At 34.4% G+C, this 72,089-nt stretch overlaps 1 protein-coding gene across 2 annotated transcripts; it reads right to left on the minus strand.

Annotated features, from left to right (window-relative positions):
* Positions 1-19,890: 19,890 nt before the first annotated feature.
* LOC108455355 (transmembrane emp24 domain-containing protein p24beta3-like) lies at positions 19,891-52,621 on the minus strand. Of its 2 annotated transcripts, none has more exons than XM_053020207.1 (4): positions 52,210-52,621; positions 51,450-51,636; positions 51,130-51,237; positions 19,891-20,431 (listed from the first exon to the last, which is right to left on the minus strand). In XM_053020207.1, exons 1-4 carry the CDS (start codon positions 52,417-52,419, stop codon positions 20,298-20,300), a joined length of 639 nt encoding a protein of 212 aa, XP_052876167.1. In that variant the 5' UTR covers positions 52,420-52,621; the 3' UTR covers positions 19,891-20,297. The 2 variants fall into 2 exon arrangements, with proteins under 2 accessions (XP_052876167.1, XP_017609416.2); XM_017753927.2 differs by lacking the exon at positions 19,891-20,431 and adding an exon at positions 50,359-50,737 and having other exon boundaries at positions 52,210-52,618.
* Positions 52,622-72,089: the final 19,468 nt, after the last annotated feature.

Genomic DNA, 72,089 nt, shown 5'->3' on the forward strand with positions numbered 1-72,089 from the left:
ATCCTTAACTTTATTTTCTAAATCTTATGTTTATCAAAGGACTAAGAACCTTACCAGTTCACTCGATTATCTACTTTCTTAACTCAACCCTCATGATTGTCGCTCCATGCAAAGCTTTCCATAACCATCTCTTCTTCGAAGCAACCAATGAAACAGATGAAGAAGAGAGGAAAATGAAACAAAAGGGAGAAGAATTCTCCCCAAGAGGTCATTTCCCATCTATTTATAACCCTTCTTGCATGGTCTTCAACCATATAAAATCCATCTATTGACAATCATTGTGTCACATACTAAGGAACCAGCTTGTTTGAATCCAACTGAACCAGCATTGGATTTCAACCATATCCAAATTAGTTACTAACTTTTCCTGATTTTCCAATAGAAGCTTCTAATTTATGGTTTTTTTCAATTTAACCCCCAACTATCCCTAATTTCTAGATTTAAAAGAAACCGAGTGTGACATAAAAGGATTGTTTCTGATAAACTTGGAGTTTTGTCTTGGCAGCATCGCATTGTTGATCAAGATTGAATTTTTTAATATTAAGTATATGGTATATGTTAAATATTGGCAAGTACATAAAGCATTTTGATTTGTGAAATCAAATGTCATTTGAATCATGCTTAGATGTTTCATGTTGTCTTTGATCTATAAATTGATTGAAACTTGTTTAGGACTTGATTTTGTGCTAAAAAAAGTTTGGAAAATGTTCTAAAATGATTTGAAACTTATAGGTGCCGTATGAGGATGATTTGGGGATGTTTTTAGAGTGTTTTTGTATTTTTCATAGGGTGATGAAACACCCCATACCGGGCTCTATCATCGGATCCGAGCTCTAAGATGTCACATATGTTGCCATAGCAACTACAAAAAATTACCGTTCAATTTAACCTTTTCATTTATGTTGTTAAGACTATTACACACTTATAACATGATTTGCAATATTATCCAAGTTTTATAAGAGCTAAAACGCTCTTTTACTAACCCAAAGTCAAATAAAGATTAAAATGTAAAATTTTAAAACTTCTGGGTTAACATTGTGACTTCGAGGATCCTAGATTGTGACGTCACTCACTGTCTAATTCTCATCTCGACGTGAATTCTGTTATCAAATACATCAAACTCAAATATTAAATTGCTAGAAACTTTCTTTAGTACTTTATTAATTCATCTATGTACATGACATACTCTATACCATGAAATTTATTTCATACCCCACTTTCCCAAGTTTTGATAATGTGATGAGATGTGTCGAGATTTCCACATCGTGTGAAAACTTCCATTTGATCTTTCACCTATGAGTTGAAAAATAACGTACTAAGCTTGTGAAAGCTTAGTAAGTACCCATAAATTTAAATCTTACCATTTCTTTAATTTAATTCATAGTAACAATATTACTAATATAATTACATGAACATATCATTTAAATCGAGAGACTATTCAATATATTTACCAAATTTACTAATACTATAATTTACTATATTATCATTTCACACTTTAACATATATTGTTATCAGAATTCACTCACCACTTATCTTTCTTTAACACTTATTTCATTAATCACAAAATTCTCTTTCTCAATATTCTTTAATCACTTACCAGTTATCTTTCTCATGAGTCGATAGCCCATAGTAGACTCAATTGAACAAATAAGATATGTGGAAATAACACTGTAATGCACCACGTGCAAAACCATTGAAATGCTCTATAGAGCCACTATCATTTGCATCGAAGTGCCATTGTCATTTGCACGCATGACAATTTCCCACTGTCATTATAATATCATTTCACTCTTTCTCATTTCATTTGTAGTACACTTCTTGTTATCATTTTTTGATACTTCTTTTCATTAATATTTCACAACTTTTTAGTCCTTAATAATTCTCTCTTTTTCATATTGTTTTCTTAAAAAATACCCTTACTTTACTTTTATCCTTTTCATATAATTTATTATCAATCATTTCCTAATTCACTCTTTTCTTTTACTAAATTGACAATGTGTGTCAGTTCTTTCTCTTGAAAACTTCATTGTATCAATAGTTCTTTTGAGTCACTTTCTTTAAGAAAATTTCTTCTTCAATCCTTATGCAACTTAATTTCTTTGAAATTAGCTTTATAATCTTATTCATATTACCTTTTTCCTTTATTCGTGATTCTCTTAGTTTTTATACCTTCCATACCACTTGCATTCTTTCACTGTGTATCATTGAACTTTCAAATTTCTCTTCAATTTTTTTATCGTTCCATTCCTGATCATTTAAATCTTTTCAACTTTCAATTAATAGTTATCACTTGCCTTATCATAATTTTCCAGTGCTCGTATGACTTTAAACTTCACTAACCATAATATTTCTCTTTTAACTTGTCTTTTGTGCAACCATATTATAATTAATTCAAATTCTTCTTTTTTATCATAAACTCTCTTTCTCTTATTTGTTCTTTCTCCTCGACTACACATTATCGTTACTTATGTTCTTTTTAGTCATTCCTTTGAACAATTCCCTTTTGTCTTTCCTTCTCTAAAAGCAAATATCAACCGACCAAAGATACCTAAGCTTAAAATAACTTAGAAAAGCTTTGGATCGCTACAATTATCCTCTAGAATCCACTGGCTTGGTAATTGCCAATAAACTCCCCGAAGTAATTCTATTTATTGTGGTTTGCCTCTTTCATCTTATTATTTTTATTATTATGGCTACCAACTTTCACTTCAATTGTTTCCTTTATTACTTAAGGATTCACTAGTCTTCAAACATTGTCAATCTCCTAGACTTTTTCTATTCTCAATTTATTTATTCAAGGACTTTTATTTTCTTATTGATGTTGAATTCATCTTTAATTCTTTCTATACATTTATCTTCAAAACTCATTCTCTAATTTTTATAATCAAATCATCATACTATTTTATTCTACTTCTTATACTTCTACCATCTCTTCTATTTTCAAAAGACTAACATTACAATATGTCAAACTTTTCATTCATAGGCTCAAATTTTCTAAATTTTCATTTCATATATGTACAACTCTATGTATTCATTCTCTTTTACATTATATAGTCTCTAACTTTTTACCTTGTCTTCACTTTTACTCACTTGAATCCATTTCTAGGCTTTCTTCTATTTCAAATTTTATATCTTCTTCAAGAAAATTCTCTATATTCAATTCCAAATTCTCTTCAAATTAATCTCCTACAATTCAATTCAAAAATTCTTCAGGGTCTTCTTCCTCTTCCACCTTGATAAAAGGTATAGAATCTATAAACTCCTCTGTAATTTCCTAATATGTAATTTATCCATCCATGGCAAGTCAAAAATATTTCGTTTCCTAAACAGTTTTCACGAACCTATACTTAGTCTTACCATTTTCTTTGTTTCATAAAAGATCATATGATTTACATAGCACATAACTAAATTCTAATAGGTTCGTGGTAACAATGTGTTCCAAAGTTGGTCCAAAATCATTTATTGTTCATGTTCTACTAATGTCCCTCTAAAGGTCAAGTATTGCATTGTGTTCTTTCTAATTAGTTCATGACCCTCTCATATTACTTTCTGCATCTTTCAATTTATAGTAATAAGGTGTTGAATAATGTCTTCTTCAGGTTTCATTCTATAATCTTTCACTTCTTTCATCTTCCTATCAACTTCTTCTCTTTGTTTCAGGGTCATTATTTCATTAGGTAATTTGAAACTTACTATCATTTCTTCCTGTAATAGCCCGATTTTGGGCCTAGTCAGAATAGTGATTTCGGAACCACTAAACCATGGTCGAGGAAATTATTTTTTTAAAATATTATTTTATGTATTTTAGCATGATTAGATAAGTACATGAAAATTTTGGTGAATTAATTTTAGCGATTGCTTGCCTAATTGTGAAAAAAGACTAAATCGCATAAAGTGTAAAAGTCCTATTTTGTTAGATAAGAGTATCTATTAGCTAAAGAACCTAAATTGGGGGCCTTAAAGAGCAATTAGACCCTTAGAGAATAGGGTGGACGGCCATAGGGGGAACAAATTGATGGGAAGGTCAAAATTAGGTGGTGTTTTGGTCACCAATTTTGACTAGTTTAAAATAAAATAAAACAAAAAGGCTTTATCTTTTTATTTCTTCTTCTTCAGTCGATTTTCTCCTAAGAAATGGCCATGGAAGCTTGAAAAATTTCAGCAACTTTAAGCCTTCACAATAAGTGTTTCTAATGAGATTTTTTGAAGATTTTTACATTTTTGAGATCCTTGTGTCATGAGCTTTCTAATGAGGGGAATATTTTGCAAGATGAGAAAGAGTCTAGGGTTTTTCCATGAGAGCTTTTAAGTTGTTTTCTAGAATTTTATGGAAGAATATGATCATTTGGTGAGTAATAAACAACTTTTGTGAAGGGGTTTCTCATGAAAACCCTAATAGGGACTATTGTGCGAGAGTTGTAAAATAGATGAGAAATGTGTGAAATAGTGGAAATGTTGAATTATTATAAAAGTAAAAAAAAAGGGGTTTGGCTAGGCTTATAGTATGAAGAAATTCGATAAAAATTGATTTTCGAGCATAGGGTAAAATGGTCATTTTTGTGAAAATCTAGGGGCAAAATAGTCATTTTGCCTAATTATGAACTTTCGGGCATCTAAATTGATATGCTGATGAAATAAATGAATTTTATTAATTTAGATCAAGAGAAACGTGATTTGGGGCTTGATCAGGGTAAGAATAAAGTTTATAGGGATTAAGCTCGTTAGGTAAGTACATTTGTAAATAATGTGTTATTGAAGCTTACCTTGGTACATTTTAATAATATACATGTGTAATTAGCTTATTGTTGTTACGTATCTAAATTCTAATTGTTGCCATGAATGTTTAAATGACATGTTATGTGAGTAAATTACAATGTGAGCAAATGCAATACTATTCGATTAGATATGAAGTCCCGTCGAACCTTAGACATAACATAGGATACAAGGGGCATGTTATGAAAATTATGTGGTCTGAACTCATGAGTTGAGTCTGAATTCATGAGATAAATGCTATAGGTAACGTGGGTCCAGGTACTGACTTTGTGTACAGACCCGTGAGTGGCTCAATGAGCATACGTTACATGATAGCTATGGGGTCCGGGTACTGACTTAATAAAAAGGCCCGTGAGTAGCTCAACTGTGAGAGTTTCATAGCACGAGGTAGCCCTAATTTCTTATATGGCATTTAGACGCAAATTCCTTGCGTATCCTTATGTATTTCGAGAGTTCAACGGGTAACCCAAAGATTTAGTTGGTGAATACTTTGATGAGGTATATATACCGAACTCATGGTTAAGACCTGAGTGAAGGACTAGGTGTATTAAGTATACATGAATGAAAAGAAGAGTAAGATAGAGACGTTAAGTAATTTATATCTTTTAAGCATGACAAGCTACCGTTGGATGAATATGATTTTCTTATAATTACACTTTATTTGCATATATGTACTTACTAAGCTCCCACGCTTACCCTCTTTTCTTTTCTTTCCTTATAGTGTCGCAAAGCTAGCATCGGGGATCCAGTGACATCAAAAGCTTCAATCACATTATCACTCAAGATCTTGGCATAGCTAGTTTCATTGTTATGTTTTTTGGCATGTATAGGGACTTGAGTCGTTGTTTAGTGTTTTGTTAGTTAGCCATAATGTATTGGCCAATATGATGAATATGATACTCATTTTGTATATGGCCATGGCTGATGGTCAATACTCCTTTTGATTTATACATAAAAGATGATATTTTCATGGATGAGTAAATTACATACATGAAATGTTGTCCATTGTGGTTATTTTGGCTCTATGATGTGCCCTTATGTTAGTATAGAGTGATTTTTGTGCAGGTTACATAAGTAAGGGTGATAAAAAGGCTTGGTAAATAGCCTTATTTTGTCCACACGGGTAGGCACACAGGCGTGTTTCTAGGCCGTGTGTGACACACGGTTCACCACATGGGTGTGTAATATGGTCGTGTGTCCCCTACACGTAAAAATTGTAAGTCAGTATGCATGGTAGTAAACACACGGGTAGAGACACAGCCGTATGTCTCAGCCATGTGAAGGGGGATGACCTAGCATATGGGCATGTGCCTTGGCCGTGTGGCCCTTGAGGATTGCTGACGTCAGAAACAGAATGTCCAAGTTTTTGCACACGGGCGTGTTCTAGGCCGTGTGAAAACCCCTGTAGGTGTGCATGTAGAATTAATACCACACGGGTATAGGACCCGGGCGTGTCCCTGTATTACTCAAGCCATGTGAGCCACACCAGCCAATAGCACGACAAAGTTGAATTGTTACACGGGAATGTTGCCCCTCCTACACGAGCATGTGCCCTGTGTTAAGAGTTATTTTCAAAGTTCTTTAAAGGACTCGGATTGTTCCGAATGGGTTCTAATGGATGTTTTGGGCTTAATAGGCTCTTATTAAGGATTTTAGAAATAAAATTGAAAAGTTTTAATTTGACCATGTTTTGGTGTTATGAAAAATGTCTATATGCATAAGTTTAATTTAGGTAATGCCTCATATTTCTACCCGGCGTGGGGTACGGGTGTGGGGTGTTACATTTCCAATATCTATAATAGAGAATATGTTTTCATCAGATATTCACTATCAAGTTTCAATATTTATCTATATATATAACTTACTTATACTTTTGTGTCACCACTAACTAGTTTAAAATCATTTTCTTATTAGTAATGTGTAACAGCACGATTTAGGGCCTAGTCAGAACAGTGGTCTCGGGACCACAAATCTAAAGTTGGAAAATTATTTCATTATAATTATGAGATTATAGCATGATTATATTAGTGTTTGAAAATTTTGACGAGTTAGTCTTAACAATTGTGAGCCTAATTACGAAAAATAACTAAATCGCATAAAGTGCAAAAGTCATAATTTGATAGCTAAAGGTGTTATTTTATTAAAGAACCAAAAATTTGGGGTCTTTAGTGGATAAATAGGCCCTTAATTGATGGCATATCTGGCCATGAGACATAGAGGAGACAAATTTTAAAAGTAGGTAGAAATTTGGTAGCTATTTTGACCAAAAAGAAACAAAATAGAAAATGGTTGTCAATTTCTTTTCTTCTCATCTCTTTCCACCAAAATTTTCAGCCATGAAAGGGGGTTTGAAAGCTTAAATTTTTCAGCAACTTATTCCTCTCACAAGTAATTGATTTTAATGAGTTTTCTTTAAGATTTTCACATTTTTGAGACCCTTGAAGCATGTGCTTTCAAATGAGGGTGATAACTTGCAAAATGGTCAAGAGTTTAGGATTTTGCCATGGATGTAATTATGATAGATGCTGAGTTTTTATGGACGAATATGAGTCCTAGTTGTGTTATAAGCAACTTTTGAAAAAGGTGTTAGCTTGAAAACACCTAAAGGAACCATTTTGCATAAGTTGCAAAATAGGTAATAAGTGTATGAAATAGTGAGAATTTAGGGTTGCTATAAGAGTAAAAAGAGTTTAGCTAGGCTTGAAATACAAAAAAAAAATTGATAAAAATCGATTTTCGATTATAGGGGTAAAATGGCCATTTTGCCAAGGCCTAGGGGCAAAATGGTCATTTTACCAAAGATGTGAAATTATGAATGCCTAATTGCAATTAATGACTAAATGAGTAGATTTTTGTTATTATAGATCAAGATTTACCAAAACTGAGCCTAGACCGAGGCAAAGGCAAGTAATCCGATTAAGCCGTCTAATCAAGTACTTTTTGTAAACCGAGGTAAGTTGTATGTAAATAATACAACTATATTGTTAAATGCATGCATAAATTTCTAGATTTTGAACTGAGCATGCATATTTATGATTGAGAAAGTAGAAAGATCCAGTGAGAACCCCAGGAAACAAATCGGCTGTTCATGCCATAACATTGGGTTTTATGAGAGCCAGTGTAAGACCATGTCTGGGACATGGCATCGGCATTGAGACGAGGGCTAGTGTAAGACGTGTCTAGGACATGCATCAGCCATATTACGACAGCCAATGTAAGACCATGTCTGGGACATGGCATCGGCGTAGAGATGAGTGCCAATGTAAGACTTGTCTGGGACATGCATCGGCCTCAATGAAGGTAGCCAGTGTAAGACGTGACTAGGACATGCATCGGCTAAACTTCGTGCTAGTGTAAGTCCGTACCAGTGGTTTGTGAGTTTATAGATGTTTTTCGGGAAGAGTTACCCAGATTACCTCCAGAAAGAGAAGTTGAGTTTGGTATCGAGTTAGCTCCTGGCACAACGCCAATCTCGATTACACCATATAGAATGGCCCCCACTGAGTTGAAAGAGTTGAAAGTGCAGTTGCAAGATTTAACAGATAAGGGTTTTGCTAGACCGAGTTACTCACCATGGGGTGCTCCGATACTTTTTGTTAAAAAGAAAGACGGGTCAATGAGGTTATGTATCACCTATAGGCGGCATAACAAAGTAACAGTGAAGAACAAGTATCCCTTGCCAAGGACTGATGATCTCATCGATCAACTGAGAGGAGCCACTGTATTTTCTAAAATAGATTTGAGGTCAGGTTACTACCAGTTAAGAGTCAAGGAACAAGATGTAATGAAGACTACTTTTTGGACAAGATATGGGCATTACGAGTTTCTTGTTATGCCTTTTGGATTGACAAATGCCCCAGCGGTATTTATGGACTTGATGAACCGCATCTTCTGACCGTATTTGGATAGGTTCATCGTTGTTTTTATTAATGACATCTTGGTTTATTCACGTAACAAGAGTGAGCACGCGGAGCATTTGAGAACTTTGTTGCAGACCTTGAGGGATAAGCAACTCTATGCCAAGTTTAGTAAGAGTGAGTTTTGGCTCAGCGAAGTCAGATTTCTAGGGCACATTGTGTCGGGTGACGGAATTAGAGTTGACCCAAATAAAGTCTCAGCTATTGTAGAATGGAAACTGCCGAGGAATGTAACAGAGGTTCGTAGTTTTCTGGGGCTAGCGGGATACTATAGACTATTTGTAAACAGATTCTCTATGCTAGCTACACCGATAACATGGCTTTTATAGAAAGATGTCAAATTTCAATGGATAGTAGAATACCAATAGAGTTTTGAGAAATTAAAGGCTTTGTTGACCGAAGCCCCAATTTTAGTGCAACCAGATTCGGGCAAAGAATTTGTAGTTTTTAGTGACGCCTCCCTAAATAGTTTGGGGTGTGTGCTCATGCAAGAAGGCAAGGTTATAGCCTACGCCTTGAGGCAGTTAAAACCTCACGAGAGAAATTATCCGACCCATGATTTAGAGCTGCCAGCTGTGGTGCTCGCACTGAAGATTTGGCAACACCATTAGTATGGTGAGAGTTGTCGAGTATTTACCGATCACAAGAGTCTAAAGTATCTGATGACTCAGAAAGAGTTGAATTTGAGGCAACGACGATGGTTAGAGCTAATAAAAGATTATGAGTTTATTATCGACTATCATCCGGGAAAGGCGAACGTAGTCACCGACACTTTGAGTAGGAAGTCATTGTTTGCCTTGAATCCTTGAATGCTCAGTTGACTATATGGATCGATCCTAGCAGAGTTGAGGGCTAGACTGACTTTTCTTCATGAAATCCATGAAGCTCAAAAAGATGACGAGAAACTGCAAGCCAAGAGAACTCAATGTGAATTAGAGATTGAGTCAGATTTTCGTATTAGTACTGATGGTTGTATAATGTTCAAAGATAGAGTTTGTGTACCCAAAGATAGTGAGCTCATTCAAAAGATTTTGCGAGAGGCACACAGTGGTTGCTCATCCGGCCACCCAGGTAGCGTGAAAATGTATAATGAATTGAAGAAAATGTATTGATGGTCGAGAATGAAAAGAGACATTTCAGAGTTTGTCTCTAAGTGTTTAGTATGTCAGCAAGTAAAGGCTGAACACCAAGTGCCTTCTAGGTTACTCTAGCCTATTGTTGTTCCTGAATGGAAGTGGGATCGGATCACCATGGATTTTGCAAGGGGTTTTCCACTAACCCTGAAAAAGAAAGATACAGTATGGGTTATTGCCGATAAACTCACTAAGTCAGCACCCTTCATACCAGTGCGTGCTGACTACTCCCTTGAAAAGTTGGCTGACTTGTATGTTTCTGAGATTGTGAGGCTTCATGGTGTACCGTTCTCAATTGTATCCGATCGAGTCCCGAGGTTCACCTCGAGGTTTTGGAAAGAGTTGCAAAAGGCTCTAGGAACCAAGTTGAGTTTCAGTACGGTATTTCATCTGCAGACTGACGGACAGTCCAAAAGAGTAATACAGATTTTAGAAGACATGTTGAGGTGCTGTGTTCTTGAATTTTAAGGAAGTTGGGAAATATACTTACCATTGGTTGAATTCGCCTACAATAACAACTATCAGTTGAGTCTAAAAATGGCACCTTATGAGGCTTTGTACTGGTGAAAGTTCCGAACGCCCTTATTCTGGACTGAGTTGAGAAAGAGTCAGATTGACGGGGTTGATTTGATCAAAAAGGCTGAGGAAAAAGTTAAGGTAATTCGCAACTGTTTGAAAGCCGCCTCGGATAAACAAAAATCTTAAACGGATTTGAAACGAAAGGAGATTAAGTTTGAGGTTGGTGATAAGGTATTTTTGAAAGTTTCCCCGTGTAGGAAAGTCCTCAGATTTGGTAGAAAAGGTAAGTTGAGTCCTCGTTTCATAGGACCTTATAAGGTTACTGAGAGAGTAGGGCCTGTTGCCTCCCGTTTGGATTTGCCGCCAGAGTTAGAAAAGATTCACGACATGTTTCACGTGTACAAGTTACACCGATATAGATCTAACCTTTCGCACGTAATTGCGCCAATTGAAGTTGAGATTCTTCCAGATATGACTTATGGTGAGGAGCCGGTCAAGATCTTAGCTCGACAGGTCAAACAGTTAAGAAATAAGAGTATACCACTTGTGAAGGTTTTTTGGCATAGACATGGAGTCGAGGAAGCCACATGGGAACCCGAAGAGTCTCTGAGAGAGCAGTATCTGAACTTATTCATCGGTAAGATTTTCGAGGACGAAAATCCCTAAAGGGGGAGAAATATAACAGCTCGATTTAGGGCCCAGTCAGAAAAGTGGTCTCGAGACCATAAATCCAAAGTTGGGAAAATTATTTTATTATAATTATGAGATTATAGCATGATTATATTAGTGTTCGAAAAATTTGACAAGTTAATCTTAATGATTGTGAGCCCAATTGCGAAAAAGGACCAAATCGCATAAAGTGCAAAAGTCATAATTTGATAGCTAAAGGTGTTATTTTATTAAAGAACCAAAAATTGGGGGTCTTTAGTGGGCAAATAGGCCTTAATTGATAGCATAGCCGGCCATGAGACATAGAGGAGCAAATTTTAAAAGTAGGTAGAAATTTTGTATCTATTTTGACCAAAAAGAAACAAAATAGAAAAAGGTTGTTAATTTCTTTTATTTTTATCTCTTTCCACCAAAATTTTCAGCCATGAAAGAGGGTTTGAAAGCTTAAATTTTGCAGCAACTTATTCCTCTCACAAGTAAGTGATTTTAATGAGTTTTCTTTCAGATTTTCACATTTTTGAGACTCTTGAAACATGTGCTTTCAAATGAGGGTGATATCTTGCAAAATGGTCAAGAGTTTAGGATTTTTCCATGCATGTAATTATGATATATGCTGAGTTTTTATGGACGAATATGAGTCCTAGTTGTGTTATAAGCAACTTTTGAAAAAGGTGTTAGCTTGAAAACACCTAAAGGAACCATTTTGCATAAGTTGCAAAATAGGTAATAAGTGTATGAAATAGTGAGAATTTGGGGTTTCTATAAGTGTAAAAAGAATTTAGCTAGGCTTGAAATACAAAAAAATTTGATAAAAATTAATTTTCGAATATAGGGGTAAAAGGGCCTTTTTTTCAAGGCCTAGGGGCAAAATAGTTATTTTACCAAAAATGTGAAATTATGAATGCCTAATTGTAATTAATGACTAAATGAGTACATTTTTTTATTATGGATCAAGATTTACCAAAACCGAGCCTAGACCGGGGCAAAGCCAAGCAATCCGATTAAGTCGTCTAGTCAAGTACTTTTTGTAAACCGAGGTAAGTTGTATGTAAATAATACAACTATATTGTTAAATGCATGTATTCGATTGTTATCAATTTTGATATAGCATAAATTTCTAGATTTTGAATTGAGTATGCATATTTATGATTGAAAAAGTAGAAAGATCTAGTGAGAACACCAAGAAACAAACCGGATGTTCATGCCATAACATTGGGTTTTGTGAGAGCCAGTGTAAGACCATATCTAGGATATGGCATCGGCATTGAGACGAGGGCTAGTGTAAGACATGTCCAGGACATGCATCAGCCACATTACGATAACTAGTGTAAGACCATGTCTGGGACATGGAATCGGAATAGAGATGAGTGCCAGTGTAAGACGTGTCTGGGACATGCATCGGCCTCAATGATGGTAGCCAGTGTAAGACGTGACTGGGACATGCATCGGCTAAGCTTCGTGCTAGTGTAAGACATGTCTGGGACATGCATCAGCACTTATACACGAGAGCTAGTGTAAGACCATGTCTGGGATATGGCATCGGCCTCGATGAAGATAGCCAGTGTAAGACCATGTCTAAGACATGGCATCGGCAACTTAGCCCATGTTTGAGGCTTATAAAATATCTGGTAGTATTCCAAAAGGTTCAAGTTTAAGAGTTAAGAAAGAGATTTAATAAGGAAAGTATGATAATGTTTTGAGTGTTATAGGTACCTATTTTGGTATACATCTGTAATGATCTCAATTAAAAAATGTGACTTGAGTGGACGGTAATGAGTAAGTCAAGCTATGCTTACCTTTGAGCTATGAGCATGATGATAAATGGTCAAACTGTTGTTATATATTTATTTATATGCAACTTACTAAGCTTTCTGTTTACTTTCTTTCCTTTCTCTTTTCTTTTAGTACTACCAAATTTCTCAAGGATCCCTTGAAGTCAGAGATATCGATCACACTATCAGCCGTAATACTCGGTAGTGTTAGATTTATCTTTTTGATTATGGCATGTATAGGGCTAGACTAGGAAGTTGTATTATTGAGAAATTGTTTATGTATATTGGCTTAAGATAGAAGCCCTTCATTTTGTATTAAGCCTAGATAATGGCTATTATTTATTTTGGTAAATGTATATGATGTTCCTTCTATGGATGAGTTGATGCCTTTTGGGATTGAATTAGTATATTGAAATGATCTTGGGTAGGTTGTGCAAAATGGCTTGGAAGATAGCCTAGTTTGTCCACACTAGCAAGACACACGGGCATGTGTCTAGGCCGTGTATGACACACGGCTCACCCCCATGGGTGTGTGTTATGGTCGTGCGTCCCCTGCACTTAAACTTTAAGTCAGTATTGTCCACGGGTTGGCCATACGGGCGTGTGCCATAGCCGTGCATATAAGTCAGTAATGTCCACGGGTAGGCCGCATGGGCGTGCGTCATGGCCATGCCCTAAAGTCAGTGTTGCACACGGGCTAAGGGCATCGGCGTGTCTTGAGTCACACGGGCATGTGGAACCCTATGGCATGAACTTTTCCAAGTTTTTCTTAAGTTCTCAGTTTAAACTTAAATCATCTTGAATGTGTGTTTTGGGTCTCGTAAGTCCTATTAAGGGAAAGATTGAGTATGAAATGAAAATTTTTAAATTGATTAAAATTTTATGGCCCAATTTTACATGCGTATGCTTGAGTTAAGTCTGGTGACACCTCGAACCCTGTCCTGACGTCGGATACGGGCGAGGGGTGTTACATAATGATTTAGATATTCACACTTATCAATACTTTTTTAAATTTGGTGTCACATCTCATCACATCAATAAATCTTTTATGGTATATATTTCTAGATTCATTCTAGACCTTAGAATAAAAAATCTTAGACTACGATACTACTAAATGGAATATCTCATACCCGACCCGAATGCTGGGTTCGAGCTCTGAGATGTCACATTCGTTGTCAGAGCAACTACAAACAATTACCATTCAATTTAACCTTTTTTTCATGATATTAAGAGCTTACAAAAGCTTTTTTACTAATCGAAACTCAAATAAAGTTTAATTTGTAAATTTTTAAAATTTTAGGATTGACGTGATAACTTCAGGAATTCTAGATCGTGACGTCACTCACATCTGGTTCTCGTCGCGATGTGAATGATCCGACATCATGACGTGAATTATGTGTTCAAATACATCAAACTCAAAATCAAACAGCTAGACACTTTCTTTATCACTTCATTAACTCTCCTATGTACATGACATACTATATACCATGAAATTTATTTTACACTCCTTTTTTCCCAAGTTTTGATAATGTGATGAGATGTGCCGAGATTGCCACTTCATAGGAAAACTTCAATTCCATATTTCACCTATGCATTGAAAAATAATGCAATAAGATTGTGAAATCTTAGTAAGTACCCATGAATTTAAATTTTACCATTCTTTAATTTAATTAATAGTAACAATATTCCTAATATAATTTCATGAACATATCATTTAAATCAAGAGATTATGCAACATATTTACCAAATTTACTAATACTTTAATTTACTAGATAATCAGTTCATGCTTTAACATAGATTGTTATTAGAATTCACTTACCACTTATCTTTCTTTAACACTTATGTCATTAATCACAAAACTCTCTTTCTCAAAATTCTTTAATCACTTACCAGTTATCTTTCTCATGAGTCGATAGCCCATAGTAGACTCATTTGAAAAAGTAAGATATGCGGAAATAACATTGTAATGCACCAACATGCAAAACCATTGAAATGCTCTAAAGAGCCACTATCACTTGCACCAAAGTGCACTTTCATTTGCACCGAAGTGCCACAATCATCTGCACACAGGATAATTTCCTAATTGCATGTAATCTATATCCAACATGTTCATAACTTGTCCACTTGGGCTTTATATTGACATTTTCACCACTATCACTTATCATTTAATGGTATATAAAACTTTACACACATATAATTTAGTCCTTATTTTCATAAAAATCAATATTCATTAAATTAACATTTTAATATCACTTAGAATTAAATTCACTATCATAAGCACTTCACTAAAAGTCTCCATAAATACTTTAATATAGATATCAAATTTTGGTCACTTTGCTATCTAGTCTTATTTCAATAAACTTTACTTCACTTCATTTACTTTACATTTTTTTCGATTTATTTTCTACTAGCATATATTTTCATTAATCATCATCCTCCCACTTATTATTCACTTTATTTATACATACCATTACACTTGAGTATGTTATTTCAAAATCTTAATACACTTAGTCACTTTTGTGTATTTTTCAATTTGGTTCTTTTCAATATGAAATTCAAGTATCACTAGAAATTCACTTAAATATCACTTCAGAAGTAATTCACTAACACTTAAAACTTCATTTCAACTCTTTCTCATAATATTTTATTTCACACTTAAACTTTTTTGTAATGCCCAGAATTTTAAGTTTTGAATGTCTTGGGTTTTGTCATTAAATGTGTTCAATTTGGGTGGATAAGAGCTTGGTAGATTTTCTTAAGGTCTGGGGTTCTAGTCTCCTTCGGTGTAAGGGGTATTTTGTTTTGTTTTATTGAGGTTGTGGAGGAGTTTAAATTTAATTTGAACTCTTCCGTAGTTATCTGGTTAGTTGTGGGGTGAGGTTAGTTCCTCTTTTCAAGGGGAAAGAGTGTGGATGGTTATTATTATTATTTTTTAAAAATCATTAAGTCTTCTTCATGTTTCTTTTTTTTTTTTTTTGTTCTTTCTCTTTACTCTTTATTTTTCTTCTCTATTTTTCCTAGCTGCCATTCTGTTCATTTCTGGTTAAAATATTACCATCCATTTACGACTTCATTGCTTCTATTCTTTGTTGATTCGTTTTGGGTTGGGTGTTAAGAGTAGTCATTATCTTTCGTTAGGTTTTTTTTTTCGTTTTAGGAATTGTTGTAAATTGGGGGTTTTGGTTTTCTTTAGAATGGAAGGGTCTATTAACTATGTTATTCATTTTAATGCTAGATTAGGGGAGAATCATGAGTCGGGTGGTGTTCCTTCAGTGGGTTAGACGTTGCGTGGTTGCTGGTCGTTGATGGTAAGTGTGCGAATGCGTTGGATGCTATTTTGAGGCTATGTTCCTGGATAATTCTTGTTTGAGTTTCCTAAATTTTTACTAAAATTGAGCGTTGGAATGTCGATTTTAGGTGTTGGGAATCTAGTGGTTGCATTCGTAGAAAAATCAAACCAGGTGTGTAATGAGGAACTCGAAAAACAACAATCGATGAAAGCCGAAACCGAGGCCTATAGACACCACACAGCCATGTGCCTAGCCATGTGGTAGGCCTTGTGTGACACATGGGTGTGTGACAAGCCATGTGCGAGGCTGTGTGTGACACACGGGCTAGGCTATTTTTGGCCTTGTGGGCTACACGGACTTATGGGCCCAAATTTTAGAATTTTTCTCTAAGGTCGCATATGTCGTCCTGATTGATTGTAGGCCTTTTATGGGGTCAATATGTGTGGTATATGCCTTAAAAAATGAAATTTGTCACTCTATTAGATGAATTTGATGTAAATGATATCTACATGAGTATAGTGTAATATGATATGTATGATATATTATGTTATGTATGAGCATGTTTAGTATTTTTTATATGAGCATACATGTAATATACGTTCTGGTATCTGTTATTTTGTTTTATCTGATGCTCTGTCTGTATCTGGCTATAAGGCGGGTTATGTTTTATGAGAAGGAAGTATTCTATGTAAGCCGATATTTCACCAATATACTCGCACCAATGCTGCAATTATTCTGAAAAGTGTCGTATGTATGTAAGATCTATTCTGTTATGTATGAGCATGTTTAGTATTTGTTATACGAGCATGCATGTGATATACATTCTGGTATATGTTATTCTATTTTATCTGATGTTCTGTCTGTATCTGGCTATGGGACGGGTTATGTTTTATGAGGAGTAAGTATTCTATGTAAGGCAATATTTCGCCAATATATTGGCAGCAATGCTGCGATTATTCTGAAAGTGTCGTATGAACTCTATAGGTTTGTAGGGCTAGGTGGGTGTTTAATACTCCACATGGTGTGATGGGATAGTCAGAGTTGGTGTGTAGAGGATGAGGGTAGGATTTTGCATAGCTGTATGTGTGATTCTGTTATAATTCTAATTCTGCAAAAGGTTTACGTCTGTATCTGTTCTTCCACGAGATTGAATCTGAATTTATGTTTATGTATGTGTTACACACTGAGTTATCAAAACTCACTCTCTGTCTATCTGATAATTTTAGGTAACCCTCAAACTTAGGCGGGTCAGTGCAATAGGAGCTCGGTTGTGTCCACGTTACCATCAAACTATTTTTACGTTAGTTTGGCTTACTTAAAATTCGGTTTTGGGAGTTCTATATAATTTAGACTCTCCAGAATTTTAGGACTATTTTTGATTTTGGAATTTTATTTTGGTTTTTTTAGCATAATGATTAATTAAACGGTTTTTATGAAAACGAAAATTTTTGTTAAAACGACTTTAAGTTAAATAAATATATCAGCACGTTTCCAAACAAATTGAGCATACAAAGTAATAACGATTTATGATGGTTTCAAATAAAAAAGAAGTCGGATTTGTAATGTTTCTTCGTAACACTTTCGGATTCAGCCGTAACGTCTAGGCCGAGTTTGGAGTGTTACATTTTGTACACTTTTCAGTTTAGTCTTTATTAGCATGAAAATTATTTTTCACTACATAAGCACTTTAAATCAATTCTCTTCCATTTAACACTTCACTTGAATAATTCTTTGTAATATTTTTAGTACTTCTTGTTATTTCTAAGTATCTTGCAATCTAGTTCTTAATATTTTGAAATTTCAATAATTCTTGTAATATCCTTCTAACTTCACCTTTCATTCAAATTCACTATCACATAACACTTTAATCAAATAATTTTATTTTAATATATTATTTCATAAATCAAATTTTTATGCACTTCACTTCTCTTGTTTCAATTATTAATTTCACAAAATTCACAAATTAGTCCTTAGCATCATGGAAATCCCATATTTACTATAATTTCACTTTAACATCACTTTATGTTCAATTTACTATTATATCTCTCTTCAATTAATCTTTTTATCATAATATTTTATCACACATATCAAATTATTTTACATTTTATTTTACTAGTTTATCACAAATTCCATAAATTTTACATTTTAGTCATTGGGTAATAAGAAAATTTAGGGTACTTACCTCTCTCAACCTTAATCAATTGTTTTTCTCTTTTCTTTACCACTTGAATCATTTCCTCTATCTCTCTCTCTTGTTCTCTTGATTTCAAGCCTTAGCTTGATTTTCTCTCTACTCCAATTCTATCTATGTTGAATCTAAATTGATATTCATGTTTACCATATTCTTTTTATCATTTTTCCCTCCTGATGGCTATGAAAATTCTTTTGATTTCTAGATGAAAATGGTTAATTTTGATAGAAAGGACCAAATTGCAATGAAAGTAAAACTTTCTTTTCTTCAAGAATGGTACACATGAGCTTAAAAAAAAGATGGAGAAATTTCCATAATATTTTCTTTTTATTTTCTTAACCATTAAGTAAATAATAAAATATCTTATATTAAAATAATAATAAAATAATCTTAACCAATCAAAATCTAGCACCAATATTTATAATCATCATGATGTTTCATAATAGTTATCCTAATCGGGAAATGACTATTTTTCCCTCCAACATTCTTTACAATTCCTTCATTCAACCATCACTCAATTTGGTAAAATTGTGATTTAATCCCTCATATTTCTTCATTTATTCAATTTGCTCCCTACTTACTAATTTTGTGTCACAAGAAATTAGTTATATTAAAATTTGGTCCTTCAACTTTCTCATAATTACATTTTAACCCCTCTAATTTTGAATAATTATACTTGTATCTTAAAAGTTTTCACATCTTTACGATTTAATCCTTGCCTTAAATTAATATATATTATGACTTATTAATTTAACTCCCCTTGGCATCCATCAACCTTCTTTTTCATCAATTATATTTTTTATTTTACTTTATCGAAGAATCCATTATGCATAATTTTCACTTTATACTACTTTTATAATATAATGATTTTAGAGGTGTTAAAGGTAATGTCGCGACATCAAATAAGTGACGTCATGGCCTCGCGAGTTGTTCCAACATTGTGCACAACTTTGTCTCACTACATTGTTTAAATTCATTTTTTGTGTTTGAAAGCTCTTTTTTTTACCCTAGACATTTCCAATTACCCACAAAATGATTCTATATGATTTCAAATTGTTTTTAATTGAACTTCTCTAATTTTATTAAATTATTTAAAGCTAGAATTTTTAAGTAACTCCAAGATTTCCTTTCATATATACTTCGATAGCATCTCTCATTCATACCGTACGTCAGAACGAGTGAGGGATGTTACATTGTTTACCCCTACTTTTTAAACTAAAAAGTCTCTTAATCGTTTTACCTTTTAAGCAATATCCACATTATAATGCCCCTTATTCGGTTCAAAGATTGGCTCAAATTTGGATGTTACCTTCAATGTTAGAGCATCAACGATCATTAATGGTTGATCATTACAAGTTTTGATTCCATAGTCTCTCTTATGAACATCGAATAAAGAATTTATTTACTACTGCTTCCAATTCGTTTGTCTAATGTCAACACTTTGTCATATTCATTTCTAGCTAAAATAACTCAATTACAAACTTATAAACAATTTCTAGCTTCTAAGGCACGCAATACTTTTAACCAGGTACATGCCATCCATATCATTTTTAAAATAGATATTTCTTTATCAAAAATACTTTTTGATAATAATATTAAACACTTAAAATCTTAAATCAAACCGAATTTTACAAAAATATTCTTCTCAAAATCATCTATCAAAATCAATGCTAACTAGCCATAATCTAAGTCATCCATCCACTAAATTATAAAGTGGTTTAAGCACTGAAAAGACTAACTTTTCAAAAACATTCTTCTCAAAATCACTTATCAAAAGAAATACTAACTAGCCCTTTAATCTAAGTCCTACATCTGCTAAATTATAAAGTGTAGGCACTGCATTGGCACAAAAAAAAAAAAAAAGGTAAAATAGTAGCTTATAAAAAGTGAGTAAAAAACATTTATGTAAAGCTACAGTATGTTTGAAATATGATACTTGAATAACATATAAAATACCAAAATGTAACATTGCATGATTCGTTTTTTTTTTTTTTTGTTAACTGATCTTAGTATTCTATTTGTGATGAAATTGTTCAAACTCGACTGTATGCAACTGATTTGCTGAAGAGACGCCGAATATAGATAACTTGAAGTACACTTGCAGCAACAAGCAGAAGGTATTCTCCAACTGTGTAACCTATAACACGCTTTCTGGTGCTCTCATTCGCTGCAGGCATATACCAATCATAAAGGTGTACATAAATAACGATTAGATAGTTATACAATGTTATCAGAGAATACATTTGTAGTATGCAGCAAATGCAATATTGACGTCAATGAATCAATCAAGAGAAACCATCAATCATGCAGTGATATATTAGATGCTAAACATTACTTACTGATGCACTTCATTAAACAAGCAGAACAATTTACTTCAGCACTAAGGTCTCTTCAAGCTTAGTCTTCCATGAATATAATGTAAGGTGAAATTATTAAAATAATAACGAAGGAAGAAACAACAGGTAGTCTCTTCAAGCTAACATGGTTATCGGGCTCAACGTTATTCTTAATCATGGTTTCTACAAAAATAAAAAATAGCATCATTAAAAGGCATAATAACATTCCACTAGAAACAAATACATATTATCACTTTAATTATCATGTGTTTTTAAAACTTGAGAACTTCATTCACTATACTTTCATGGATGTGCAAGTGGCAAAGATAAGTATTCTAGCCTATCTTTTCTGCAAAATCCAATCATGCAATCAAAATCAAAACAACTCAAGGCCAAATTGAACATCCATGTGCAAGCTTTTGCCTAGATGAGATTTCAAGAAAATCAACAATCTATCTCTTGATTCAATTCAGACTTATCATTTGAGCAATCAAGCAAATAGATTGTGTTTCTTGATCCATACGCCTTTGGAAGACCCTCACTCAAGTGAAACTTTCGAAAACTTTAAGGAAAAAATTAAGTTCCATTTTAAATTGATGAATTCTTTTATCATAAATCATGTTTCTTAGGTTAGTTTCCTATTTTGTGTTTTGAGGAGAATGTTAATTAACTTAGTTATGTGTTTTGCTATTACAACTGTGGAGTTATGCCTTGCATTTTTCAACTTCTCTTCTTTTAGTTAAACTCTATTTTTAGTTTCCCATTTAAATTTTGATTAGTGTAGGTTATTTTAATATTATTTGATCTACGAATTTAGCCTATAAATAGACACTTTTTTACCCTAGAAAGACTAAATCCATTACACATTTATGTATTAGCTTTTAGAATCTTTTAGAGAATTTTGTGTTTATGTTCTGAGCGTTCTTATTTCGGGTTTCAGGGTTTAGTTTTATCTTCATCTTTGTACCATTTGTTTTTGTCGTTTTAGTCAAATTATTTTTACTTGTGATTTTTTACTCTTCAAAGGAGTTTTTTCACGTAAAATATTTGTATTTGATATTTTCAATTTCTTCATTATTTTACTTGTTCGTTTTTTAATTAAATTTATCTCCAACAAACTGGTATCAGAGCTAGTTTGATTTTCACAATCAACTGTTCGGAGATGGCAGTAATAATGTTTGATATTGATAAATTCGATGGCATCACAAATTTTAATCTGTGGCAAGTTCGAATGACGACAATTCTAATTTAGAGCGATCTTGAGGTCCTTACAAAGAAAATGCCTAAAGATATGGATAAATCAAAATGAGATATGTTAGATAAAAAAAGCTCTATCTATGATTTAATTATATCTAACAAATAATGTGTTGCAGAAGATTTTGATGGAGAAAGTGACATTCACATTGTGGAAAATGTTAGAAACCCTCTACGCAACAAAGCGTAGCTAACCGATTAGTGTTGAAATAACATCTATACACGTTCAGCATGGATGAAACTAAGTACCTTAGAAGTCACATCATTCAATTTATTACTATTTTAAATAATTTAAAAAATGTTGATATTCATATTGATGATGGAGATTATACTATACTATTATTATGCTATTTACCCCATTCATACAAGTCTTTTAGGGAAATCTTGATTTATGATATAGATAATCTCTATTCGAGGATGTGAAGGGTAATCGATTAAGTAAAGACAAACTTGAAAATAAGTTTGGTTCGGATAGCAAGTCAGATAGAAAAGTCTCAAATTTGGTAGCATCAAGGAAGCGAGACAAGAGATGTCACTATGTAAGAAGTTAGGTCACGTCAAGGCATATTGTTACAAACTGCGAAATAAAAGGGTTGCTGAGAGTAAAAAAGAAGTTTTAGCTGGTGCTAATTTTGCCAATGACAAGGGTGATGATTTCTTCTTGGTATTAACAAGTGAAAACTCTGAGCTTACGTCTAAGTGGATCTTGAATTTAGGGTGTTCTTTCCACAAGTGCCCCAATAGAGACTGATTCTCTACATACAGTTCAGTAAAAGGTGGAGTTATGCGCATGAAGAATGGTTCACCCAGTAAAGTAATCGGTATTAGTACTGTCTAGATCAGGATGCATGAAAGGACAACTTGGATACTATCAGATGTCAAACATGTACCTGACTTAAAGAAAAGTCTCATCTCATTAGGAATTTTGAACTCGAAGGGTTGTGAGATTAACATCGAGTCAAACAACATTAAGGTATCTTGTGGGACTCTTTTTGGTGAATGGTAAAAAGGTTAACATTCTTCATATTCTAGAAAGTTCAACAATGATCAGTGAAACAGGACATCCCTCGTCTATTAAGGAGTCGAAGTCGAATCATTTGAAACGGAAACTTGGTTATAGGAGGGAAAATGTATGACCGTTTCGTATAAGAGAGGTTCTCTTTTGAATGCAGGTTTTGAAAAGATATGGCACTACGTTCGTGAAAATCAGACCCCGAGTCAATTTTGCTTTGGTAGTCCACAAGCCGAAAATTAGATGTCTTCTAGCTTCTAAGCACAACTTTAACTCAGCTAATATCCTACATACTTTGAGATAAGCCTATGGCGAGCATTGTCAAAGAAGGTATTGTGAAAATACGAGTCAAGGTGAAATTTTGTAGAGCTATGCCTTGCATTTTTCAGCTTTTCTTCTCCCAGCTGAATTGTGTTTTTAGTTTTTCACTTAAACTCTGATTAGTGTAGGTTATTTTAATATTATTTTATCTACAAATTTAGCCTATAAATAAGTACTTTGTACCCTAAAAAGACTAAACTCATTACACATTTAGTTTTATCTCCGGTTTTGAAGTTTAGTTTTATCTCCATATTTGTACTCTTCATTTTTGTCGTTTTAGTCAATTTATCTTTACCTGTGGTTTTTTATCCTTTTTGGAGGAATTTTTCCACGTAATATATTTGTGTTTGATTTTTTTAATTTCTTCACTATTTTACTTGTTCGTTGCTTAACTAAGTTTATCCCTAACAATAAGAAGAAGATGTCTTAATAGCACATTTGCCATCAGAGCTTAAACGTACTAGAAATTTTATCACAAATGTATGTGTGTGGAAACTACATAGTTAAGATAGAACAATTTATTTAAAAATAACATATAATAACAAATAAAATACTATGATATTAAAATAAAAAATTAAATTAAATTAAAAATACTAAATGCAATAATAAAACCTTAACCAAATTATGATATGGTATGGTACTAAATGCATTAAATATATAAGAACAAGAACATTTTCATAATTTTCCAAACCAAGTTTATTTCTAGTTGATTCTTGGCATCAATTCAATCAAAAACTTAAAGAATAATATAGATATACAATTAAAATTAAGATTGGATTGAGTAATAAAATCAAGGTTTTATTAATGCATTTTTATTTCTTTTTAAAAATTAAAAGACAAAATTAACTTCAAATAATGCAACTTATTTTAAATGCAACTTTGTCATTTTCTCAACCATGTTGGTACCGATTGACTCGTGTCATGATAGAGGTAATAAAGTATGTATAATAAAATTAAAATTTATTAAACAAAATAAAACCTTGGTTAAGTGAAATATTTATTAATACAAATGGTATAGGTTCAAACCCTATTATATACAATTTTATTGATTTTTAATTAAATATAATAAAATACCCTCGAATAATATTATTTATCTTCAATACGCAAAGATATTTTTTAAAATTTTGTAATTTTCCTAATTGAGTTGGTATTCGATTAACTTATAACATTATCTCACTTAGGGTTTAAAAATAACATAGATAGATATATAATTAACGGAGGAAATAAAACGTGCATAATAAAAATAAAATGTATAAAAATATTAAATTAAAATTTTAGTACGTTGATAAATTTATAGTTTTACTAATACAATTTGCATGGGTTCAAATTCCAACATATGCATAATTTTATTTTTTTAAAAATAAAAATACTAAAGTACCATCAAATAATATAACTTATTGTAAATATAAAAGGACATTTTAATAATTTTTCTAAATTGAATTTGTACTCGATTGACTCGTGAAACCAAGTTAGTCGGGACTTAAATAATAGTAAAGTATATATATAATTGATGGATGTAATAAAGAACATATAATAGAATTAAAATGTAGTGAACAAATTACAATAAAGCTTTGGTTAAGAGGTATAATTAAGATTTTATTAATGCAATTGGTATAATTTCAAATTCCATCATTTGCAAAGTTCTTAATCGAGTTGGTGCTTAATTGACTCGTGACACTAACTTAGTAAGGGTTTAAATAATAATATAAATAAACAATCAATGAAGACAATAAAGTGAGAGTAATAAAATTAAAATGAATGTTGAGTGGTAAATTTAATATTCTACTAATACAATTGGCATGAGTTTAAATATTATCATATACATTTTATTATTTTTAAATAAAAAATTAAAATGCACTCGAATAATATAAGTTATTGTAAATACGCAAGGAAAATTTTGTAATTTTTTTGAGTTGATGCCTAATTAACTCGTGACACCAACTCAGTTAGGAGCTTAAATAATAGTATAGATATATCATTGATGGAGGTAATAAAGTAAGTAAAATAATATTACAATGTATTAAAGAAATTAAAGTAAAGTTTTAGTTGAGTGTGAAAATTAATGTTTTATTATTGTAAATTTCATGGGTTCAAATTTCACCATATGCAAAGTTTTAATTGGTTTTTTAAAGAAAAACTAAAAATAGTAAAATTCCCTCAAATAATATATCTTCTTTAAACTAAAGGACATTTTCGTAATTTTCCTCATTAAGTTGGTGCTTGTTTGACTATTGATCCAAATTCAATTAGGTGCTTAAATAATAATATCAATAATTAAGTTGATGGAAAACTACACCTAAAGTCTCTAAACTATTACTAAGTTTATATTTTGGTCACTCAACTTCAAAAAGTTACAAGATGGTTCTCGAATTATTCGAAAGTTTTCATTTAAGTTGCTAGATTTTTAAACTCGTTGTTGTATGGTTTTTTCTACTTGCATTGCCTACACCAATTGAAAGCTCGCTTTTCCTTCTCTTCTACAATTCAGTTATTTTTCATAAAATAAATTTTAACGTAACATATCTGTAACACCCCGTACCCGAGACCGTTGCCGGAGTCGGACACGAGGGGTTTGCAGACTTAAATCACTTATTTGCACAGTCCATTTTAAATTTCCAGACGAGCTGGCTAACTGCGTCACTGTCACCTTAAAAATCATATCTCGAGTTCCAAAACTCGAAAACCAGTTCCGTAAATTTTTCCTGAAACTAGACTCATATGTCCATCTACAAATTTTTTTCTAGAATTTTTGGTCGAACCAATTAGTACAGTTTATTAGTTAAAGTCTCCCCTATTTCAGGGTTCAACTACACTGACCTTTCCGCATTACGACTTGGATATCTCCCTGTACAGGGCTTCAATACTGATGCCGTTTGTTTCTATAGAAGCTAGTCTCGAAAATGAATCTATACATATATGGAATGACTTCTAATTATCTCTGGTTAATTTATAATGAATTTCCAAAGTCGGAACAGGGAATCCAGAAACTGTTCTGACCCTGTTTCACGAAAACTTAAATATCTCATAATATACTGTTCATATGATCGTTTCGTTACTTTCCTATGAAAATAGATTCATCAAGGTTCGATTACATAATTTATTCACTATTTAATTCCATTCCTACTATTTTTAGTGATTTTTCACATTCACATCACTGCTACTATCAGCATCTATTTTTAAGGTAGACTTTACCTATTACATAGTTTCCATGATTCAACTAGCCCTTTAGCATATATAGCACAAAATATGATCATGATTAACCATTCCAATGGCTAATCGTTCCCAAACATTTCCATACCTCTTAACGAACATCATACAAGACGATTATAATACTAAGCTCAAAGTGTATATAAGCCATTTTCGCATGGCTATCCAAATTTATACAAAACCATAGGGTCCATGACCAACAACAAAACGGGTAGTCCTATACATGCCATTTCAAAGTTCAACCAAAAGTCACGTATTAAGCAATCCCATTTTCGGCTCACTAGCCACATACAAACAGCATGGTTTACTTTGCTTTATGACACGATCTCTATGCACATACGGCTACCCGTCATACGCATAGACTAATTTACTCAACCTATAATTAACAGTAGAATCATCATATCACCGTATATTTGTTATGCTCATACGTCATGACTTAATTAAATCGTAAACTAAGTCTCGTTACTCGAAACTTACCTTGGATGTTGTCGAACGATTTCGGCGACTATTCGATCACTTTTTCCTTTCCCTTATCCAACTTTGGTCCTCTAAGCTCTTGAGCTAATTCAAACAAATTTAACTTATTAAAGTCTCATTATGCTAGCTTATGGCCGAATATGACAAGGAGTTTGATAGGTCATATGGCCATTTTTAACTCAAATACAAAATGGTCATACGCATTTTTAATCACATTGAGTAATTTAATACAATTAATCTAACATTTCCTCATGTGCACCTTTATGATCGAAAACACACATCATTAACCTAATATCAATTACTAAGCACTTTAGCAATTTCTCCTTGAGCCGATTATCCAAGTCGAGATAGATTCATCATCATGCTTACCTATAACTGAACACATGCAACACCAATCCATCTATTCATTCATGCGTGCATCTTATTCAAGCATGTATATCTACAACCGAATTCATCATATAAATGACTATGAATTTACTCAAACAATCTCAATACCACACATGGTGCTCAAGCCCTTTTTCAATTTCAAAACTCGGCTAGTACAACTATATACACTAGTAAATCAAACACTAACAATTGCACTTCACCTTACTACCATTTCTCATCCAAATAACGTGAACAACAACCATATTTTCTTCTACTTCCTACCATGGCGAATGCATCAAAACACCATACCATTTCAATTTTGGTCATGGTTAAACAAAGAACTTAATATCTAACTCAAAAATGCTAAAAAGAAAATTCAAATGTCATCAATCCACCCTCACATGTATCTTTACAAAGCTTCACTTTTAGCATGCAAATGACATCAACACCAATCCACCTTAGCCGAATATCATCTCCATGACATAGCAAAGATTTGAACCATGGGCTAGGTAGAACTCAAGCTAACAACTAAAAGCATGCATGAAACTCATGGAACAACATTAACATACCTTAACCTAGATACAAGTATGGCCGAACCTCTTCCTAATCCTCTTCCAAGCCGAACATGAAGCAAGAGAGCACCTTCCTTCTTCCTTCCTCCTTAGAACTTTCGGCCAAAAAATGTAAAAGCATGGACACTTTTTTTTTTCTTTGTTTTCGTCATTTTCCCCTCCATTATTTTATTACCATACTCCTTATTTTATCATTCCTCCCATGAAACACCAACATAACATGTTTATGACATGTTTTGCCCATCACACTTTGTCCACCCTATTTGTCATGGCCGGCCACTACTAATTAGGGGGAAAATAGACATGCAAGTCCACCCCTTTTATTACATGCACTAATAGATCCTTATGTTTTGACCTACCACATTTCAAAAGTGTTACACATAAGTCCTATTGACTAAATTCACATGCAATTTACTAAATCGAAGCTTAAAACTTTCACACATTCATATTCACATATTTTAGACAATAAATATCATATTCAAATAATTTGGTGATTTCGGTTTAGCGGTCCCAAACCGCTTTCCGACTAGGGTCACTTTAAAGTCATCACAACTCTCCCCACTTAAGAAATTTTCGTCCCGAAAATCTTACCGTAAATAGGTTTGGGTATCGCTCTTTCATAGAGTTCTCGGGTTCCCAAGTAGCTTCTTCCATCCCGTGTTTGAGCCATAGCACTTTTACTAACGGAACCCTTTTGTTTCGTAACTCTTTCACTTTACGAGCTAGGATACGAATCGGTTCTTCTTCATAACTCATATCGGATTGAATTTAAACCTCGATGGATTAATTACGTGTGATGGATCGATCTATAACGTCAAGCATCGAAACATGAAAGACGCCGTGAATCTTTTCAAGTTCGGGGCAAAATCAATCTATATGCAATCGACCAATTCGTTCGGATACTTCATATGGCCCTATGAACCTCGGACTCAGTTTGCCCTTACGGCCAAATCTGAGTATCTTTTTCCAAGGTGAGACCTTAAGAAACACTTTGTCTCCCACCTGATACTCAATATCTCTTCGTTTTAAATCCGCATACGATTTCTGACGATCTGTGGCTGCCTTCAGACTTTCACGGATTACTTTTACTTTTTGTTCGGCATCTTTAATCAAATCAATTCCAAAAATTTTATTTTCATCGAGCTCGGTCCAAAACAATGGTGTACGGCATTTACGCCCGTACAAAGCCTCGTAAGGTGCCATCTTAATACTTGATTGAAAACTATTGTTGTAAGCGAATTCAATCAAAGGTAAATACCGCTCCCATGAACCACTAAACTCGAGGATGCAACATCTCAACATATCCTCAAGTATCCGAATTATCCGCCGGATTGACCATCGGTTTGTGGATGAAAAGCGGTGCTAAAATGCGACTTGGTACCCAAAGCTTCTTGCAATTTCTTCCAAAATCGCGAGGTGAATCTCGGATCTCTATCCGACACAATAGAAATCGGTACCCGTGTAATCTCACAATCGAGAAACATACAACTCACTAGTTTTTCCAATGAAAAGTCCGTATGCGACGGGGATAAAATGAGTCGACTTAGTCGGTCTATCCACGACAACCCAAATCGCATCTTTCTTACTTGCCGACAATGGCAACCCGGATACAAAATCCATCGTGACTCGATCCCATTTCCATTCGGTATCATGATCGGTCAAGTAAACCCAGAGGCACTTGATGTTCCGCCTTCACTTGCGACATATTAAACACTTCAAACAAAATCGAAATGTCTCGCTTCATACCATGCCACCAAACCGACGTCTCGGATCGTTGTACATTTTCGTACTCCCGGGTGAATTGACATTCGGCTACAATGAGCTTCGTTCGTAATCATCGAAATGAGTCTTGAATTTCTTGGAACACACAACCGACTTCGAACCTCAAACAATCGTCATCATCAATTTGAAACTCGATTCCATATTCGAACACATTCACCCGTTTTGCGACCAATTCATCATCGACTTTTCGGGCTTCACGAATTTGATGAATCAATAATGGTTTGGCCTTTAATTCTGCCACTAACAAATTGACGGATAGAACAGACAAGTTTACATTCATCGCTCGTAAAGCAAACAGTGATTTATGACTTAAGGCATCCGCAACCACATTAGCCTTTCCCAGGTGATAGTCAATGACAAGCTCATAATCTTTTAACAACTCGAGCCAACGTCTTTGTCGCAGATTCAAGTCTTTTTGAGTCATCAAATATTTGAGACTTTTGTGATCCGAATATACATGGCACTTCTCACCAAATAAGTAGTGTCGCCATATTTTCAAGGCGAATACGATGGCAGCTAGTTCGAGATCATGGGTCGGAAATTTTTCTCAGGTGGCTTTAATTGTCTCGACGCATAGGCCACAACTCGACCTTCTTGCATCAATACGCAACCTAACCCAAGTAGGGATGCATCACTATAAATGACGAACTCCTTGCCTGATTCGGGCTGCACTAGTACTGGAGCTTCCGTCAAGTGAGTTTTCAATTGTTCGAAACTTTTCTGACACTTTTCTGTCCATTCAAACCTAACATCCTTCTGAAGTAGTTTCGTCATTGGTGTGGCTATCATCGAGAAACCTTTCACAAACCGTCGGTAGTAACCGGCAAGTCCCAAAAAGCTCCAAACCTCAGTAATATTTCTCGAAGGCTTCCAGTTAAGTATGGCTGAAATTTTGCTCGGGTCAACTCGAATACCGATCGCGGATACCACATGACCCAAGAAGCTAACCTCTTAACCGAACTCACACTTATCGAACTTAGCATATAACGCTTATCCGTAAAATTTGCAACACTAATCCTGTGTGTTCAAAGATGATCGGTTTCATTTCCGAATAAACCAAAATATCATTGATAAACACGACTACAAACCGATCCAAATACGGTCTCAAGATCCGATTCATCAAATCCATAAATACCGCAGGGCATTAGTGAGCCCAAACGGCATTACTAAGAACTCATAGTGACCGTATCTCGCTTAAAGCGGTTTTGGGTATATCCGAATCTCGAATTATGAATCGGTAATAACCCGATCTCAAATCTATCTTTGAAAACACCGAGGCTCCCTTTAGTTGATCAAACAAATCGTCAATACGTGGCATCGGATATTTATTCTTTATTGTCACCTTATTCACCGACGATGGTGATTGCACAACCTCATGGTTCTATCCTTCTTTTCACAAACAATCTTGGTGCACCCAAGGTAAGAAACTTGGTCGAGCGAAACCTCTATACGTCAATTCTTGCAACTGAGCTTTCAACTCTTTTAACTCGGTTGGTGCCATATGATACGAAGCTATCGAAATCGGCGTAGTCCCAGGTACAAGCTCAATACCAAAATTTACCTCCTGAACAGGTGGTAAACCCGGTAATTCCTCGGGAAAAACATCCAGGTATTCACAAACCACCGGCATAGATTCGGGTTTCTTTTCTAACTCTTTGTCATCAAGTACATACGCAAGGTATGCTTCGCACCCCTTTCTTACATATTTCTGGGCCAATATTGATGATATTACAGCTGGCAACCCCTTTAAGTCCGTAGACTCAACTCGGATTATCTCGTTATTTGCGCACCTCAAATCAATAGTCTTGCTTTTGCAATTCACAACCGCATCATGCACGGTCAACCAATTTAAACCGAGGATAACATCAAATTCATCAAACGGCAAAAGCATCAAGTCCGCCGGAAAACAAGAACCTCGAATTACTAGGGGACATTTCTTGCACACTTTGTCGACAAGCACGTAACAACCCAAGGGATTTGACACCCAAATTACAAACTCAGTAGACTCAACAAGTAGAGTCTTACTGGATGCTAAGGTTTCGCATAAATAAGAATGAGTAGAACCAGGGTCAATCAAAGCAATCACATTAGTATCAAAGAGAGTAAAAGTACCGGTAATAACATTTGGCGAGGAAGCATCCTCGCGTGCGCGTATAGCGTAAGCTCTAGCAGGAGCACGAGCCTCAGATCTGGTGTTAGCATCTCTAGATCCTCTTTGACCACCACTAGCATTGCCCGTATTCCTAGATGGTCTACCCCGAGCAGTAGTAGCACCAGGCTTCCCACTTTGATTTACGTTGTGTTCAGACAATCTCGGGCAATCTCTAATAAAGTGGTCACCGACCAAGACTTGTAACAGAGCGGTCATGGAACCTACAACTCCCGAGTGCCATTTACCACAATATCGACACTGCTCGTCTCGACGGTCATTTCCAACACTGGCAACCGAAGTGACTCGTGCACTCACAGGGGGTCGATCACGGTCTCGTCTAGAAAAACCCGAAGTGTGTCTAGATCGGCCCAAATCATCTCTAAACTTTTTCGATGTTTGTTGAAAGGGCCTCCCCGAAGACCTCTTACGAAACTCCTTTGCTCCCATATCAGCTTTTCTTTTCTCCATACTGAGCTCCTTGGCTTTGCAAGCTCGCTCGACAAGTACTACAAATTCTCGGATTTCCAAGATGCCAACATACAGGTTTATATCATCATTCAGTCCATCCTCGAAACGTTTACACATTACGGCTTCTGAGGAAATGCATTCTCGTGCGTATAGACTAAGCCTCACAAATTTTTGTTCATAGTCGGTAACCGACATGGAACCTTGTTTGAGTTCAAGAAATTCCTTCCGTTTTTGGTCAATGAATCTCTGACTGATATACTTCTTTCAAACTCGATTTGGAAGAACTCCCAAGTTACTTGCTCTCTGGGCACAATGAAGTCAACGTATTCCACCAATAGTAGGCGTAATCACGTAGCAAGGAGATAGTACACTTTAGGCACTCATCGGTGTGCAAGATAGCTCATCGAAAGTGCGGATAGTGTTATCCAACCAAAATTCAGCTTGCTCGGCATCATCGTCCGTAGCTTTAAATTCAAGAGCCGTGTTTTCGGATTCATCAACTGGGGTTTATTTGACCTTATTTGGTCGATTCTGGAGGTATCGAGGTCTTGGGGTTGTGTTTGTCAGGAATGGAGGTCGTGGAACAGCCGTATTAGTCCGAATGTATTGGTTGAACCAATCATTCATCACAATATAAAAAGCTTGTCTAGCTTCATCATTCGGATTACTAGCAATAGGTTGAGAGTCCGCCGGCGCTGTCCCTTGTGCGGGAGCAGGCGCTACACTCTCAAGATCATTAGCTACCGTTTGGTCGGGATCGGGATCCATTACTATAAGTAAACACATTTGCAAATGTCAGAAATCACCACACTATCAAAAATTAGTTTTAAGAATTAGTTTCTTGTTGGATTCAATTCTTTCAAGAATTAGTTTTAAGATTTTTTCACATTTTATCTTACCTAATTGTCAAAAATTGGAAGCAATAATTAGAAGACTTTGAAAGTTCTTGTTAGTGTCAAAATTCATTTGATTACCAAAGGGAATTGAGACACTTTCTACCATTAGACATCATCATTCATTCCATAGACTTTTCCATCCAATTTTCATATTATCTTGTTTGAATTCTTTGGTTTAATCATCCTAGACAATTTAAATTTCGATTATGGAACCTTTTTATTTCTGTTTGTTTTTGTAATTCTGTTATATTTGTTGTCATAATTTGTTACTATCATTTTGTTGCATTTAGTTAGGGGAATTAAAAGAGGTCAGAACAATAAGTTTCCTTTTAGTTATACGGGGCATTTTAGTTAAATAATTGAAATGATGTGTATTAGTTCTGTTAAGCTAGACTACCAATTGTTGTAATAGCCAAAATAGCTGATAGCTAATTCCTTTTTAAGTTGGATTATGCAATAGGAAAAGCATGCCAAAATTTAGGTCTGTAATATCCTGGAATCTGGGATTAAAAGTTTTGATGTTTGTGGTTAAGGTCAGTGAGTGAGTTGAACATTTGGGTTCAATCTCGCATTTTAATGTCAGAATGGGCCTGCTGGTCAAGTGGTTAGTTGTGTGTCAGTGTGTCAGTGTGTCTTTGGGTTCCGAGTTCAAGTCCCTGCGAGTGTTTTGATATTTATATGTCTTTATGTTTTTTTTAAAGAGGAAGTTAAATTTTAAATAGAAAATAAGTTTACGTTCTTTTGTTTTTACTTTTTATTTTTTTCTTCCCCATCATTTCTCTTTTGTTCTTTCCAAAGTCCAATTTTGTTTGTTTCTTGTTTCTTTCGTTTTATATACGTTATGTGTTGTCTGTCAAGACTGATCGTCCTTGTGCGTTTCATTTTATCAGAAATGCTGCTTGATATCGTGTTCTAAGGTGTGTGTTCTGAAATGGTTTAACTTCGGTATAGAATTAATGTCTTATGTGTTTATGTAATTGATTATTTTAAGTATATATTGTTACTGAATTTTATGTGATTCTGTATGTTTTGGCATAATTCTAGGTTACCAAGTGTTGGGAATCGTCTCGACATCAAAATCACAAATTTCAGGCTATTATGGTGTGATTTCGTGACCACACAGGTAGCCACACGGGCATGTGCCCCGCATGGGTGGCTCACACGACCATGTGAAATTGGGAATTAGGGTTTTTAGGCAAATTTTAATGCCACACGAGCGTATAAGATCTCCACACGGCCATCTCATTTACTTTTTATTTTTGACATTTTTGGACAGTGAGTTACACGAGCTGTTCACACGGACGTACCCCTTCCACATGGGCGTGTGTTCCCTCTACACGGGCAGGTGTGACCTCCACATGGGGGTGTAGACCCCCACACAGCCTGAGCACTTCCACATGGCTAGGGCACACAACCATGTGGTCCTATTTTGCAGAATTTTTGTTTTGAGTCATAAACTGCATGTTTTATGTTTGTGTAATCTAACCCTCATTAAGCCTCGGTAAGTGTGTTTGGGACTCGATTTAGTTTGGTTCGAGTATATACGTGCGTTTATGAGCTTTGATTTTATTGCTCGTTTATATGATGAATAACTATGAGTTTATTATTTTTGTTGTAACTAAACATTAGAATACAAGTGTAATCAAATCTGAATCTATTCAACTGGAAATATTAATGTCCGTTTTTGTATATTGTCTGCATAATATGTGCATTGTTGCATAACATGAAGATTTTGGGATCTGGCTATGAAGAGAAGGAAGATAGACTTTGTAGTTTTAACTGCGATACTTTTAAATAGTAGTTTACCGCATTATCCTATATGTATATCAGCTCAGCTGTATACAATTACTCAAGTGGCATAGTTCAACATTGTGGTGTGTTGGGTGAATGAACCTATTATGGTTCTATGTGGTGTGCATGGTGGACAGGCCTACCATATCCCTTATGTGGTGTACTAGATGGACGAAGTGATGTTTGGTTGGTGGGGTAGGATTTTGAATTGTACATCTCTTCACATCTGAATATACGTCTGTTTGTCAGAACATTCTATCTATTTGTGTGAACATTTAGTTATTGACAATATAGTTAATGTCATGTAATATGATATGATTATTGCGTATGACTGGAAAATCATTTCTATAGTTTGATATTGTACTTGACATACCGGTTGAGACTTTCGTAAGTGATATTTTTATGCACATGCTTGTATGAAGTATTTATTGTGTCACTCCGTCTGTTGTCATCTATTCATGTTTCGGACTCACACTGGGCTCACTTAGCTCATCTCTGTAGCATCTTTCGTTTCAGGTTTGGAGCTGGACTCGGCATACTGGAGGTCTCAAATAGATATGGTTTGATTCGGTTTAAGTAAAATTTCACAAGTTTTATAAGATAAACTTTAAGTTGGTTTGTAAGACAATTATACAAACTGTGGACTGAACTTTAGAAACTATGGATTTATTTCTGAATGTTTGACGCCGGTTTAATATTGTTTCAAACACAATAAACAAAAAGGTTTTCTTCATTTGAATTAAAGTTTTTATTTTCGATTATTTCGATAATCAATGTAACCTCTGAGATTCAGTCTAAACTTCTAGGTTGAGTTTTGGAGCGTTACAAGATTGTTATTGAATATGTTTCTCCCTCATTTCTCTCGTTTCTTTCTTCCCTTTTTTTTTTTGTTTTCGTCATTCTCGGATCGACCGTAACAAAGGCATCAGAGCTCATCGTTCTTCCATAGCCAGCGATAGGATCTCCACCGAACTGCAAAAGGATGTAGGACATCTACAACAAGAGTTAGCCTAACTTCAGGCTTAACTTCAGGTTAAGTTGACACAGCTGGACACCAAGTTTGACAATAGTCTCAAGGAGTTCCGAAAAGGAGTATGTGAGAGTTTTAGGTCTAAAATGAAAGGTTTGTTCAAGCAATTCCTTGGACACTTTGCTTTCTCTGGGAATTTCCGAGTTGGAATTGTAAAATAACTTTTTCAAAGAGAGAGTAGCGAGGAGAAGGCAATCCAACCTTACATTGGTATAAGATCTTGACTATTGGGATAAATTTCATCTTTCTATCCGAAGTTTTAGGGGAAGATAGTTCTTTTATCAACCAATTGCGATTCAATGTGGGAATACCCGGCGAAAGGCGCATCTCTTCCGAAGCTATTGCTTTTTAAGCTGAACTCTGCTATCAGACTTTGATATTCGTAGATCTAAGATTTCCGGGGTAAGGACTGACTTAGGTTGGCCAGCTCCACCATCTACTACATCTTCCTCTCCCGATTAACCTTCCCCGGGCGAAGACGCGGGGAAAAGGAATTCCGAAAAGGAGTATGTGAGAGTTTTAGGTCTAAAATGAAAGGTTTGTTCAAGCAATTCCTTGGACACTTACATCTTGCATCAGTTACGAACTCATCTTAAGATAAAGGAAAAGGAATTTTAGGAAGTCCTTTAGGATTTCCCCTGAGAAGTACTCATATGGTTTCTCCAATGGTTGAACTAAAACAGTGCTACTCTAACATTGCATGGTGGTTACTCAAACCACCAAGTTCATTCTCACAAGTTGGGTTGCCCAAAATTTGATGGAATTGACTATCGAGGCTGATGGTCCAAAATTGAATAATATTTTGAGGTTGAAGGGTTAGCTAATAGCACTAACGTACACACTGTAATGCTTCATTTGGAGGGAAAGTTGCTCGACTGACACCATTTCTACATTCAGAGACAATAAGGCTTCCATTTTCTGCCTTGGGATGGCTACTCTCACAACTTGAAAGATCAATTTGGGTTCAATTCATTCAAAGATCCCATAACAGACTTGGTTTCCCTCAAACAGTTGAATTCTATTGACCAATTTCATGATGAATATGTGAATATGTTAAACTAGTTACACTTACCGAAAACTTATGCACTAAGCATCTTTGTGAGTAACCTTAAGATTGATATAGGGCAATATCTAAGGCTATTCAAACCTAAAGATTTGGTTAAGGGGTATCTACTTACCAAACACGTTGAAGCTATCCTAACCAATGCTGGGGAAGAATTACCAATAGCAGGTAGTAGGATACAACCTAAATGTAACGACTTGATTTTCAGTAGTGTCAGAAACTCCAGTTTTAAAATGTAATTTTCGTAAACAATGTTTGCAAATTTAATATTTATGAGGCTAGAAATATAAATATATTAAATTTTGATCTAATAATTTTGTTTAATTTATAGTTAATTAAGGTACAAGTGTAACGATTATAAAGTTAATGGCATTGAAAATGAAATCAGGAACCCATTTTCATAAACCAAGATCGTAAATATTTTTATTAAATATATATGAAATTATATTACAAGTTAATTGAAATTATATTTTTATTACTAAATTGTAAAAGTAGTAAAAGTTTAGTTATTAGAGAAATTTTTATTAGGAATAAGGAACAGGGATTAAGAAGGCAATTATACCTTTTAACTTTATAGTGGCCGGTGGTGGCATGCTTTTCCATGAATTTGTATGAAACTTTTAAGTAAATTAAAATTAAATTAAAACACAAAATAAAATAAAATGTATATGTTAGTTTAGTGGGGAGAAAGAGAGAACATTTCTCTTCATCTTCCCTAAACACTAAAATTCCGTATGAGAAAAGAGAAAGAATCGGCCTAGGGACTTTGGTTTTTAAGCAACCAATTGCTAAGTTCAATTTAATCATTTTCCAGTAATTTTTATGTTTTTAAAATCTCGAGAGCTTAAGCTAGTTGACCCGTGTATTAATTTTAAAAACTGTTAAAGTTTATAAATATTGTCATTGTTAAACCTTGAAGCTTTTGGTGTTAAATGTTTAAGTTTAAAGCCTATATATGAAAAATGACTAATTTCTAAAATGGAAGTTATTAATTTTAAACATAGGGATTAAAGTGTAAATATTTCAAAATTTGTATGAAATTTCTATAATTATGGATAGTAGTGGGCTGTAGAATGATGAAATTGAGATCAATTTCAAAATCAAGGCTTAATTTGAAAGTTATAACTATTTTAATTTTAAGGACTAAATTGAATAAAATGTAAAACTTTAAAAGGCATTCGAATAATAAAACTGAACTCGATACATGCACATAATAGGATGATATAATATGTATGAAATTGATAAATTGAATGAAATAATTGTGTAGATCAAAACTTGGACCAAATAAAAAATAATCGAGGAAAAGACAAATTTGTTGAATAGCCCTTAAATTTTTAACTTGTTTACTGTTTTAACCAAGTAAGTTCATAGAGTATGATTATATATAATTGTAACATATTCTTGAATTATGGAATCGTTTTTGTGTGATTGTAATTTGAATTGTTTATAACTTAGTACAAAAAAGTGTGATGCAGACTAAATCGTACAAAAATGATAAAATGATTACTAAATTAATTATGATGAACGCAATTCGAGATATTTAATGAATTGATATATAATTATTATTAACTGAATAAGATTGGTATGAATTTGATTGAGTATCGAGATAGAAGATTAAATTGAATAATTTGCAAAATATGTTGAAATTGAATATGATTTGAATATAATTTGATATTATATCATTACTGAATTATTATTCATAACTAAAAATGGAGCAGAATTGTCGAAAGGAAAAGAAAAGGCGAGAGCCGACGATGGGTGATGCAAGCTTTTGGTTTGTATTTCTATAACCCGAAATTAATTTTAGTTAATGCATAATTATGATATATTACTCTATATATTATTAAGGTAAGTTATTAATAAATATCAACTGAAAATGCTAATAGTGGAATAGAATATCGAGACTTGGACTAAATTGAATAGAAAACAAAGTTTTATGATTTAACTAATTTATGAAATTGAATGTGAATAGTGATAATATATAAAGAGCATGCACTTAAATGAAAGAAAAATCCTTGCAGTTACTTAAATTAATTAATTTTATCTTTTATGCCAAATAAAGCTTACCATTTCTTTATTACTTCTTTACTCAAACGAAGAACAAACAATTAATTTAATTAATAAGATTTTTATTTTTTTTACTTTCGACTTAGCATAAAAGATTAGAGATCATATAAACAAAAGAAATTTAAATTTCATAAACAATTATTAAATATGAATTAATTGAGTTGATTTAATTAAGGATAATTTAAAAACATAAAATAAAATTTTAAAATTTAGGAGATTAAATCAATTAATTTAATTAATTAAAATATTATATTAACAAATTGATTAACATTATCAAGAACAATTTATTTAATTAATTTTGATGTCTTGAAGAAATTTCAATACTAAAAAAATTAACTTTTTTGGCAATGGGATAAACGAGTACAATTGACACTTTTCTAATACATTATTTTAGTTCCTATCGTTTTTTCACTTTAATCTTTGATTTTTTTTACCTTGATTAAAAATTAAAAAAGACATTTTTAGATAACAATGAAAGTGACCCAAAAATTGGATGACCAAAATGAAAGTGTGAACAAAACATTGATTTAACATTTGAGTGACTAAAATGAAGACACCCTAAAATATGAGTGACAAAATTACAAAGATTTCATTTTGAGTAACCAATATGAAAGCGCCTTAAAATTGGGTGATCAACTAGGTAGTTTACCCAATATATTAAGCCTATTATAGTCGAATGGCACTAGGATATTGATGGTTACAATGTTAACACTTTGTTAGGGCATGAGTGGTTACAAGAAATATTTTATGAATGAAATATGATTATGGCAGTCTTAAATTCAAATATTAGATAGTTAATGGTTCATTAAAGAATTGATAGGTAAGTGCCACAGGCTGCGGTTCAACGCCCATGACCATTGCAAAAAAGCGTCCAATGAAGGTCAATCTATTAAATAGGGCTCATTTGACTCATTTGAACTGATCTGGTTCAAAGATAAAATGACCAAGCTCATCCACTTGAAGCCTTGGTGGCCCGATGAAGCACTTACAAAAAATTAGGACTACCTTGGTAAATAAGAAAATTAATCTTAGAAGATTGTAATATAATAATATTTGACTTTGTAATCTTGGGAATATGTAAACCCCTTAATTGTAGATAGGTTTCAATTTCATCTGTCAATGAAAAGCTAGTTGTACCATTGAACTTTTTGTTCTCTTGAACTTTATTGTCTTTAATTTGCTTCCACTTTATAATTTGGTGCATTAGAAAAATTCTACGATAATTCTTACTTTGCGAGAATTAGGCTGACTTAGGCCTCTTTTGAGCAAAAAATCATTTAAGGTCACACGAATTGCCAGATGAAAGTATTAGTTCTGTAATAGTTGGTATCAAAGCTAAGGTTGTGAAGGCACCGTTCAAAATGTCGAAAAAAATAGCCAATCAAATTGAGCCAATAAAGACCCATGGGAAGGTTAGGAAAACAAGCCAATCTAGGGACATGCTGTTGACTTTAAAAGGATGAGTTGTTATTCTCAAGAAGTCTATATGGGACATGAGAAAGACTTGAGGAAGTCAAGGAACGCATTGCCGAAAAACTACACTCATTGAAGGTGCAGCTCATAGAATTTGTGTTGGAGTCTCTCAATTCCAATGTGGAAGCGATGCAATAAGGGCTCAATTCCACCAAGCATAAGTTAACAGTGAGGAACGATACTCTCGAGCCATTGTGATGGCTTTGAAAGAGAAAACAATGGCTATGACAAGAGCTTTAAACACATCGAGGAACTCAAAGGAGATCGTCTTGTTTCGCGCCATCATGGAAAAAAGTGTTGGGTGCAACACTCAATAATGATATGGATGTCCTAAAGTCCAAAGATGTGGGGGCAAGATCCACAAAAGATGTGGCCTTCTTGTGGGAAATGGAGCAATACTTTTGTGCTAAAGGTGTCACAGATGATGCTAGATGCTACTAAAGTAAACATTACCACCATGTATTTCACTACTATTGCTTTTTTATGGTGGCGCCGTAGGTCCACAGATCAAAAACGTGGTGGAACCACAATTAGGACTTGAAAGGAATTCCAAAAAGAATTCAAGGCACAATTTTTCTTAAAATATATTGAGGACAAAGCTTAGGCAAAGTAGTGTCAACTTATAAAACGAGTCACAATTAAAGTATGTGTGAGAGTTTAACGAACTCATGCTCCAAATTTTTAATTTGAATGAGGAGACATTTTTCCTTTGCGGGTGGGTTGAAACCATTGGCGAAAAAAGAGTCAAAACACCAAGAAGTTTAGTAATTTACCAAAGCCATAATGATAGCGTAGTCTTTAATTAAAATTGTTTCGAGGAAAGATAAGTTCAAGTCTTTCAAGCCGAATGGAAAAGACAATGGTAGGGAAGATAAAAGACATGACGAGTATGTCAATGGTAATAATGGCAATAGTGACAATAGAGAACCACAAAATGTGAAGTGAAAAACCAACAACCACTCGAAAGAAAAGATGAGCAAGATAAAATGCTTCCTTTACAATGGCCTACATATAGTAAGGAACTATCAAAAGAGATTTGTGCTTTCTATAATTTAAGGGGATGATAAGCCAAAATAAATATCCATGAATCTTAGTTCAATTGTGAATGGTGTCGAAATCAAGAGGGACAATGAGAATAAAAAGTCAATAGAATGCTTCTTTTGTTGTGGTCTGCATAAATTGAAGAACTGTTCAGAGCAATCTAAGTTAACCACGATCAACAAAGAAAAGAAAGTAGAGCCTAGGGAGAAAAAGCTATTGGAGCTTGGATCAGTGGTGTTCAATTTTGCTAAAACAAAGAAGGATGGAAAAGCGAATGAGTGCTCTCATTGATACAAGAGCAACAGACTTGTTTGTATCGGAGAAAGTAATGAGTAAACTTGGTCTTAAAGATAGAAAATCAATTAAAATGATCAATATGGTAAATGTCAAAGAGGTCTCAACTATAGGAATAGCACAAGGAATGGAGCTGTAGCTCGGAGAGTGGAAAGACAAGGAACATTTCAAGATAATTCACTTAGATAATTACGATTTCATGCTTATCTTAATTTTTTTTTACCAGATTAATGCTTTGTTGGTTCCTTTTGCCAATTGCATATGTATCTTGGACACTCATCAACAACATATAGATGAGTTGTGATCAAAGTGATAAGGAGACCCTCTTAGGAATGATAGAAGTGGGGAAAATCGGTATGAAGCATGTTGAGCTATCAGTGAAGTTACCACATAACAGAGAGGTGAGTTGTACATCAAACTTTGGAGGGTAAATTAGTGATGCAAAAGTGGACAGTAGAGACAAATAAATGCAACAAGCAAAGTATATCTCAAACACTTTGGTAATGTTTTTTATTCTTACTTGTTAGCTTGGCAATGACACAGGGGCCCTTTCAGAGTGCTAAAGTAGGGAAACCGAGGGGTATACAAACTAAAGTTGACGGGAAAGCTCAAGGTTAACCTAAAATTCAATGCGGGCACACCAAAACTTGGTTGTGTAGGTCAAGTAAATCCCGATCGAGACAAGTCATAATAGGGAAAAGTAAGAGCGACGGGCTCTTGCGAGAGAGATGTACCGACGAGCGAAACAATTTGAGCTAGTCGACGACGAAAACTGAGGCAAAGGTTCCAAGGGGTTAGACTACCAAATAGAGAGACTAGTAGAGAAAGGGCAAATGCGTTAAGAAAGTTCCGAAGCGAATCAAACTAGTATCATTTAAACGACACGAGGGCTTTGAGAGAATAGATAGGAGAGAATGTCATAGACTGTGGTTCAAAGCCCATGACCATTATACAAAAAGCATCCTATGAAGGTCAATCTATTAAACGGGGCTCATTTGACCCACTTAAACTGACCTGATTTGAAGAACAAGTAACAAAGCCCATCTACATAAAGTCTTATACCCTAGTGAAGCAATTCTAGAAAATTAAGGTTACCTTGGTAAATAAGAAAATTAATCTTAAAAGATTGTAATATGATAATATTTGATTTTGTAATTTAGGAATTATGTAAATTCCTTACTTGTAGATAGGCTTCAATGTCATCCATTTGATGTAAAGCTAATTGTACTGCTGGATTTAAGGAACACAACTATAAATATATGACCTCTCCCTCATTTGTAATCAAGCATTGTATCCATTATATTCTAAGGTGAATACTAATTGAAAGCATTTACTCGAACACTTTGGGGGCATTTTTCTATGGTTATTTTATTACTTCGAGCTTTATTTTGTCTAAATTGCTTCCACTTTATAATTTGATGCCTTGAAAAAATTCTATGAGAATTCTCACTTTGTGAGAGTTATACTAACTTAGGCGTATTTGAAGTGAAAAAATCGCCTAAAACCACATGGATTGCAAGACGAAAGTTCTAGTCTCATGACATAAGAATATAGTTATGATAATGTTGTAGGTAAGTTTAAAAAATAAGTATATTATAGTGTTACACAAGTTTTGGTTTAGTTTTCATGCATAAAAAGAGACCTACAGTGGTTATCTCAGGCTACATTATCCGAGGTATTAGTACCAAAGACAAAGGTATTGATACTTGCTAATTCTATAGCTAAAAGTGCACTTTTTGCATAGATAAATTGATTTTTTTAAGTTTTATTGTGAGTGCAAAAGGAACTGAAGTGGATAAAGAAAAGGTTAAAGCTAATTTGGGAGTGGCCTACTCCTAAATTCATTTTTTAGATGAGATCTTTCAGTGAATTAGTAAGTTTTTATCGTAGATTTGTGAAAGATTTTCTCACATTTGTTGCCCCTCTAACTAATATTGTTAAGAATGTTAGAATTGAATAAGGAAAAAGCAAAAACAAACATTTTTATTATTTAAGGAAAATTTATGTAGTGCATCAATTTTGAAGTTTCTAATTTTTCTAACTCATTTGAACTAGAATTTGATGCTTTAAGTGTCGGCATTGGTGTTGGTTTAATGTGAGAGGGAAAATCAATTGCCTACTAGTGAAAAGCTTAATGGTGTTCAACTTAACTACTCCACTTACGACAAAGAATATTATGCCTTGGTAAAAAGCTTTATGAGTATGGCAACACTACTTCATGAAGAGTATGTCATTCATACTGACATGAATATCTTAAACACTTACAGGAACAAAGTAAGTTGAGGAAACCTTTCCATATATAATAAAAGATAATGTAATTGTTGATGCTTTATTTAGATGATAATCTTTAATTACTACTTTGAATGCTAAGTTACAAGAATTTGAACATATTAAAGAATTATATGCACATTATTCCAACTTTGCTTATATCTTTAATGAACGTGAAAGTAGTTCAATTGATAACTTTTATAAACTCGATGGTTATTTGTTTCAAAACAATAGGTTGTGTATTTTCAAATATTCATATAGACAATTACTTGTTAGAAAAGCAAATAAAGGTGAATTAATGGGACACTGATGTGAATAAAATTTTAGATATGTTTTATGAACATTTCTTTTAGCCACATCCAAAAAAAAGATGTTGAATGAATTTGTGTTAAACTTACAGCATGCAAACAAACTAAATCCAAAGTTATCGCATATGGTTACTCATTTGCCTATTCTTAATGCCTTTTAGACTAATTCATCTATAGACTTAGTTTTAGGTTTAACAAGGATTAAAATCGGAGAGATAATATTTTTATCGCTATTGGAAGATTTATTGAGATGGTACGCTTCATTCCATGACATAATATATCACAAATGCAACATGTGGCTAATTAATTCCTTAAGGAAACTATGTGCCTACATGACATCCCTAAATTCATTGTTCTCGATAGAGAGTTAAAGCTCTTAAATCACTTTTAAAAGGTATTATAGGGGTTAAATTAGGTACTAAACTTGTTTATTCTATGGACAAACCGAAGTGTTAATCAAATCTTAAGTTCTTTACTTAGAATTGTTATGGATAAAACCTTAAAGAATTGGAAAAGAAAAATTTTGCCTTTTTTAAAAATTTTCTTATAATCATTATATCCAATCTTTAATAGGACTTTCACCTTTTGAAATTGTTTATGGTTTTGATCCACTAATTATTTTAGATTTTGTGTTTGTTTTTTAATGAATGAACTACTTTTAATGGTGAGAAAAAAAATACAAACTTAAATAGATTAATGAGAAAAGTTAAATTACAAAATAAAAAAAGGAATGAGTTGAAAGCCACTAGAGTCAACCAAGGCCAAAAAGAATGTTTTGAACCCGGTGATTGGGTTTAGGTTAAAATGTGCAAAAAACATTTTCTTCCCAAAGGAAATAACATGTTGGCACTAAGAGGAGATGGTCCTTTCCAAGTTACCAAAAAGTCACTAACAATGTAGATAAGATTGATTTCCCCAATGAGCAAAATGTTAATGCTTTAATGCAATGATTAATGTTTCTTGCCTAACTACATTAGATGTTTCAGATTCGAAAATGAATTTTTTTTCAAGGAAAAAGAGAATGATGCATACACAAGTAACAAAAATAAAAATTCAAGTATACTTTTCCACAAGATCCAATCACGATATCAAAATCTAATAATATAAGGCAAAATTAAATATCTACTTGCAAGATTTTGTCTTGAAAAGCCATCAAGAAAATCAAGAATCTATATTTTAGTTTAATTCGAACTTAACTCAGAATTTGGGCAATCAAGAAATCAAATCATGTTCCAAGATTGTATTTCTTGATTTGAGGCATGTTTGGAAGACCCTCATTTGAGAAGAAATATTGAAAATGAATCAAGTTCCATTCAAAATTGATGATTTTTGTATTAGGAATCTTGTTTCTTACATTGCTTCCTAATTTGTGTCTATTGGATAAGGTTAGTTAGGGTCTGTTCTGCAGTGCTTAAAAAAATCACTTCTAGCTCCAAAAGCATTTCTGGATAAAAAGTTGTGCTAAACAAGTTATTTTTAATTGAGATTTTTAGCTTTTCAGAAGTGCTTTTGAAAAACACTTCTAAAAAGGAAAAGCTAATTTTTTTTTTGTTTTTCCTCCTCAAAAAACACTTTTAGTACTTAATTTTTCATCCTTCCAATAACATAGTATTTTTCTTTTTTCCTTGGTGCTTAAATTACAAATATGTTAAATTCATTAATTAAAATAAAAATATTTTTAAAATACTAATTAGAAATATTTAATGGTTATATTTAAATATTTAAAATATAGTTTATACATTTTAATTAAATTTTATAAATAATTAATATTTATTACTTAAAAATATTTAAAATTCATATTTCATATATTAAAATATTAACAAGTTATAATAATTTTTATATTTTTACTAAAATGTAATAACATTAACTAATTTAAATATTATTTAAATGCATATTTATTACTTGATAATAACATGTCTAAAATGGACATTTTATTTCTCAATAGCACTTTTTGACAGTAATGCTAAACACTCAAATTTTAAACCAAACTTTTCAAAAACACTTCTCAAAAGCACTTTTTAAAAGCATTGCAACTAGCCCTTAATTAATTATGTGTTTTGCTATTAAAACAAGTGGATATCATAAGAAATCATTTGTTGTCTAAAATATATAATTAAGCTAATTTAGAAGTTATATGGCATGTAGGACTCTTTTATATACCCTTGTAAAAGAGCATATACCTTAGAATAAATAGCTGACCAATTATAGGAGTCTTATTTAAGTGTGTGGCTTTCAATAAGATATTAGAGAAATATTTTGTAAATTTCGCAACTCCTTCAAGTAATAGACATTGCACTTGCCAAATAAGTCATCCTCTCCAAGTAAGTTGCATTCTTTATTAGTTTTATAAGGGTGTTTTAAAATATTAATTGAATTAAATTGTTGATTTCAATTTTATTAATGTTAAAGAGATTGACTAAAAATTTCAATAATGCCATTGCACAATGCCGACCTCTTCTAGGATCTTTAGTTCTAGTTTGAGTTAAATTCTTCATTAGACTTGCTTATAAATAAGCAAGGTTTGCCTTCTTTAGTTGTTAACATTCACTCTTTTTTTTATTAATAAAATATCACTGAGAGAGTTTTCTTCATATTAATGAATAGTTTCTTATTGTGTTCTTGATAATAATTTCTTCTTCAATTCTTTCAAGAATTCTCTAAGGGAGTTCTTCACACTTTAGCTTGCCTAATTTTACAAATTGAAAGGGATAATTAAAGGCCTTTGAAGGTTCTTGTTACTATCAAAATCCATTTGGTTACCAAAGGGAATGAAGACACTTTTGACAATCAACCATCATAATTCATTTAATCAATTTTTTCATCCTATCTTGTTGAATTCTTTAGTTTAGTTATTCTTGAAATTCTAACTTCCTTGATTGAAATTTTCAAATTCTTGAAAGGTTCTAAAAGCTTTGTTGCCATAGCTTTCTTCTAGTCCAAGAAAGTTTTTTGTTCCATCAAAATTCCTAGAGATCATTCTAGTTCCATCTTCTTGATTATTGTTGAATTCAATTTCAAGTTTCTTGTTCAAAAAATAATCATTCTTGTGTTTAGAAATGCTAAAATGTGGTTCCACAAGTTTTGTATTCAAGAAGTATCATTCATTTGAAATTCATAAGAACTCTTTCCTTATCTTTTGAATCTGAATTCTTGATTAATTCTTTACTCAATTTTCATAATTCTAATTAAGTTCTCTTTCTTGGAATTTTTAAAATAATCCAATGCCTTTAGTGCACCATGTTGTTTGTTCAAGGTCTCTTTCAGTTGATTATTTGGTCTTTAAATTCAATCCCAAGTTTCTGCATCATTTAATCTAGTAGTTGGAGGGAAGTTGTCCACTCAAGAGTCTTGGTGAATAGTTCATTGGGAGGCACAAGGGGACCAGTTTATAACAGATTTCATGATTTTACCATTTGAGAGGTGTGACTTGTCTTAAGGATCAAGTTGTCCCTCTTACCAATGATTGCTCACATTTCCAATGAAGATCTTCAACAACTTTTGACAAAGTTTGAAGATGTTTTTCAGACTTCTAAAAAACTCCCTCCGCATAGAATGTAGGACCATCAAATTCCCCTAAAGGATGAGAGTTTGGTGGTCTAGATCAAGCCATATCATTACCTCACATGTCAAAAATGAGATATAAAAAGGCTAATCTAAGAAATGTTACAAACAAACATTATTAAAGATAACTACAATCCCTTTGCATCTTCAATTGTCATGGTGAAGAAAAAAATGACAGTTGACGCCTTTATGCAGACTACAGACAGCTCAACCAACACACTATCAAAGTTAAGCTTTCAATACATGTCATAGAGGAGCTACTTGATGAATTGGGGCATGCTTTCTACTTTTCCAAGCTCGATTTATGGTCTCGTTATCACCAAATCAAGATATGGGAGAAGGATATCCACAAGACTACATTTAGAACTCATGAAAGCCACTATGAGTTCTTAGTCCTAACCAATGCTCCTAATTTCCAAGAATTAATGAATGTTGATGGCAAACCTCTTTTGAAGAAGTTAATTTTGGTTTTTTTTTCTTTACGTCACATCTTAGAGAAGTTTTGAAACTCTCGAGGAAATATCAATTATATGCTAAGAAGACCAAACGTAACTTTGATACCACTGAGATCGAGTACTTGGGTCTTATAATCTCAAAAGGATCCATGGATGCCATAAAATTAGAAGGAGTGCTCACAATTCAAAAAGTGGCATTCTTATTTGATTACGAGGAGATTTTAGATCAAGATTGACCACTAGAGCTTGAGATTTTTGTCAAATAAGCAAACTATCACTTCCAACTAGTAAAAATAGGTGGCAAACATGTGGCTACGATTATATCGTCACCTACAAAAAGGGTATTTAAAATGTTAGGGTTAATGCCTTATTTAAATGGCAACTGGTGCAAGAAGGAAAATTGTTTCAGTACACTACATTCTTTGGCCTGATGTGTGGACCAAGGTGTTAGATTCTTGTCTCATGGATGCTAAACTCCAACAACTTTGTTTGGAAGTGCAGCACCAACCTCACTTGCATCCCAAATATTCTTGGGATGGCAAGGTTCTTAAGAGGAAAGGAAAGGTGGTGGTTGGGAATAGTAGCACTCTCATGAAGGATCTCTTTTAATGTTTCCATGGAAGAGTAATGAAAGGTTATTCAGGTATCCATGCTACTCGATACAAAATGGCGAGGCTCTTTTACTGGAAAGGTTTTTATCAAAGGCATTAGGTAGTGGATGAAGGAGTGTGTCGCTTGTCAGATCTATAAAAGTGATAATCAACTCATCCAAGGCTCTTGCAACCTCTGCTAGTACCTAATCGAGCTTGGGTAGCAATCAGTATCGATTTCATAAAGGGTTTACCAAACTTAAAATTGAAGAATACCATGCTGGTTGTGGTAGATTGATTGACCAAGTATGGCCAATTTGTGGCCTTGTCTCATCTATTCTCAACCTTGACAGCGACTCAAGCATACTATAGTCACATCAACAAGTTGCATGGCAAACTTGAATCGATTATGTCAAATAAAAACAAAATGTTCATCAGTAAATTTTGGCAAAAACTATTCAAGAGGCTTGACACAAGCCTTCACATGTCCACAACTTATCATCCTGAAATAGATGGTCAAACAAAGATTCTTAATCATAGTTTAGAAAGTTCCTTGAGGTGCATAATTGGTGAAAGGCCTCAAGACTAGTTCTTGTGGTTGCCTTTAGCTGACTGGTGGTACAACACCACCTACCACTCAGCCATTAGGTCTACACCATATGAGGCCCTATATGGACAAGAGCCTTGACACCATCTGTCTTATTTAGCTGGTATTTCTCCCATAGACATAATGGATCGTAGCCTTCAACAAAGGGAGGCAGCCAGACAGCTTCTGAAAATTTCATTTAAGAAGGGTTCAAGTTCGAATGAAATAAATAGCTGACCACAGAAAGAGTGATAGAGAAGTTTAGGTTGGTGACTATGTATATTTGAAGCTATAGCCTTATCTACAGGACACAATGAGGAGACAATTGAATCAAAAGCTCTCTCCCAATTTTTTGGTCCATATGTTGTGGAAGCTTAAGTAGGGAAGGTAGCTTACCGATTGAAGCTACCAATAAGGTCTCGAATCCATCCTACCTTCCATGTTTCTCAACTTAAGAAACATATGAGAAAGGCCCCAACACAAACCAATCTGCCACTAGTAAGGACAGATGGAGCCCTTTTCAAGAAGCCAATCCCAGTGGTGGATAAGAGGATGGTAAAGAAAGGGAATCAGGCTACAACCGATGTCTTAGTGAAATGGGCCAACACTTTCCCAAAAGATGCTACTTGAGAGAATCTACAAGATCTTAAGCAACAATTTCCACTGTTTGATCCTTGAGGACAAGGATCATTTTAGGGATGGGAGTAATTGATATAGAAAAGAATTCTTAATAGGCAGCTACATTCAAAAATCTATTATGTTCGTTAGTTTCATTTTATTTGCTTGGTGTAAACACTGCGTTTTGATGTTTTAGATGTTTAGTAAAACGGTGCGCTTTAGTCAGATTGTTTAGTGGCTAAAACAACACGTTTTTAAGCTTTGTATCAGCTAAATGAAACAATGCGTTTCAGAAGCACAACTGTCAAGTAACAGCTTCCTTAACTGATTCCCAAAATCGTTGCTCATTTTCCCTCTCAAGCATGTTTGGAGAGGAAAAGTTGTTGTGAATATTCAACACTGATTTTGCTTCTATGCTTTTCTTCTTCTTCAATCTCTTTTCTGTTGCTTCTTTTCTTCCTATTGTATTTATGTTTCATTTACTTCTGTAACATAGCCATCTAGATTAGTTTTACCAAACCACACTTAACATTAAAATGACACATTTCATGGTATTTAGCATGAACTAAGTGCATCTTGTAACATCCATATTCTTTAGTTGGAATTTGTCATTAACAAAAAAGGTAGCTGAAAAGAATCTAGATATTGATAATGGAAAATTGACAATATTCTAGGTGTTAAGTCAGTGAAAGTCAAGGCTGGCAGTGGCATTGCATCAGAAAGAGACCAATTAGAAATGAACAAAATACATATTTAAATGACAAAACCATCCCAATAGCCCAAAAGCATTAGAGCCAGCTAGCATATTAAAATGGAAATAAAGCTTTAATTATCAACTTTCAACTCAATGCAAAAGCAGAAAACGGAAGCAACTTACTCTGACGATGCCGAGTATCACGAGCTTTCAAGTACTTTTGTTCTGCTGTAACAGACTCCAAAGCCTCTCTCAGCTCAGCAATTTTAACATTAATTGGGTTCAAATGTTCTGTAACAAAAAAAAAAAAAAGAAGGAAAAATGATCAAATGTGGGAAAATAAAATATCAGCGATGTACATACAAACATGGCAAAAAAAAAAAAAAGCAACTTAAATGCAATAGCCAAAGTTGAACACCAATAAAAACCACCATTTACAGCTTTCCCTACAAACAAATTAGATAAATAGAAAAAAAATACTGCAAAAAAAATTTATAACAAACCATCTTTGGCAAGGTCATGATCAGTGGGAATATGGCCGACATGAATATAGAAAGCAATGGTCTCTGGTGTTGAGTATGGATTGTGAAAACAAAACTTGTACATTCCACTTCGCGGGGCCTTGAATTCAAACTTGTCCCCAGATGTCCCCTTCAAACTATGAACTGTATTACCCCCAGGCGAAGTTACCTGCATTCAACAAAATATCAGGCAGATTGTAATAAGCTGTTCTTCAAGGAAAACTAAAACCAATTTTAGACTCCTGAAATAATACTGAAACATAAGCCTAAAGTTCAACACAAGTACATATCCCACAGGTCAAATCAGATCAATTCAAGTGAAAGAATAGAACACCTCCCCCCCCCAAAAAAAAAAAAATCGAACACCCTGAAAACATATTACATTATCTACGAACCATTAAAATCAAACACCCACAGGCAGTAGATCACAAATTTACAAATTCAAAAGACCATCCAGAAACATTCAACACTAGTCTCCATGGTTCCACGAAAAGCAAGGTATCAAAAATCTCAAATTTCATAAAAGAACAACCAACCTTTAGCCAATTGAATTAAATATGAAATTATCCTAAGAAGCCAACTTTCACCGAATGGAATTCGAGACCCAGACATAAAACAATTGAAAAATGGGCATAAAAAGTCGACCATTACCGCAAGGAATCAAATACCAAGGTAGAAAATCAATCCAAATTTCGCCAAAAAAGAAAAGACATCAAAGTCAGAGATCGGGTAATTAACTTACGGTGAAATCAATGCCAGGATGATCAGAACTCCAGAAAATATCGTGGTCGACGACGACAAAGTTGCCCGAAATTGTGTCGCCTTCGTAAAGCACGTATTCATAAACGCATTCAATGTCGCTTACGGTCACCGAAAGGGAGGAAACGTTTCTCGCCCAATTAAAAAGAAACAAACAAATCAAAGCCCACTTCTTTCCCCATCTCTTCTCCATCTGTTTTAGAATTCCGATTTTTTTTCCTGAACTGATTTCTATCTAACAGCTAACGGTCTGAAAAATCTGTACTTCTCTTTTATCAGAGCTTCCATTCCACGAATCAGTAGTGCACTTACCATATAACTTCCATTTATGAACGAAACGTCGCCGTTTCCTCGACGTCGTTCCGCGTCTGCTTTTACTTTTACCCATTATTCTTTTTAATGCTTCTTTGACCCTTATATTATAGTTAAATTAGCAATTGGTACAATACAAATTTTTATCAATTTGTCCTTGTACTTTCCTTCCGTCTACCCGATAACCTTATCCATATTTTCCATTAAAATCAGCTCATCCGATCAAATGCTATTTTATTTAGAAACAACTCAAAACTCTTTAAAAAAATCAAAATTGTAAAAAAAAAAAAAAAGAAATTCTAAACTGTCCAATAACATACTAGAAAAGTTTTTAAAAAGCATAAATTTCTAATTTTTCTAAAAAAGGCCCAAAATTTCAAACAAAAAAAGGCCCAAAATTTCAAACAAGCGGATTTTAAAAATTTATGAAATTTTTAATCTTTTTCTTAAAGTTTTAAAATCACTGCTCATAGATGATTCTTTGTATATTTGGAAATTTAGAGGTAGCTTAAACCTTTACTCTAAATTTTGAGTGTAAGTGTTCCCGTACCTATGATTAAATGTGAGATATGATTGTTTGTGAAATTGTGAAATCATGAACATATGAGATGCTATGATATGTTCTATGAGTTTATGTTGACTGTTGTGGAAGTGAATATGAGAGTATATTATTCATGTCATGTGATGGTAAATATGAGGGTATGTTCTCATGCCTTGTGACAGAGATTATGTAACACCCCTAATCCGTATCCGTCGCCGGACTAGGGTTACGAGTCATTACAGTACAAAAACATAATTTCGAACTTTCACAAATTTAAACATAGTGTATTATCATGAATCATTTATTTATTAGCAAATATATATTTACATAAACAAATACTTTCTTTATATATATCCAAACCATCATTCAATTCACAAACATATACATATATATATGTGTACACATAATTATCATTTTGCAAAATGCATATAATTTCTATGGTGAACTATTACATAAATTCACTATTTAAATGGTCATTTATCAATGTTTCATTTACAAGCCTTATTAAACAAAAAATATTAATAATTAATCATTATTTAACCTCATAACCAAATATAAAACTAATACATTTTCCATGCAAACCGAACTAAATTAACCTATGCATTATCGAACATATGCATGTCTCATACCATGCATTATCAAATTTACATTAATCATGCTTAACCTTATAATCAAAACAAAATAAACTATTACCAAATATATTATTATACAAAACACTATTCATTTGGTAAATTTTCTTCTCATTATCCGAATAGGCAAATCCTTATCGTCATATTCCTTTCAACTTTATTACGTCACAAACAAATATACATTCGCACATGAAATCATGTATAAACCTCTTATAAGTTACATATTCTAAACTCATCATTCAAATATATTTTATCCAAACCAAAAACCTAAATCGAAACAAATAATTATATCATGAAATTTATATATATATATATATATATAAATATAATCATTACATCAATCTACTTTCAGATCTAACATCAATAAATCATTTTCAATCATACCATATATATCACATATTTCATTCACATGTAATATATAACATATAAACTAAAAGTAAGCTCAAACCATATCCAAGTATGAACGAATCTATCATGGAAATTAAGCCATTTTCGCATGGCTAAAGTTATACATATTCAAGGTTGATCAAAATATGAATTAGCCTATACATGCCAAAAGTTCGAAGATAGACTTTTAAAAATACCAAAAGTTGATGATAGAGTGGATGACTTCGATCACGATCCCCAAGCGCGTAACTTACAACCAAAATCTATAAAATAGAGTAACAAAAACACACAGGGTAAACTAACTTAGCTTAGTAAGGCCTTAAGCAAATTAAGCAACTCAATGAATAATCAAAACATTCAAACTAACCAAATTATATCTGTAATATTATACTTCATCTTAATAAATTACCTTGGTCGGATGTTCACAATCAATTATATAATACCAGATAAATATTTCATATAAGCCGAATATACAAGATCAAATATTTCATCACATAGTCACTTACATATATGGCCAAATACACAAGATTCATTATATCTTCACATGTGGCCGGATATATAAGTTAAATAAAACATCACATATAACCTATAGTTAAAATTCAATATAACATCACTTATGGCCGAATATGCACATATAAGATAACTTCATATATAACCGAATATTCAAGTTCAATATAAGCTCACATGTACTTACCTTTTAGGCCAAACATATACAATTGAATTTAGCTCAATTTCACTTGCTCAATATCCACAATAACTTGAATTCTCATCATCATAAACTTGAAAACAAATCACTGGTATAAACCTGCTAGGCATAAGCTTGAATCACACACCGGCACAAGGCCTGCTAGACTCAAAGTCTAATATTTATTCACCGGCACTAAGCCTGCTAGGCACAAAGCCCGATCAAAGTCACCAGCACAAGGCTTGCTAGGCTCAAGGCTTGAATATCACAAATACAAAAATCATTCCACAACATTTCACATATATCAAATCGTATAATATTCCATGTAACACAACACATTTTCAGAGGCTTCGATATCATTCAAATACAACTTAATTACATTAATTCATTTACATATATCATTCAGCTATCAACTAATACATTATAAAATTTGAATCATCATAGTAAATCATTTTATGTTCAAAATAAACCATGTTTAATTGCTTAAAGACTTACCTCAGATATCGACGGACGTTACGAATCAACTATTCAACTATTTTTGTTTTTCTCCGATACAAGTTTGATTTCCTTTGTTCTTGATCTATATAATTTCAAATTAACCTCATTTAAACACATTTCATTCAATTTAATCCAACAACACATAAATGGGCAAATTACCATTTTACCCCTGATATTTCATACTTTTACAAATTAGTCCTAATTGCATAAAACACAAAATACACAAAATTTCACCACAACATAGTTGAGCCGAATCTTTATATAATCATACTAATCCATTTATTCCATCTATTTCACATTTAGTCTCTCAATTTATTATTTTTGCAATTTAGTCCTAATTACTCAAAATCTTCAAAAAATCAAATACAAAACAGGTTAATCTAAAACATATTTTTAATATTTCATCATCAAACATCACAAAACACAAATATTCATCAATGGCATAATTCAAAATATGCATCAAAATCAGAAATTTAAACATCGGTCGGATAGTACTCGAACAACGATCTCAAAAACGTAAAAATTATCAAAAACTGAGCTAATTACATACCTTAATTGAGCTTAATAAGTTGCCGACCCCTTAAAGCTTTCTTTTCTTTCTTATTTTCTTTAGTTTCAGCAAAAACAAAGAACATACATGGTTGTTTTTATTTTATGTTATAATATATACATATTATTACTTATAATATAACTGTAATCATTTTAATATTATTTCCACCCACTAACTAGTGACCGAATGTGTCCATGCCAATTTCAATGGTATAATTGCATTATAAATACCCCACATTAAAAGAACAAAGCAATTAGGCGCTTTAACAATTAGCATGAAATTTTACATTTTATGCGATTAAGCCCTTTTATTTAATTAAGCACACAAATAATCAAATTTTCATACGAAACTTTCACACATGCTAATTCACATATAATAAACACGAAAAATAGTATTTAAATATTTTTTTGACTCAAATTTGTGGAAACCACTGTTTCGACTAGGGTCTAAATCGGACTGTTATAGATTACATTGTGTTAATAATGTGAATATGTAGCGAATATGTGTGAAAAATAGATACATAAATATGCGATATTAATATGGATACTTTGGCTTTGTGACTTAATGAGACCGTTGGATATAGTTGGCATACCATAGGATTGTGAGTATTTACCTATGTGTTTTGTGATATATGGGGTGCTGAGGCCCAGGGATAGTGTTGGAGAGATAAGGGAATGTGAGCCGAGCTCTATTCATCGGGATATACATGTGTGGTGTGTTGAAGAGTGTTAGCTATACACTTCGCTTATGGGATATGATTGACTCTACGAGTCTATGTGTGGTGTGATAGAGATCCCTGTATCTGATGAGTGGTGATAGAGTCCACTTTACGTTTCATAAACTCAAGAGCCAAATTATCATACATTATGACTAAATGTGATTGTATGTAATTATATGTGCTCATATGTGATTAATATGTGTCAGAATATATATATGCCTAAACATTTGTATAAATAATATGTAAAAGAATGAATGAAATATGACTACGTATGTGAATTATGACACTTAGTTAATGACATTTTGGGAATATGTTGTATGTGGTTTGGTTGATGCATGACGACTTGTTTGCGTAGTGATTGTTCTAAGCATTCACTAAGCTTGTTAAGCTCACCCACTCCATTTTATCCTTTGTAGAGTAGTTGCGTTCTCAATGTGAGCAGTGTGACCGTCGAGTGATTGATCCAAGTCATTCTTTATTCATTATAGTAGGCGTTTTGCTTATTCTAGTTCTAGGGAATAAAAAGGCAATATGGTAGACATTTATATTAGATTGTTAAAACGTATTTGGGATTATTTACATATTATGTATGTTTGGAAACATGTGGACTTGGATTTGGTATTTGGACTATTGTTTTGGACATTTTGATACTTATATGACTAGGGAATGGAGCATGATGTTTAGGGATGAAGTTTGAATGAATGCTGAATTTTTGTAACTTGAAGTAAAGGTATCGATATTAGGGCTTTTAAAATGATACCTCTGTATTCTTGAAAGTGCAGGGAGTTAGAATACCAATTTGGTATCGATACCTTGGCCTGAGTATTGATACTCGAGGTGTAATTTTCGATACCTTACAAAAGGTAGCAACATTTTTTTATGTTTTGAAATTTGGCGAGAAACAGAATGCTAGTTTGGTATCAATTGTCCATGTGGCATCAATACCACTTAAAAGAAATATCAATACCATAAAGGCGATATCGATACATACATAACATTTTTGGGAAAATTTTATAAGTGGTCCTAATGCATGATTAAGACATATGTTATGCTATTTTCTGAATTATTGGCATGGTTTATCAACAAAACATGAATGTATGGTTTATACTTCATGATAATGCTATGTTATTATTAATCGAAAAAAAAGATGCATGAGAAATAACATGTCATTTTAGATGAACAAGTAGTGAGACGGTGGTGTGGCATCTTGATATTCGGCTTAATGTTCAGACCGGTATAGAGTGTTACATTTGGTGGTATCAAAGCCTCAGTTTAATTACTCTCAAACCTAGGTGATTGCTATGTGTTTGGAGTTTCGAAACTTATGAGTTTAAATTTCCTAACTTTCATAAAATGGTTGATATGACTCTGTTTGAATTGCATGAGATATATCTTATTTGTAAGGCATAAGGGGTAGGAATGTAGGCATAGGTCAGGTAAAGTTCTTCTGAAGAGATATCTTAATGGCCTTATCCCTTATTCGGACATATTCCCAAAATAGAGTCATTTCTTCTTGAGCTTGGCCAAGATCAGTGGCTAGCCTTAGTTGGTGTTTCTCCAACATTCGGAATTGTTGTTGCAACGTCTCAAGAGCATCAATCACTTTTTGCTCAAAGTTACTGTGAGATATTGATGGAGCAGCATCAGTACTCATAGATGGTGGTGACAATAGATGTAGAGCCCTGATGCCGTGACATTTCCTCTACAAAAAATCTTAGGGTGATTTATTCTGTTATGGCTCCTTTGTTGGGGATTGTGTCTTCATTCGCTTGAATAGGAACCTTCAACCTTTAACAAAGAACCGTGATGAGCGACAAAAAAATTAAGGTATCGGCATTCTTTTTGGAGCAGCGGTGGACTTATCTAAAGATGATGTTTCCAATATTAATCTTTCTGCCAGTCATAATAGAGTGAAATAATAATAGTTGTTCTTTTAAAATAGTTGAGTTGTGAGTAGAAGGGATGAAACAAGTTTTAAGGAAATGATACCAAACCTTATAGTAAGGCTTCAATGATACGCGGTCAATGGTGTATCAATCATTTCAAGAAACTATCCATTTCATTCCCTCTACACGTAAATCTGTTAGAACTTGGTTGAGTCCTTCAATTGTCATTGTCTTGACAAATTGGGAGTGTTCATCAGGGATGTCAGATAACCAATATTGCACATTGATTGAGTCTTCATTGAACATCACCGAGACACCGCGCACATATATAAAAGCATTATTAGGAGAGGTGAGATGAGCATAAAATTCTTTCACTACCTTGGTAAGGACGTCATTGGGGTGGAGACAGAAGATTTGTCACCCATGCTTCTCCATAACAGAACAAATCACTTCAAAGTAGCCCATAAATGGGGCATCCTTGAAAGGGAAACCTTTTTCCTTGCAAAATAGCCTTGATATGTTTTGGATATACTTTTCTTTCGCAATTTTGCTAAAGAATATCCGCAGTCCGCAGATGCGTAGAGGTAGAAGAAGACGGTGCTTGGCGAGCCATTTGAAAGAGAATAGTGACTGAAAAATGAAAAAGGTGAGACCTTTACGATTTTATGGAGTAAAAATAGAGAAGGGTGAAGAATATGAAACAGAAAAAGTTAGAAAAGAAGTAAATCGACATGGGTAAAACATGAGAGAAAATATAAGAATGACATGGGGGATAGGATTAACTTGATTTGTGCTTTGACACAGAAAAAATTAAGAAGAAAAAAGAAAAATAATAGAAAAATTATTAAACGAAAATTAACTAATATATTAAATGGGATGATTTCTACAAACCTGGGCTATAATGTGCCTGCAACAAGAGAAAATAATAGTTAAGTAAACTTATTGCATAAACTAAACAAATAAATTAAAAACAAAGTAAATGGATAAAATAGTGCAGAAAAGAAATATTAAGCAGTTCAAAAAGTGATGGAATTTTTATCACGAATTATAGGAGCTCCAAAGTAGTACTTTAATAGTTGGTCATTGAATTTGAAAGTAGGACCAATCTTGTTGTTTTCCAACTCCATGACAATAGACATGCACTATCTCGAATGGGCCAGACCAATGAGATTTTAATTTGCCAGGAAACAATTTAAGCCTAGAATTAAATAACAAGACTTATTGTCTGGGTGCAAATTGCCGTGGCAAAATCTTGCTGTCATGCCATCGTTTGGTCTTTTTTTTGTACAGCTTGGCATTCGCATAAGCTTGTGCTCTGAATTCTTCCATCTCATTCAACTTGTAACACCCCGTACCCGAGACCGTCGCCGGAGTCGGACACGAGGGGTTAACGGGCTTAATCCACTTACTTGCACAGTTCATTTTAAAAATTTCTAGACAGCCGGCTAACTGTGTCACTGTCACCTTAAAAATCATATCTTGAGCTCCACAACTCGAAAATCAGTTTCGTGATTTTTCCCTGAAACTAGACTCATATATGAATCTAAAAATTGTTTTCTAGAATTTTTGGTTGGGCCAATTAGTACAGTTTATTAGTTAAAGTCCCCCATGTTACAGGGATTGACTACACTGACCTTTGCGCATTACGACTTGGATATCTCCCTGTACAAGACTTCAATACTGATTCCGTTTATTTCTACAGAAACTAGACTCAAAAAGGAATCTGTACATATATGGCATGACTTCTAATTATATCTGGTCAATTTATAATGAATTTCTAAAGTCGGAACAGGGACTCCAGAAGCCGTTCTGGCCCTGTCTCACGAAAACTTAAATATCTCTTAACATAATGTCCATATGATCGTTTCGTTACTTTCCTATGAAAATAGACTCGTCAAGGTTCGTTTAAAAAATTTATTCACTATTTAATTCCATTCCTACTATTTGTAGTGATTTTTCACATCCACATCACTGCAGCTGTCAGCATCTGTCTTTAAGGTAGGCTTTACCTATTTCATAGTTTCCATGATTCAACTAGCCCTTTAACATAAATAGCACAAAATATGATCATGATTAACCATCCCAATGGCTAATCGTTTCCAAACATTTCCATACCTCTTAATGAACAACATACAATGATTATAATACCATGCCCAAAGTATACTTAAGCCATTTTCGCATGGCTATCCAAATTTACACAAAACCGAAAGGTACATGACCTACAACAAAAGGGTAGTCCTATACATGCCATTTCAAAGTCCAACCAAAAATATACGAAAGGAGCTTTGATAGTGTGGGCGACTTCGACTTCAAAATCCGAGTCGATGGTGAAGAACCAAAATCTATAAAATAGAGAATCAAAGAAAGCGGAGTAAGCATTTAATGCTTAGTAAGTTGAGTTATGAATTTAGACACAACCAAAGTATAGCATTCATGTAGCTAAGCAGATAATTTCATATGCACAAATTCTCAATATCATACTTACTTCACATTACCAACCCTTATATTCATACACAAAGATCAACTTAGCCAAAGGTGGTAGCTCATTTATCAACTGGCGAATACTTATTTGTAAGGATCAACTAATTCAAAGCATAAACGAACATACCTCATTCTTTGGGATTTACGAGCGTATTAACTGAAATTTTATAGCAAGATTGCTCATTCCCAAATCACGTACCTTGAATTTAACGGATATAGCTACTCGTTCAAATGCCTTGGGACATAGCCGGTTATAGTAACTTGCACAAATGCCTTGGGACTTAGCCGGTATAATAACTCGCACAAACGCCTTTGGGACTTAGCCCGGATATAGTAGCTCGCACGAATGCCTTCGGGCCTAAGCTCGGATATAGTAGCTTGCACGAATGCCTTTGGGACTTAGCCCGGAATTAGCCACTAGCTCAAATGCTCTCGGGACTTAGCCCGGTTATCATCCGAACATTCATGCACATATCAATAAGTCATGACACATCTAATTTCATTTTCATAATTAGAATTCAAACACAAGCCACGTATTAAGCATTCCCATTTCGGCTCACTAGCCTCATACAAACAGCATGGTTTAGTTTGCTTTATAACACGATCTCTATGCACATACGGCTACCCGTCATGCGTATAGACTAATTAACTCAACGTATAATTCAAGTAAAAGTCATCATATCACTGTATATTTGTTATGCTCATACATTATGACTTAATCAAATCATAAACTAAGTCTCATTGCTCGAAAACTTACCTCGGATGTTGTCGAACGATTTCGATGGCTATTCGACCACTTTTTCCTTCCCTTTATCGGATTTAGTTCCCCTTTGCTCTTGAGCTTAAATTGACAAATAAATTAATTTAATCATTTGAGTATCAAAAAGAGGAACTCAAGGTGCTTAGCCCATATATATATTCATTAGACATTAAAGTCACATAAGTACGAAATCATGAATCTAACTCAACACAATAGTCCACACTCTCTTTTAGCGGATTATCTAAGCCAAGATAAGGCATCAATATGCTTGCCTCTAACCAAATACATGCACACCAATCCACCTCATGTGGCCGAATATGCATGTCTATGTTGAGGCCAATTATATACTTAATACCACACATAAATGGCATACATTTTACTAACTAATGCATTACATATTGTAACTCAATACGCATCAATCATTTACTTCATAACCGAAACATCATCATATGTAAATATATACCTTGAGATAGTATATATGTCATACCAATACATCATGTGCAAACATATATATATATATATATGTGCAAGAGTCGAATCACAAGTTGATCATAACCAAATATAAACATATATCCAAAACACAAATCTTACCTATCATGCAATAAGCATAAATCATGCTTATGGATATACCATGGCCGATACTTCCAACAACACCAAATAAAAATATACTTCATGGATCTAGGGTAGACCCAAGAAAGGAACTCATAATCATCAAGATGTAAACAAACTACCATTGTTCATCTAGATTTAGCATGAAACACAACCATCACCCTTATTAATCTCCATAGCGAAAACCTTACTTATTCCAAAATCACAATTTCAACATGGGTTACCAACAATAACTTGATATCTCACTCAAAATCAACTAGGATTTCAAGAACTAATATCAACTTCCTTACCTTAATATCGACCTAAGATGACCGATTGCTTCACTCCTTTCTTCCTCCTCTCAAATCGGCCAAGAAGAACCAAAGAACACAACTTGTTTTCTTTCTTCCTTAGAATTTTCAGCCAAAAGAAGTGAAAATGATGGACACTTTTTTTTCTTCTTTCCCTCAACTCACGGCAATAGGGGGAACACTCACACCATTCTTCTTTTTTTTCCATTTCTTTATTACCCATACTCCTTATTTTATTTTTCCTAACATACACCATTGTCACAACATGTTTTATGACATGTTTTGCCCATCACCCTTTGTCATGGCGGCCACTAGCAAATAAAAGGGGAAATTGACATGCAAGTCCACCCTTTGATTACATGCACTAATAGATCCTTATAGATTTACCTATTACATTTCAAAAGTGTCACACATAAGTCCTATCGACTAATTTCACATGCAATTTACTAAATCGAAGCTTAAAACTTTCACACATTCATAATCACATATTTTAGAGAATAGATATCATATTCAAATAATTTGGTGACTCGGTTTAGCGGTCCAAGCGCTTTCCGACTAGGGTCACTTTAGGGCTGTCATAACTCTCCCCCACTTAGAAATTTTCGTCCCCGAAAATCTTACCGAGAAATGAGTTTGGGTATCGTTCTTTCATAGAGTTCTCGGTTTCCCAAGTAGCTTCTTGGATTCCATGTTTGAGCCATAACACTTTTACCAACGGAACCTTTTGTTTCGCAACTCTTTCACTTCACGAGCTAGGATACGAATCGGTTCCTCTTCATAACTCAAGTCGATTGAATTTCAACCGATGGATTTATTACGTGTGACGAATCGGATCTATAACGTCGAAGCATCGAAACATAAAAGACATCGTGAATCTTTTCAAGTTAGGGGCAAAATCAATCTATCATAAGCTGGACCAACTCGTTCGGAGATTTAAATGCGGCCCAATGAATCTTGGGCTCAACTTGCCCTTACGGCCAAATCGAGTATCTTTTCCTAAGCGAAACTTTAAGAAACACTTTATCTCCACGATATTCAATGTCTTTTCGTTTCAAATCGCATACGATTTACGACGATCTGTGGTCGCCTTGAGACTTTCACGGATTATTCGACTTTCTGTTCACATCTTTAATCAAATCCACTCCAAAATTTTACTTTCACGAGCTCGGTCCAAAACAATGGCGTCACGGCATTTTCGACCATACAAAGCCTCGTAAGGTGCCATCTTAATACTTGACTGAAAACTATTGTTGTGGCGAATTCAATCAAAGGTAAATACCGTTCCCATGAACCACTAAACTCGAGGATGCAACATCTCAACATATCCTCAAGTATCCGAATTATCCGCTCGGATTGACCATCGGTTTGTGGATGAAAAGCGGTGCTAAAATGCGACTTGGTACCCAAAGCTTCTTGCAATTTCTTCCAAAATCGTGAGGTGAATCTCGGATCTCTATCCGACACGATAGAAATAGGTACCCGTGTAATCTCACAATCGAGAAACATACAATTCAGCTAATTTATCCATTGAAAAATCCGTGCGTGCGGGGATAAAGTGAGCCGACTTAGTCAATCTATCAACAACGACCCAAATCGCATCTTTCTTACTTGCGAACTGGCAACCCGGATACAAAATCCATCGTTACTCGATCCCATTTCCATTCGGTATCATGATCGGTTGGAGTAAACCCGTAGGCACTTGATGTTCGCCTTCACTTGCGACATATTAAACACTTGAAACAAAATCGGAAATGTCTCGTTTCATACCGTACCACCAAAGCGGCGTCTTAGGTCGTGGTACATTTTCATACTCCGGGTGAATTGACATTCGGCTACAATGAGCTTCGTCCGAATCATCGAAATGAGTTCGAATTTCTTGGAACACACAACCGATTTACGTACCTCAAACAATCGTCATCATCAATTTGAAACTCCGATTCCACATTTGAACACATTCAACCCTTTTGCAACCAACTCATCGTCGACTTTACGAGCTTCACGAATTTGATGAATCAATAATGGTTTGGCCTTTAATTGGCTACTAACACATTGTCGGGTAGAAACGAGACAAGTGTACATTAATCGCTCGTAAAGCAAGCGGTGATTTCCGGCTTAAGGCGTCGCAACCACATTAGCCTTTCGGGTGATAATCAATGACCAGCTTATAATCTTTCAACAACTCAAGCCAACACCTTTGTCGCAGATTCAAGTCTCTTTGAGTCATCAAATATTTGAGACTTTTGTGATCCGAAAATACATGGCACTTCTCACCAAATAAGTAATGTCGCCATATTTTCTAGGCGAATACGATGGCAGCTAATTCGAGATCATTGGTCGAATAATTTTTCTCATGTGGCTTTAATTGTCTCGACGCATAGGCCACAACTCAACCTTCTTGCATCAATACGCAACCTAACCCAAGTAGGGAGGCGTCACTATAGATGACAAACTCTTTGCACGATTAAAATTTGCACTAAAATTGGAGCTTAGTCAAATAAGTTTCGAGTTGATCAAAACTTTTCGACATTTTTCCGTCCATTCGAACTTAACATCTTTTGAAGTAGCTTCGTCATGGGCGTGGCTATCATCGAGAAACCTTTTACAAACCGTCGTAGTAATGTAAGCAAGTCCCAAAAAGCTCGAACCTCGATAATATTTCTCGGAGGCTTCGGTTAAGTATGGCTAAAATTTTGCTCGGGTCAACTCGAATACCGTCACGAGATACCACGTGACCCAAGAAGCTAACCTCTCTTAACGAACTCACACTTCTTGAACTTAGCATATAAGCGCTTATCCGTAAAATTTGCAACACTAATCTCGGTGCTCAACATGTTCGGTCTCGTCTCTTGAATAGACCAAGATGTCGTCAATGAACACAACTACGAACCGGTCCAAATCATGCGAAGATCCGATTCATCAAATCCATAAATACCGCAGGGTATTAGTGAGCCCAAGCGGCATTACTAAGAACTTGTAGTGGCCGTATCTCGATTAAGCAGTTTGGGTATATCAGAATCTCGAATTCATGGCTGGTAATACCGATCTCAAATCTATCTTTGAAAACACCGAGGCTCCCTTTAGTTGATCAAACAAATCATCAATACGTGATAACGGATATTTATTCTTTATCGTCACTTTATTCGGTGATGATAGTCAATGCACATCCTCATGGTTCCGTCCTTCTTTTCACAAACAATCTTGGTGCACCCAAGGTGAGAAACTTGGTCGGCGAAACCTCTATCCGTCAACTCTTGCAACTGAGCTTTCAATTCTTTTAACTCGGTTGGTGCCATACGATCACTGAGCTATCGAAATTGGCGTAGTCCGGTACAAGCTCAATACCAAACTCTACTTCCGAGCGGTGGTAAACCGGTAATTCTTGGGAAAAATAGCGGGTATTCACAAACCACAGTCAGATTCGGGTTTCTTTTCCAATTCCTTGTCATCAAGTACATACGCAAGGTATGCTTCACACCTCTTTCTTACATATTTACGGGCCAACATTGCGATATTACGGTGGCAACCCCTTTAAGTCCGTAGACTCAACTTTGGATTATCTCGTTATTTAGCATCTCAAATCAATAGTCTTGATTTTGCAATTCACAACCGCATCATGCACGGTCAACCAATCTAAACCGAGGATAATATCAAATTCATCAAGCGGCAATAGCATCAAGTCCGTAGGAAAACAAGAACCTCAAGTACTAGGGACATTTCTACACACTTTGTTGACAAGCACGTAATGACCCAAGGGATTTGACACCGAATTACGAACTCGATAGACTCAATAGGTAAAGTCTTCTTTGGATGCTAAGGTTTCGCATATATAAGAATGAGTAGAACCAGGGTCAATCAAAGCAATCACATTAGTATCAAAGAAAGTAAAAGTACCGGTAATAACATCTGGCGAGGAAGCATCCTCGCATGCACGTATAGCATAAGCTCTAGCAGGAGCACGAGCCTCAGATCTGGTCGTAGCATCTCTAGATCCTCTCTGACCACCACTAGCATTGCCCGTATTTCTAGATGGTCTACCTCGAGCAGTGGTAGCACCCGGTTTCCCACCCTGATTTTCGTTCTGTTCAGACAATCTCGGGCAATCTTTGATAAAATGGTCGGCTGACCTGCACTTGTAACAAGAGTGGTCATGAAACCTACAACTCCCCGAATGCCATTTACCACAATACTGGCATTCTGCTCTGTCTCGACGGTCATTTCCAACACTGACGATCGAAGTGACTCGTGGGCTCACAGGGGGTCGATCGCGATCTTGTCTAGAAAAGCCCGAAGTATCCCTAGACCAGCCCAAGCCATCTCTAAATTTCTTTGATGACTGTGGGAAGGGCTTCCCCGAAGACCTCTTACGAAACTCCCTTGCTCCCACCTCAGCTTTTCTTTTCTCCATACTGAGCTCCTTGGCCTTGCAAGCTCGCTCAACAAGTACCACAAATTCTAGGATTTCCAAGATGCCAACATACAGATTTATATCATCATTTAGTCCATCCTCGAAACGTTTACACATTACGGCTTCTGAGGAAATGCATTCTCGTGCATACCGGCTAAGCCTCACAAATTTTCGTTCATAGTCGGTAACCAACATGGAACCTTGTTTGAGTTCAAGAAATTCCTTCCGTTTTTGATCCATAAATCTCTGACTGATATACTTTTTCCGAAACTCGGTTTGGAAAAATTCCCAAGTTACTTGCTCTTTGGGCACCACAGAAGTCAACGTATTCCACCAATAGTAGGCAGAATCACGCAGCAAGGAGATAGTACACTTTAGGCACTCATCGGGTGTGCAAGATAGCTCATCAGTGCCGGATAGTGTTGTCCAACCAAAATTCAGCTTGCTCGGCATCATCATTGTCCGTAGCTTTAAATTGATAGCCGTGTTTTGATTACATCAAGCTGGGGCTTATTCGACCTCATTTGGTCAGTTACCGGAGGTATTGTAGGTGCGGGGGTGGTATTTGTCGGGAATGGAGGTTGTGGAACAGCCGTATTAGTTCGAATGTATTGGTTGAACCAATCATTCATCACGCTATAGAAAGCTTGTCTAGCTTCATCATTCAGATTACTAGCATTAGGTTGAGAGTCATGCGCATTGTCCCTTGTACGGAGCAGCGCTACACTCTCAAGATCATCACTACCGCTTCGGTCGGGATCGGGATCCATTACTATAAATAAACACATTTGCAATGTCAGAATCACCACACTATCAAATAATCACATAAAATGGCATGTATAGCTAGACCCAAACGCATTACGGTAGCCCTAGAATCGACTAAACTGTAGCTCTGATACCAATAAAACTGTAACACCCCGTACCCAAGACCGTCGCCGGAGTCGGAACGAGGGGTTAACGGTCTTAATCCACTTACTTGCACAGTTCATTTTAAAATTTCAGACAATAGGCTAAGCGTGTCACTTGTCACCTTAAAAATCATATCTTGAGTTCCAAAACTCGAAAATCAGTTTCGTGATTTTTCCATGAAAATAGACTCATATATGAATCTAAAAATTTTTTTCTAGAATTTTTGGTCGGGCCAATTAGTACAGTTTATTAGTTAAAGTCCCCCATGTTACAGGGATTGACTACACTGCCCTTTGCGTATTATGACTTGGATATCTCTCTGTACAGGGATTCAATACTGATGCCGTTTGTTTCTATAGAAACTAGACTCAAAAATGAATCTGTACATATATAGCATGACTTCTAATTATCACTGGTAAATTTATAATGAATTTCCAAAGTCGGAATAGGGACTCCAGAAGCCGTTCTAGCCCTGTCTCACGAAAACTTAAATATCTCTTAACATACTATCCATATGATCGTTTCGTTACTTTCCTATGAAAATAGACTCGTCAAGGTTCATTTACATAATTTATTCACTATTTAATTCCAGTCCTACTATTTTTAGTGATTTTTCACATCCACATCACTGCAGCTGTCAGCATCTGTCTTTAAGGTAGGCTTTACCTATTTCATAGTTTCCATGATTCAACTAGCCCTTTAACATAAATAGCACAAAATATGATCATGATTAACCATCCCAATGGCTAATCGTTTCCAAACATTTCCATACCTCTTAATGAACAACATACAATGATTATAATACCATGCCCAAAGTATACTTAAGCCATTTTAGCATGGCTATCCAAATTTACACAAAACCGAAAGGTACATGACCTACAACAAAAGGGTAGTCCTATACATGCCATTTCAAAGTCCAACCAAAAATATACCGAAAGGAGCTTTGATAGTGTGGGCGACTTCGACTTCAAAATCCCGAGTCCGATAGTGAAGAACCAAAATCTATAAAGCAGAGAATCAAAGAAAGCGGAGTAAGCATTTAGCGCTTAGTAAGTTGAGTTATGAATTTAGACACAACCAAAGTATAGCATTCATGTAGCTAAGCAGATAATTTCATATGCACAAATTCTCAATATCATACTTACTTCACATTACCAACCCTTATATTCATACACAAAGATCAACTTAGCCAAAAGGTGGTAGCTCATTATCAAGCGGCGAATACTTATTTGTAAGGATCAACTAATTCAAAGCATAAGCGAACATACCTCATTCTTTGGGATTTCGAGCGTATTAACTGAAATTTTACAGCAAGATTGCTAATTCCTAAATCACGTACCTTGAATTTAACGGATATAGCTACTCGTTCAAATGCCTTGGGACATAGCCCGATTATAGTAACTTGCACAAATGCCTTGGGACTTAGCCGGTATAATAACTTCGCACAAACGCCTTCGGGACTTAGCAGGATATAGTAGCTTCATACGAATGCCTTGGGACTTAGCCGGATATAGTAGCTTGCACGAATGCCTTGGGACTTAGCTCGGAATTAGCCACTAGCTCAAATGCTCTCGGGACTTAGCCGGTTATCATCCGAACATTCATGCACATATCAATAAGTCATGACACATCTAATTTCATTTTCATAATTAGAATTCAAACACAAGCCACGTATTAAGCATTCCCATTTCGGCTCACTAGCCACATACAAACAACATGGTTTAGTTTGCTTTATAACACGATCTCTATGCACATACGGCTACCCGTCATGCGTATAGACTAATTAACTCAACGTATAATTCAAGTAAAAGTCATCATATCACTTTGTATATTTGTTATGCTCATACATTATGACTTAATCAAATCATAAACTAAGTCTCATTGCTCAAAACTTACCTCGGATGTTGTCGAGCGATTTCGATGGCTATTCGACCACTTTTTCCTTCCCTTTATCGGATTTAGTTCCCCTTTGCTCTTGAGCTTAAATTGACAAATAAATTGATTTAATCATTTGAGTATCAAAAAGAGGAACTCAAGGTGCTTAGCCCATATATATATTCATTAGACATTAAAGTCACATAAGTACGAAATCATGAATCTAACTCAACACAATAGTCTACACTCTCTTTTAGCCGATTATCTAAGCCAAGATAAGGCATCAATATGCTTGCCTCTAACCGAATACATGCACACCAATCCACCTCATGTGGCTGAATATGCATGTCTATGTTGAGGCCAATTATATACTTAATACCACACATAAATGGCATACATTTTACTAACTAATGCATTACATATTGTAACTCAATACGCATCAATCATTTACTTCATAACCAAAACATCATCATATGTAAATATATACCTTGAGATAGTATATATGTCATACCAATACATCATGTGCAAACATATATATATATATATATGTGCAAGAGCGAATCACAAGTTGATCATAACCAAATATAAACATATATCCAAAACACAAATCTTACCTATCATGCAATAAGCATAAATCATGCTTATGGATATACCATGGCGATACTTCCAACAACACCAAATAAAAATATACTTCATGGATCTAGGGTAGACCCAAGAAAGGAACTCATAATCATCAAGATGTAAACAAACTACCATTGTTCATCTAGATTTAGCATGAAACACAACCATCACCCTTATTAATCTCCATAGCGAAAACCTTACTTATTCCAAAATCACAATTTCAACATGGGTTACCAACAATAACTTGATATCTCACTCAAAATCAACTAGGATTTCAAGAACTAGTATCAACTTCCTTACCTTAATATCGACCTAAGATGACCGATTGCTTCACTCCTTTCTTCCTCCTCTCAAATCGGCCAAGAAGAACCAAAGAACACAACTTGTTTTCTTTCTTCCTTAGAATTTTCAGCCAAAAGAAGTGAAAAATGATGGACACTTTTTTTTTCTTCTCTCCCTCAACTCACGGCAATGGGGGGGGGAGCACTCACACCATTCTTCTTTTTTTTTTTCCATTTCTTTATTACCTATACTCCTTATTTTATTTTTCCTAACATACACCATTGTCACAACATGTTTTATGACATGTTTTGCCCATCACCCTTTGTCATGGCCGGCCACTAGCAAATAAAAAGGGGGAAATTGACATGCAAGTCCACCCCTTTGATTACATGCACTAATAGATCCTTATAGATTTACCTATTACATTTCAAAAGTGTCACACATAAGTCCTATCGACTAATTTCACATGCAATTTACTAAATCGAAGCTTAAAACTTTCACACATTCAAATCACATATTTTAGACAATAGATATCATATTCAAATAATTTGGTGACTCGGTTTAGCGGTCCCGAAACCGCTTTCCGACTAGGGTCACTTTAGGGCTGTCACACAACTCCAATAGGAAGTTAGTACTAGTAGAATTCTAATCCATATTCAATTTCTTAATAGCCCAATATGTCTTATATTCAAGTTCAAAGAGAAAATAACAGGGTTTCCCATAAACAAGCTTGAAAGGCGACATCCTTAAGGGTGTTTTGAATGCAGTGCGATATGCCCACAAAGCTTCATCTAATCTGGATGATCAATCTTTACGGGTATGATTGACTACATTCTCTAGAATTTGTCTAATCTCTCTATTAGATACTTCCGCCTGTCCATTAGTCTGAGGATGGTATGCCATGGCAATTTTATGCTTAACTCCATACCTGTTCAGAGCATTAGCAACTAATTTGCAGTCAAGGTGTGAACCTTCATTACTTATTACAGCATGAAGGGTACAAATCCTGGTAAAAATATTCTTATGTAGAAATTTCATTACCGATTTGGCATCATTCATTGGTAAAACAACAACCTCAACCCACTTGGAGATATAATCAATACCTAAAAGTATGTATACATTGCCCCAAGAAGGTGGGAATGGACTTATGAAATCAATTCCCCAAACATCAAATAGTTCCAATTCTAAAATAGTTTGCAAGGGCATTTTATACCTCCTCGATAGATTTCTAGTTCTTTGACAGTGATTGTTAACTTGGCAAAATTCATGAGCATCTTTAAACATGGTTGGCCAATAAAAATCATATTGGAGAAGTTTTGCAGTAGTTCTCATGCCCCCTAAGTGTCATCCATATGATTCTGAATGACAATGATATAAAATACTTTGATTCTTGCCATTTGGAACACACCTTCGAATTATCTGGTC

The sequence above is a fragment of the Gossypium arboreum genome, chromosome 10, assembly GCF_025698485.1.
Source record: "Gossypium arboreum isolate Shixiya-1 chromosome 10, ASM2569848v2, whole genome shotgun sequence".
In the NCBI taxonomy this organism is placed as follows: Eukaryota; Viridiplantae; Streptophyta; class Magnoliopsida; order Malvales; family Malvaceae; genus Gossypium; species Gossypium arboreum.

Coding starts and splice junctions, on each gene's coding strand:
- LOC108455355 (XM_053020207.1), bottom strand. CDS start 52,419: ATGGAGAAGAGATGGGGAAAGAAGTGGGCTTTGATTTGTTTGTTTCTT. Junction 51,238..51,449: donor TCATGACCTTGCCAAAGATG/GTTTGTTATAAA, acceptor TTTTTGTTACAG/AACATTTGAACCCAATTAAT. Junction 20,432..51,129: donor TGATACTCGGCATCGTCAGA/GTAAGTTGCTTC, acceptor ATATGCCTGCAG/CGAATGAGAGCACCAGAAAG.